The 72,089-nt window shown below is 35.7% G+C and overlaps 1 protein-coding gene across 3 annotated transcripts; it reads left to right on the top strand.

The window, feature by feature from the left end:
- The first annotated feature begins 18,408 nt into the window (after positions 1 to 18,408).
- On the top strand, positions 18,409 to 40,643 carry LOC149536995 (zinc ion binding protein). 3 transcript variants are annotated; one of them, XM_089806707.1, is made up of 9 exons: positions 18,409 to 18,474; positions 18,611 to 18,692; positions 23,888 to 24,203; positions 24,390 to 24,630; positions 24,961 to 25,106; positions 25,732 to 25,819; positions 39,156 to 39,302; positions 39,898 to 40,050; positions 40,280 to 40,643. In XM_089806707.1, exons 3-9 carry the CDS (start codon positions 23,932 to 23,934, stop codon positions 40,352 to 40,354), a joined length of 1,122 nt encoding a protein of 373 aa, XP_089662833.1. In that variant the 5' UTR covers positions 18,409 to 18,474; positions 18,611 to 18,692; positions 23,888 to 23,931; the 3' UTR covers positions 40,355 to 40,643. The 3 variants fall into 3 exon arrangements, with proteins under 3 accessions (XP_089662833.1, XP_089662834.1, XP_089662835.1); XM_089806708.1 differs by having other exon boundaries at positions 18,611 to 18,696; XM_089806709.1 differs by lacking the exon at positions 18,611 to 18,692 and having other exon boundaries at positions 18,409 to 18,563.
- Positions 40,644 to 72,089: the final 31,446 nt, after the last annotated feature.

The following is a 72,089-nucleotide window of genomic DNA, read 5'->3' as shown; positions in this document are numbered from 1 at the left end:
CTCTTTTCGAGATTTTCCTCATAGAATCTCCTTCGTGATAGTCACCAGTTGTTCTGACTACGTCTGCCTACTGTCACCAGTGTCACTCTTTTCGAGATTTTCCTCATAGAATCTCCTTCGTGACAGTCACCAGTTGTTCTAACTATGTTTGCCTACTGTCACCAGTGTCACTCTTTTCGAGATTTTCCTCATAGAATCTCCTTCATGACAGTCACCAGTTGTTCTAACTGCGTCTGCCTACTGTCACCAGTGTCACTCTTTTCGAAATTTTCCTCATAGAATCTTCTTCGTGACAGTCACCAGTTGTTCTAACTGCATCTGCCTACTGTCACCAGTGTCACTCTTTTCGAGATTTTCCTCATAGAATCTCCTTCGTGACAGTCACCAGTTGTTCTAACTGCATCTGCCTACTGTCACCAGTGTCACTCTTTTCAAGATTTTCCTCATAGAATCTCCTTCGTGACAGTCACCAGTTGTTCTGACTGCATCTGCCTACTGTCACCAGTGTCACCCTACTGAAGAGATTTCTTTCTTACATATTCTGGACATTGACACTTGACATCATCCCGAAAACATTAATCTCAATGATATACTTGTTTGGATCTTCTGAGCATTTTCTCTTATTGCTTTGTTTTGCTTTATCATATCTCCTCGAGCAACATCGATGATGTCATCTCCGACTAGAGAAGTAATGACTGGGGGCATGATCTTTTCATATGTTTTCTGTTTGCGATCTAGTTCCAATACGTTGATACATTCCTATAAGAGGGGTGTCCACTATAAGAGCCTCCATTCCATATTGGATGGCCGTGTGTACCTCGACTCCTTTTATACAGATATGTCAACGATATTGGTTCTTCTCCTTGTTTGTTGGAGTGAACTCTTCATGCTATAGTACATATTGATACTCGTCCTATTAAGTGAACATACGGGTCACTGCGAGTATATTTAGCACACTTCTGCCTCAGGTTACGAACGCAAGGGTCGTTGAGGATAGCATGAATATTGAATACTTTGCATAAGAGGAATCTCCTGTGTGTTTGGTGTGCCTGTCATACAAGCAACATTCAAGTCATCCTAGCATTCATGCTTTGATGCTTATGTTAACTTGTTACATTAAAAGGGACAAATGTTCTGGTCATTTTGGCTTCTTGTGCCTCGAATGCTTACATTTAATCCCGACATTCCAATAACATATGTTACATTCATATTTTCATGATTGCAATGTCAGTGGAAGTTGTGTAACATACGAGCTTTGTTTTATATCCAATGATGATAAATCATCGAGGCTTGGTGACCAGACCTAAGGCTGCATTTATCATAATCTTGCATACTTCATTGGCATTAACACGCAATTCGATGGTAATCCTATTCATACTCCACATACATCAGATTCCTCCACGGCTGCACAAGCGTTTGGTTCATCGATTCTCGTTCCTCCATGGAATACTTGTGACTGTCAAATAAAAAAATGCACAAAACTATGTCAGATGTCAGTTCATACATATACGTTCTATCTAAACATACATCTCATGAACATCAGAGCAAAACAAAACAGACAATGACATGTACATAGGAATACTCGACTCAAAATCTCGTATATGTATATATCAAAGAATGGGTCAGTACAAATAAAATGGGTGCTACTCGAGTGCAATCGATCAAAAAAATGATACATCTGGTGCTGGCACACCAATCGATACATAGCTAGAGATCAAAATGAAAGTCAGGCACAAAGCATCTAACTCTGTCCCAAACCCTCACCTCCGGGAGGAGTAGGAGGGACAGGGGCAACAGGTGGTGGAGGCGGTGGTGGCATATTCGACCTGACAGGAGGTCGTGTACCTCTGGACTCTCGTGCGTACTGAGAGAATCGTTGTACCTGCAATGTCTCATCAGGTACTGCACTAGTGTATGTAGCATAATAATATGCGGCTCGAGAAGACTGGAAGCAGATCTCATCTTGTGCCAACTCTAGCCTCCGCTCTGCAGCCTCCGCGCGCTCTCTCTGGTGATCTGTCTCTCTACCAGCTGCGCATCCCTGACTGCCACTGCAATCTGTAACTCTCCCAACTGTCGGGAGGCTGCATGAACTCGCTCTCGGTACCGTCGTAGCGCATCCTATACTCCACCTATCGGCTGATCCAGCATATCCTCATCAACCATCTCTGGTGCATGCTGAGGTGGAGGTGCCTACGGCGGTGGAGGTGCCTACTGCGGTGGAGGTGCCTGCCGCTGTGGGACCTCCTGCTGAAGAACCCGCTTCTCTGTCCTCTGCCTCCTCCGCCGACTGTGTCCTACTCCACTACCCCCAGCACCTGGGTCTGATCCCATCTGCCGTGGGGGAATAGGCATCTGCTGGACCTGTGGTGGCACCTGTGGCTAGGCCTGCTACTGCTGTGATCCCTATCCCTGCCCCTATACCTGCCCTGCCATCCCTAATGGATCTATGAAGCATGGGAATGGATGGCTCATCAAAAATGCCTGATATGCAGGCATCATCCCAGCATCTACTACCTCTGGCAGGTAGTCCCACTGAACTGCAACCAAACTACGAATATCTATCATGGATCGTCCTAGATCCATTCGTGGAGGCCATACCCGCTCTATATCCTTCTATACCCTGGCATAGGTACAGTACTCAGTCGCAATGTCCTATGGTCTACCATACTGTCGCCACACTCGAGAGATGACAAATCTCTCTATAACAGATGTCGTCCTGCCTGCCAACGGTCGAGAACTAAACATCCAGGGCAGCTCTCTCGGGGCATCATCCCAATCCTCTATCTCTCTCCAGGGTCGCCATATAACGGACACCAGGTCATCGAGATGTGCCCGCCAATGCTCAGTCTTACCCAGATGGGCCTGGGTAATATGCCCTCGATATCTGCAAATGTAGGGCTCCATGGGCTCCTGAGAATCCTCAAAAATCGGTCTACATACAGGGAGATGCTTCCAGGCCCAAATTTGTAATACATAAACACCTGCTGCCATGGTCTTCTTCTTGTGGAAGACGACCTCATGCATCTCATGAAAAAGATGGGCCAACATACACTGACCCCACCCAAAGATCTCAGGTGCCTCAACCATCCTACGGAGCATGACACCCCATCCACACTCCAACCCATGTTGTCCCCTGTCAGGACATAGGAAGCAGCTCAAGAAAATACCCAACACAGATGCCAACCTGTGTGTAGGTCCATAAGTATGCATCAGCTCATCCCAGCTGATGGCCCTGCCCCTTGGTAGCTCTCTCTCAAAAACCATAGATAGTGCCTCTGTCCCTAATCGAGGCACTGTATCATATACAACCCGGGCACCGTGAAAGGGAATCCTCAAGATCCTCCATATGTCCTCTAGTGTGATAGTCATCTCACCCATCGGCAAATGAAATGTGTTCGTCTCCGAATGGAAACGCTCTACCAATGCAGTCAGTAGACTGTGATTCACCATCACGGCTGGAATTCGGCATAGTGAAGACAAACCCAATCAGGCAATGTGTGCCCGATCTACGTCATCCAAACTCCGCAATAACTCTCCATAAGGCGGATAATGAGATCTAAATGATACGTCTCTGAATACCTCCTGCACGCAAAACAAGAAAAAATGATAAAAAAATGATCAGTATCAAGACGAATCGAAGCATCAAAACAAAATACAATGCGATTTCTAAATGCAAAAATTACAAAAATGGCACAAAATTTCGCGCGAGATTGATGAAATCTCGCGCGAATACATATGGTTTCGCGCGAAATAGTTCTCTCCTCGCGCGAAGAAACTCTCCTTCGCACAAAAATAGATCTCCTCGTGCGAAGATAGATCATCTCGCGCGAGAAAAGAGGTTCTCGCACGAAATAGGATTTGCCACGCGCGAAGAATCTACATCTTCGCGAGAAGCCAAAATCGCCTTGCGCGAAGAAACAGCACATCCTGTTTCTTCGCGCGAAGAAAGAATATCTTCGCTCGAGAAGAGATCGGTCTCGCGCGAAGAAAGAATTGCACATCCTAAAACATGCTAAAAACATGCATAAATGATCTCAAAAAATGTGTAATCGAAAGTACGAAGATGGGAGATCGATGACTCACCGGTGGTCCGTAGTCTGCTGGCAAGCTGTGTCGTCTGGAGCGCTCAAAACGATGATATCTCAAGTTCACTGCCATGTCTATATCAGAGCTCAAAATCACTAAAAGACAAAAGCACAAATGAATTGAAAATGACCCTTCAAGCCATTATATAGGTGTTGACCAAATTTTTCAAAAGTGCTCGGATTTGCGCAAAAATAGTACCCTTGGCTAATTGGAACATTCTGGATTCATTTTCGGGATCAAATTCGAGATCTGACACACCCAAAAGCCTTAAAAATGCATTTTAAAATTTTAGGGACCAATGTGATCGAACGCTTGTGCAGTCAAATCTTTTTGATACTTTATAATTCTTGGAATCTTTTCAACTTTACATTCTCCATATTTTCAAAATTCATTTTGAAAATAGTCAACTGAAGTCAACTTTACATGATATACTGCTTCAATCATATTTCTGGTGTGTCATCTTTCGATTTTGCTCCCGAGGGGGCATGATGATTACATCATTAAATACTTATTGCTCAAGGCATTTAGTTCCCATCTTATGTCCTAGTCACTTGGGGCATCTCGTCACTTGGGGCATCTCATCACTTGGGGCTTTTTGTTCCCTTCTATCTGACATTTCTGCCATCTATCTTATCTTTTCATCAATTGATCAACCTTATAACAACTCTTCTCAGAGTTCAATGGACAGGTATTGGGACAGTCTAAACCTCGACTCTTGAGGATCAAACCTCGTTCTGGGGATGATTCTATGACTCTAATGAGACCTTGTTATCTTTTATCAATTTCGAGTATCTAGGTGTTCTATCTGGATCCTTGAAGGTTAAGCTTCGTTCTGGAGATAACTTTCTAAATGCTATTGATTTCGGGTATCTAGGTGTTCTATCTGGATCCTTGAAGGTTAAGCTTCGTTCTGGAGATAACTTTCTAAATGCTATTAATTTCGGGTATCTACGTGTTCTATCTGGATCCTTGAAGGTTAAGCTTCGTTCTGGAGATAACTTTCTAAATGCTATTAATTTCGGGTATCTAGGTGTTTTATCTGGATCCTTGAAGGTTAAGCTTCGTCCTGGAGATAACTTTCTAAATGCTATTAATTTCAGGTATCTAGGTGTTCTATCTGGATCCTTAAAGGTTAAACTTCCTTAAAGGTTCTATCTAAGTGCTCTGCTTGAATTCCTTAGGATTAAGCTCTGCTCTATAGAAGGTCCTTAAAAAGCTTATCAATTGGTCTCCGTGTCATCACCTTCGGAACCAATCTCATGTTCACATCATGCTTTTTGATTATCTTTGAATTGAACGTGTTGTTCACACATTCATTCAAAGAGGGGCAAAATGTAATACCCCAAAATTGGCTCATTGTCATTATACCAATTCTAGTCTATTTCTGATAATTCCAAAGTCCTATTCTAATAGGCAATTCTCATTCTGCTATTCGCTACTTGACTTAATTGTCAGATGCAGAAAAACCCTAATCTGCATTCATCATATTTCTTATTTAATTCCTATAGTACGTACTCATATTAGTTGCATTAAACCTACTTGATTAATATTTAATTTAATTATTAAGTATTTATACTTTAATTAAATTAAATTATATCCTAAGGCTAATATACTATGGAATTAAATTTATTTAATTTAATAAATACACCTATCTTAATTAATTAAATGTAATTATTTAATTAAATGAGAAAGGTATTTCTAATTAATTAAAAGAAATTATTTAATTAAATAGAGTACTTACTTCTAAATAATTAAACAAAGTTATTTAATTAAATGGGAAGACATTCCTAATTAATTAAATAAAGTTATTTAATTAAACAAAAGTGTCTCTAATTAATTAAAGATTATTTAATTAAATAGAAAAAGTAATTATGAGAGCATATTTCATTTTATTAAATTAAATATCTCAACAAAATCTCTCTTCAGTTCAAAAAAGAGGAATTTCCAGTTCACTATTGATAAAAAATGAGTTAACACAGTTAACTCCTTTTTCTACTCAAATTAAAACAGTTAACTCCTTGTGATGTGAATATCAGGATTTAACTGTGTGATTTTGAGTCAAACTCGATGACCCATGTTTCATGAGTAGTGATTCAATATGAATCCATCTCTCATGAGAATAAATGGAACACTTAGCACTCATTGGATCTTAGTCTGTTAACTCCCTTTAACTTAGGGATCTCCCTTTATGACTGAAACTCATCTTCAATCCTGACCGTTGATCTAAATCGATCTCAACCGTTGATGGATTCCAGGAAACTCTATTTAAGAGACCCTCATCTCTTCATTTGGAGGAGGATGAATTGATTTGCTATCGAATTTCTGTTGAAATTCATGCTCATATTTACTTCCATTTCTTGCACACATTCTCATTTTTTAGTTTAATCTCATTTTAGTTTAATCATGCATATGCTTAATCTAATTTGCTTCATTTGTTCTTAGATTACATTGCATCTTTCATTTTCTTAGATTAATCTGTATACTCATTCTTAGCTTAATTCCATTGTCAAATCCTTCGTTCTTAGAGGGTATGGTTGCCTACACCTCGATTCTGAGGATATTAACAGGCAAAATCCCTTTAGATAGAAGGCAACAGGTCACTTTGCAGGGCAAATTTCGGATGTACAATTCAATGTTCATTCCGCGATGAATCCGAAAATAAGGACCGTGTTGAAGTGTGTGTGTTAGTATAGGCCGCATTTCCATGCATACAGTAGTGACATACACTTATTTAGATTGTGAGTTCATACCAAGCTTATTGTATAGTTAATAGTGCAAACCAAGTTGTGTAGTGCTTAGTAAGTTCGTAGTTGATGTGATGCGAGTCCAGTGTTGACCAAGCTACTCAATGTTAACCAAGTGACTCAGTTTATACCGAGCTTGAGGTGATAGTGTTTACCAAGCTATGCAGAGGTAACCAAGTGATTCAATTTATTTGACGAGTTTCACAATATTCGTCGAGTCACTAGTGTACACTGAGTTCAAGACTACTTGGAAGTGATTAGTATGGACCGAGCCTCTATGTCTATTAAGTGCATGACGATGCCAAGCATTGATAGTGAATATTGAGTATCAAAACCTCACTGAATCAGTCTTTAGAGCCTGAGTTTCTACACTTTGGCTGACTTTGTAATATTTTGTGAAAACTTGTATTGTGGCCGACTTTGCAATTGTGTGATTGGATTGATATATATGTAAAGTATTGTATTACATCCAATGTATGAATGGAATCCAAAATGAAGTAATGTAATCATTATAAAAGAGTAGAAGTGTGAATTACAAAGGCTACAACAATATAAGGAGCAACAAACACTCATCTATCACAACAAGGTAATTTGTATACTCAAAGGAATCTCATTCAGCAAACCAAGTTGTAGATCACAGATTAGCTACTGCTTCATCCTAATAGGTGGATTGGTCAAATCCTTTAACAAGGTAAACCTGACAATCTTATGTAAATCTCTTTACTAAGTGCATACTTCATTGTATGTTTGTAAATATTTTTGCAAGGTGGACCTAGCAGTCCTTATTGCTCCTAATAGGGCAAATCATCAAAAGTGATCAATGTAAGCCTTAACCAACCAACTTTATATTGCAGTACTAAAGCTTGTGGGTATCATCCCCACCCTAGTTTTACTTTCTATTTGGAAGGTTTTTGGGTCACCAAATCTATGTGTCAAAGTGTTATCTATGCTTTCATGTTTTTAGTTTCTCATACATGAAGTTAGATCAGAATTCATATAAAAGATTAACTGCTAATTGGGATGAATGTTTTAGAAGTTACTGATTCACCCCTCCCCTCTTAGTAATGTAGCTTGTCATAATATTTCCAACAAATGGAAGTGTTCGATTTGGAAACAATGAACCATGTTAAAAAGGAAAAGGAATCATAGCAATAACAGAAGGTATAAAATGTGAAAATGCCTATTGGGTTGAAGGATTAAGACATAATCTACTCAGTGTAGCTCAACTGAACAACATAGGATACAAAGTATAATTCATGAATGACAGAGCTAAACTATTGGATAGAAAAAGAAACTAGTTGGAACTGGCAATAAGACAAAAGGTAATTTTTTACTTTGATTGCATTGAAAATACATGTTTTCTAGCTTAGATAGAGGAAAGTTAGTTATAGCATAAGAGGATGTGTCATATTAACTTTGATAACCTAGTTACCATGAGCAAGAACAAAATAATAAGAGACATACCTTATCCGAAGAAACTTGAGATGTGCATGTGCAAAAATTGTCAAATTGGAAAGATGAGCAAAAGATGTTTCAAAAGTAAATCCTACAATTCTAAAGAAGTTGTGGAACTAGTTCATACAAATTTTTGTGGGCCAATAGGTGTGGAAAGCTACTATGGAGATATATATTTCATTCTATTTGTTGATGATTATTCTATAATGACGACTGTAATGCTTTTAAAAGATAAGTGTGATGCTTTTCAAAAGTTCAAATGGTATTTGGCTAGAGTTGAGAAAGAAATAGGGAAGAATATGAAATTTTTGAGATCAAATAGAGGAGGAGAATTCATCTTAAATGAATTAAATGAGTTCTACAACAAAACATGAATCAAAAGATGGGTATCAACACCTAGAACTCCAAAGCAAGATGGACTAACAAAAAAAAGAAACATATCCATCATGGAATATGCAAGGACACTAATGATAGAGAAGAATGTTACACCAAAATACTAGAGAGAAGCAATCGACATAACAATTCATACACTAAATTGAGTTCAACTGAAGAAAGGTACAAACAAAACACCTTATGAACTATGATATGGGTATAAGCCTAATGTTTATTATCTTACAATGTTTGGAAGCAAATATTATATCCTAAAAGATGTAAGGAAAGGAAATCTTGATGCAAAAACTGATGAAGGTATATTCCTAGGGTACTCCAACAAAAGAAAGACATACAAATTTTTGAATCTTACTACTCAAAAAGTCATTAAAAGTGCACATGTGAAGATTGATGAGTTTGTAGAAAGAAGTGAAGAATAGAGTAGCAAGGAACTTGAAGACTACAAAAAGTTTGTTTATTATGAGGAGGAACCTGAGACTTTACCTCAGAAAGTTGAAGCCAATCAACAACCAAGTGTACCTAGCAATTATATGGTAGTTCAGCCTGAATCGTAGACAAAGGAAACTGAGTCACAGATAGTTCAACCTGACTTGCAGCCTCAGGCAGTGCAACTCGAGTCACAAGTAGTGCAACCTGAGCCATAGTTAGAAGAACCCAAGTTATAGCCAGATCAACTAGAGGAGCCCAAGAGAAGATAAAAGATCATGGAGAACTAAGTGAACCAAGTTCAAAATCAAGAAAGAAAGATCCAAGACTTGCAAAATATGTCAGAAGGCATCATGCATCTGGAAAAATAATTGGAGGAGAGATAGAAGGCATACTAACAAGGAACAAATTAAAATTTACATGTTCTCTTAGTGTTTTTGATTGAGCCTGGATCTATAAAAAATGCATTAGAAAATGAAGGTTGGATAGAGGCAATGAATGAAGAAATTGAGCAAATATAAAAGAACAAAGCATGGTCTCTTATACGTAGACCTAAGGATAAGAATGTAATCCGTACAAAATGGATATTCATAAATAAGTTGAATGAGAAAGGAGAAGTAACAAGGAACAAGGCAAGACTTGTATGCAAGGGTTATGCTCAAGAAGAAGTTATTGATTATGGAGAAACATTTGCCCCTGATGCAAGACTTGAAGGAGTCAAAATACTTTTAGCCTATGCAACACCAAAGGGATTCAAAGCATATCAAATGGATGTTAAATCAACCTTGTTAAATGGAGTCTTAGAAGAAGAAGTTTGCATTGAACAACCTAAAGGTTTTATTGATCTAAGCAAAAGAGACATGGTATTCAACTTCATAAAGATTTGTATGGATTAAAACAAGCTCCTAGAGCATGGTATGAAAGACTACATGGATATCTGGTAAAAATTGGTTTAAAAAGAAAAATGATAATAGAAATTTGTATATCAAAGGACTACATGACAAGATATTGCTTGCAAAAATATTTGCAGATAATATCATATTTGGAGGACATGAGATGTTATGCAAATCATTTTATGAAGAAATGAAGAAATAATTTGAAATATCTATTTTTTATTGTTTGGAGAGATTAAAACCTTTGTGGATTCACAAGTTCACCAGATGAAGGATGGCATATACATCACTCAATCAAGATACATTAAGGAAACATTGAAATTATTTGGAACAGAAGATCCCAAGCTAGTTAGAACACCTATGTATACTGGACATAAGATCTCAAAGAATAATGATTCAAAGGAGGTAAATCATACTACTAATAGATCAATGATCAGAAAACTTTAGTTTGTGGTACACATCAGACATGATATTGCATTGGAAATTAGCATAGTTGCAAGATTTTCTGCTAATCCAAAAGAAAATCACATGATGGCAGTAAAAAGAATTTTGAGATATCTAAAAGGAACTGAAGAATATGGGTTATGTTATACAAAAGGAGGAAATCTTGAGTTCAGAGCCTTTATTGATGTAGATTGGGCAAGAAGTATTGCCGAGAGAAAGTACTAGTGGAGGAGCATTCTTTCTTGGAAAGAGGTTAGTGTCTTGGACAAGTAAGAAGCAAATTTGTATTTCTCAATCCATAGTAGAGGTAGAGTATGTTGTTGCAACAGTCAATTGTTCTAACATAATGTGGATCAAACAATTAATGTCAAGAATGAAGGAAGAAATCAAGGAACCCATGGTTATCTATTGTGATAACACAAGTGCAATCAATATATCCAAAATTCTAGTGATGCACACAAAGACAAAATACATTGCAATCAAATATCATTTTTGAAGGGAATTGGTTCAAGACAAAGAGGTGACATTAGAATATGTGAACACCAAGGAACAAATAGAAAATATATTTACTAAGGCTCTACCTAAGGATTCATTTATGTATCTAAGAGGTAAACTAGGGGTTATTCCCTTATCTAATTCTCGCTAAAGCAAAAGATAGTGAGGCATCAACAAAGTTTCATTGAAAATTTATCAAGTTCATGCAGATTGTCACACCTCAAGTGTGAAATGTAGAGAATACTGCATATGAATCAATACAAAATGTAGATTATAACTTCAAACTTTGTATCCTTTGGCATTTGATGTCAAAGAGCAAGAATTTAGTGTATCAACATGGAAGATCAAAGGAAGTTCAGTGTCAACAAGGAAAAGTGAGGGATTGATCAATATCAAAGTGAAAGAGGGAGAGTTTTTGTATCTCAAAAGGAAGATATTCATATAGTGGAATGTACAACAAAGAGGGAGGAGATGGCAGAAGTTCACAACAAAGTGTTGACAGGAAGCAACAGAGACAAATCCAAGCAGAATCTTAGAGGGAGTTGGTATGGATGAGAATCAGAATGAAACTAAGGATATTATCTAATTGCTCATACTTTTATTATTTTATGTTGACATGGTGTGTTTCCATCAATGCCAAAGAGGGCATTTGTTGAAAACAATTCTTCAATTGTGTATTGTCATTGAAGTTTACACAAATGTCAGTATTAACCGAGCAAGGTAGAGTTTGCAGTATTAACCTTGTACATCTTAGTATTAATCGAGCAGTGAAGAAGTTTGCAATATTAACCTTGCAAATCTTAGTTTTGATCGAGTAATCAGTTAAAGAAGACATTTATGTGTTAACTGAGTAGTTGGTTAATGAAGAGAATCCTACTTACAGTATAAACCAAGTGGTTGGGAATCAAAGGAGTCACATTGTTAACTGAGTGTTTAGTCCCAGCGTTGACTGAGTGACAACATAATTTAATTGACTAATATTTCATTAATCAAGGCTGACTATTTGGGTGTTTATTGATTATTTTGGAAGGGTATTCAAGTTGACTTGTCTAATCTTATGATATATAAGAAAGTTGTGAGGGTAAAAGTACATAAGTGGAATATGAAATAAGATGGATATGTAAGCAAAAGTCAGAGCATGAAAGTGTGGAAGATAAGCTACAAAGAACATATGATCAGGAAGGATCCATAAGTCAAGCTAGGATAGAGATATGAATCTGCTAAGAAAGTTGCTTCATAAATCATGCCAAAATTACTATTGCTTTCTAACCATCATAACAGTAAAGAAATATCTTAATAGAGTTGACTTAATAGTCATTTTGTAAATCCTCTAACAAGGTGACATTTCAAGATTGAAGTGTTTAAAGACCTCTAACAAGGCCACTCCTAATAGGGCTCACTTCAGAAGAGTGAAAATTACCATGACTAGTTGCAAGGTGGTTTTTCCCAAATTGAGTTTCCACGTTAAATATTGGTGTCATCCATGTTCATGTTATTTTCTTATGTTTTATGTTTCTGCAACCAAGTTACTAAAGAGATAAATAATATTAAGTATGCTTTGTTAATCAAGTATTAGTAATATTCTAATGTTAACTAAGCTAGTTCATATTGCATGATAAATGGAAGTTTGTATTGACATATAAGGGACAAGGATTTATTTTTGTGGTAATTGATTCATCCCTCTCCTCTTAGTTACTCTCTTACATTTCCAACAAGATCATGGCGGTGAGAGCTCTCAGTAAGGGAAAAAGGTGCTAGATGGACATTTGATTTCTTTGAAGGAGCTATAAGGTGATTGAATTCAAGAGGCTACAAAGGGAGAGCAAAATCATATTGGTGATATCCCCATTATTAACAAGGTTCTAAAGGTTTTTTAGGTGCAACCTTATGTTTGGCCTATCCAAATGTGTTAGCTTGTAGTGAATGATCATTTAAGTACTATACAGTTAATATGTTGTAATTAACACAAGCTTGTATAAAATAGCTCATTGTTAAGGATTTTAGTGATTATGATGATTTGGTATCTTGTTTTGGAGGTACTGAGTTGCAAGGGATTGTAGATTGTAATTAGGTTCCAATCACTAGATAATAAGAATATTGGACTCACTATTTAGTGGGTGTAGCCTAGGGATTGGGTGAACCACATTAAATCTTTGTGTCTTGTGTACTTTATTCCTTTATGATATATGTTATATTTGCATGTAATTTTTATTATTGTCTCTTTTCTAAACAAAATGCCTTTGAAATATTTCAGAGATGGTTGTAGTGACAATGTGTATGGATCTTCTCTAAGAAAAAACACTTTGTGCACAAAGGGAGAGTGTAATGGTCAACTGGGCAATGATGCCACCAATTTGCGACTTGAGAAGATGTTGCTAACATATAATTTGAAGGTAAAGGGAGCCCTTAGTAGTGGGATTGGTAAGGAGCACACTCAATAGTAAATGGAACAAAATGTTGAAATGGGGAAAAGTGGACATTATAGGAGCGATGAAAATTGGACCAAGTAGATTGGTGAATACCCGAGGGAACATTTTTGGCATAACTGATCAATAATGATGATTGAGGAGTTTTTTGGTTGAGTTTGATGTTGAAAAATGTTGTATGATGGGTTGATTACGATTGGAACAAGATTTGATGACAGGCAAATCAACTATTTGGTTGTCATTGTTGCCAATTATTTGACTAAGTGTTTTAGCATGTTACCATGTATTCATTAAAGAAAATGATAAGTTGTAGTATGAATCAAGTGTTTCTATCCTGCATGAAGGTCAATCTACGAATCATGATGTTATGTTTATAATAGCACCAATTTATGTGAAGAATTAAACTTAAGATATTTGTGAAGGAATCAATCTGGATAATTGCTAGAATAGTAAGTGACAAATAATTAAATGATTTGAATATTACTTCAAATTGGTGATGAATTATTAGAATTAATCATGAGATATGATTGGTTATGAGGTCAAGATGATATGCTTAAGATAAAACCCTAAAATAATCAAAAGTAAAGGTATATTGGTGATCAAGAAGTGATGCTAACAAGAACAACTAAACAAGTGAACTAAATAGGCAGACACATAAATTGGGATAAACATGTAAACATAAATAGGTGAACTAGAAACAAAGTATGAAGGACGAACAAGTGAATAGGTAAAGTCCAAACTAGTAACGAAGAACAATTTGTAATGATTTGAGGAGTAGTTGTGAATCTCGAATTATCATTGGGATCAATGATTATTTTTCAATAGTTAGAAGGTATATGCATGATTTGTGGAGAGGATGTATTATACATTAATCGAGATAACACATTTCAAGAAGATACTTCAAAAAGTTTCTACATGGTCAAAATGACTTATGGATTTGGGACAATTTCCAAGGTACAGATTGAATGTGAGTTGATGTAGTCAGGAGAAAATAAGGAATGAATGGTTAGATGTGATTTGTGATGATAAAATTAATTTGGATTGTTGATTTAGGTTTTGTTAAGGTAGTGGAATGATTTCTACTTAAGGGTAAATAAAGAAGAACCTAATTGCAACTGGAATGCAATGTTGGAGAAGGTTGCAATCATAGAGGAAGTTACATAATCGAGTTTGATCAAGCAAGAGTACAAAGTATGGTATGTTGTTGAGTTACAAAGAATACTTTGATCTTATCTAGCACAAGTAGCACAAATTAGAGATCATTTTCTATTTGTTATTCTCTAACAATTATAGCAGAAAAATCCCTTAATTGGGTGGATCCTAACAGGTCTTAGTGTAAAATCCTCTAACCAAGTGGCATTCTAAAGAATGTTCAAAATCCTATAACTAGGGTATGTTGTGATGTGGAGCCTAATCAGACTTAGAGGTTTAATTGACACAATTTTCCCCTAGATTAGTTCTATGGGGGTTCGGGGGTAGTGTCCCCAAGACGGGGTCAAGGGGCAATGCCCCAAGTGCACTCCTTGTCATAATATAGGATGGGGTCGAGGGACAACGCCCCCATAGGGGGTATTAGGGGTAGTAACCCCCAAAGCCAAAAATGACTCTACTATTGTAAAAGGTGTAGTTGCTATTTTCTTATTGGATGACTTATTATAGCCCTAATTTTATAAGCGGCAAAAAGCTTGTATACAATGGCTTAGGTTTAGGGATTTCATAATGTATGATGATATTGTACCTTCTTGCGACAATATTGAGTTGTAAGGGATTGTGAATTGTAATCACTGGATAATAATAATAGTGGACTTGTTGTTGGTGGATATAGCCTAGGATTGGGTGAACCACATTAAATCTTTGTGTCATGTATTCTCTTCTGTGTGATTTATTATTTTTTGATATTGGTTATATTTGCATGTAATTGTTATTTTTGTCTGTGGTTAATCCTAATAAGTTACTCCTAGCAAGGTAAAGACTTTAACATGTCTTGAGATAAATCCCTTAATAGGGTAGCATTTAACAATGATTTTGTAACCCTTATCCAAGCAAGCTCCTAACAGTGCATATTCTAGAAGAGTACACAATTTGTGAGCATAATTCTCACACCATGGTTTTTACCCTAGTTGGGTTTCGACAAGATATATTGGTGTCAAATTTGTGGGGATGATTTTCATGTGTTTGCATGTTATTTAAAGTTTACTTTACTTATTGTGTTGATTGAATGCTTAAGAGGTTAAAGTGTTAATCGAATTAATCAGTTTGACTGGGTATAAGTTTGAGTCTAAATTGGTGATTATTGATGTAGTCATCCTTGCTTTAGGCCATGTTGTTTGCCAAGTAGATTAATGATAGGCATCTTATTATTGATAAAAAAAACATCATCAATTGTTGACACATTCATTTTATGTGAGAAATTTAAAATAGAACCTAATTATATGCCCATTCTTTCAACAAGCAACCATTTAGGTGCTAATGTATGCATTAAATAATACCCAAGTTTGCACTTTCTTGTTCTTCTAGGTGCAAGGTATGCCACAATAACACCATCTTGATAAATGACACCTGCAGTTTGAAAAAAATAGAGAAAAATATATTAAAACAATACGTGAAAGCAAAAAACAAAGAAAAAAAAAGCTAATCATGTGGAGTTGTTGCAGTGAAAAGGAGATTTTTTTTATATATGGTGAGTCTGACTCAATTCTTTTGAGGCAATGAATAACCTATCAAACTTAGTGGCGACTCTAAATGGAAGCAACTTCCAAAACCTCAAGATAAAGTGTCCTTAGTGGTGACAAAATATTTCAATTTGGAAGGGCGTTTTGTTGTGAATTATTATTATCATCTCCCTTTTCTCAATCATTATAAAAATCATACCACCATTTCTATTATTATTTTCCTACTATATTCTCTAAAAAGTACCATTAAACATGTTATTGAAGCAAACAAATTAGGTAAGAATTTCACTATCCTGCACCAAGGGCTTATGTAAGTTTTATCATTCCCATTGAACCCTTTGTCCACCCCTCTCCATTGTTGTTGAACAAGTCCTTGCCTCCTTAACCCCTTCGCTAGCTAGTATCATTGATACCCCAAGCATTATTAAAAATAAATATCTTAAAAATCTTGCTTTTAAAGCCACACCTTTTGACCCCTCTTAGAATTGTATTCTAATGGAACAAAAGAAGGATATGAGAAGGAACACCCCTCCTTGAGAATTAAAGCCGATGCTTCAAAGAAAGTCAAGTTCCTACTTCACCAAATTGAATAAGACATAGAAATTACTTGGGAAACTAGTATATTGCACAGTTCCACTAGATTGGCCACTAAATTTGAAAAAGAGAAAAATCTCATTAAGGTCTTTAACTCTAGAGATGGGTGAGAATGTGAAAATTAGTCCAAGGAAAAAAATGATGGAGGAGGAAGCCCTTTTAGTCTCTACTGCTAGCTCTTCTCACATCTCTAAGAGTATTAAATGTAATTATGACAATCCTACTTGTACTTTGGCAAAGGAGGCCATGTCATGCTCAAACTTTTTTAATAAGAGTAAGGATCTTGTGGAGGGGGAATGTAATAAATATGATTTTGTCTAGGAGGAGCTTGGTAAGCTAAAAAAGAAAAGGGTGGATTTGGAGAAGCATTTGTATGATATTTCCCACGATGCCCTTAAGGTGACGCATAGTTCCATAATCACTTCAAAAATGTTACAAATGAATGCTACCTTAGAGGATACTGGTGAAGGTTCTAACCACAATGAGCTATTTAATTTCCTTATTGAAGATTGGGTGACAATGATGTTGATGAAGGAAGGCAAGAAGAAGAAAGATTAGGGAGGTGCTCCTTGTTTATTTTTTGGCTCTATCGATGGGAGTGGCCTCACATGCCTTATTTTATTTTACTCCTACTTATGGTGCCACTTTGGTTTTGTGTTAATATCTTTGATTGGTATGATCCTTGGTGGTCTATGGTTAGGAATTTTATTCTTGTTATGTTTATGTCAATGAACACTAGTAGCAATCTAGTTATTCTAATGTTAGTTAGTGTCATAGATTTCATAGCTATGTTCAATTCTAACTATAAGTTTGTTAGTATTATGTTGAATGTTGATATAATGGGTCCTACTACTCATAAATGGTTGATATTTTTGATATGGAAAAGTTAGGGCATATGGTTTGTTATATTTTTATGTGTTGTTAATGTTTGTTTGTTGTTTATAGTCCTTTTAGTTTGTTTGTAAAGGAATAACACCTTTTGATAAGTAGGAGATATTTTCTACAACAAGTCATTGTGACATTGCTACCAGGATTCAACTGTGTAGTTTTTGAGTCAAACATATTGGCCCATATTTCATGAGTAGTGGTTCACATGAACCCATCTCTCATGAGAATAAATGGAACACTTAGCACTCATTGGATCTAAGTGATGCTCATAGAGTTGAAGCACCAATACTTCTTGGGAGGTCACCCATCCCAATAATACTCTATCTTGAGCTTTCTTAATTACGAAGTTTCCTCCATAACTCCATATTTGAGCGCAATTGAGCCGGAGTAGTACTGGGATGGGTGACCTCCGGGGAAGTCCCAATGCTTCACCTCTATGAGCATCACTTGGATCCAATGAGTACTAAGTATTCCATTTATTCTCATGAGAGATAGGTTCGTGTGAACTACTACTCATGAAACATGGGTCAATGAATTTGACTAAAAAACTACACGTTGAATCATGTTTTACTATTTTTTAATATAGAAACAAAACGTTCTTACTTACATTTAACATAAAAAGCTTAATCCGTTGACCTTTCATTTTAATAAAAGAATAATTATTTATTTATTTAATAGATATATTTTTAATCTAACAATTATATTGTTTTAACTTAACACAATATACTCCTCACACTCGTAAATTCTTTACCCTATATGTAATTTAAATTCATAAGTGCTTGGTATAGAAAACGACTCCACGTTTAGCTTTACATCCTAATAAGGATAGCCTCAAATTTCTTTTTTCTGGCCATAAAATTAATTAAAAAGGATAAATCTAAATATTTGGTATAAGCCCTCCGTTCGCAGACCTCTGGAAATTTCCCCAGCAAATCGCTCCAGATGATTCAAGTGACGTGTAAGAATTAGTTATAATGAAATAGTCAGTGATTTTTCAGATGACGGATCGTTGTTTACACACAATTTGACGCAGAAGTGAGCAAATAGGTGAACAAAAAAAACTTAAAATTTGTTTTGAATGACGATGTTTGCAGGCTGAAAGCAGGTTCAACGAGTAGTTAATAAAATTTTGAGATCAGGATTGGTTGCAGCGGCTCCGATTTTGGTATCTGACAGGTTGGTATATTTTTAAGGGTTCTTCTTTGTTTGGTTATATTTAGATTTTTGTTTCGTTCAGTTGCCTTGTGGAGTCAAATTTTTGTTTGACAAACTTTGTATGACGCTGTTGGTAAGTTTTGATGCTATTTGAAGTAAGCGTGAATCACATTCTTAGGATGTGTAACCGCGCATTACATTCGAATTTGTAATGTTATTTGTAAATCCTACGAGTTGCTATCCTTCAACAAATGAATTCTTGGAATCCTGTGTTGTCTTATTGTCTTTGTGAATATGGATTACGCTCTGGAATGCCCCCATTACCGTCTAGACCCCAATATTTTAAATGTGTCTATTGGAATTTTAATGACGGAATAATATATCGATTTTTGATGGCTATTATTTGTTATATTTGTGAATTCATCGTTTCCATTTTAACTTTTGTTTTTCCATGACATGAATATCGTTATGTTAACTAATTTCTCTAGAAAAGAGGAATACCGAAGTGTTGGGGCCAGGGCATCAGGGATCCGTCATATTTGGGTGCAAGATTGTGGTCTCTGTAAATGTTATTTTAATTTGAGTTTCGGAAAAAGGTAACTGTAACAGCCATTTTTTAGGTTACAGCTTGACCAACGTGCTAATATGGCTTATAAAATCCAACTTATGGAGTGAAGTCCTCATTTTGAAAATACTTTGTATTTTATGTATAATATCCAAATTTATTATTTGTAGCCTTTATATTTTGGCTTCATGACCCCTTTGGAGTAAGTTAGGCATTGCCAATCCCACCTCTATCATCTGTATTCATGAGAAATATATCAGAGGCATCGAATGTGATGCTGTTGGGTAATTTCTTTCAAATATAAAATTATGGAGTTTACTTTAGGATCCTAACATTTTCAGTCTGGTTTTGTTGCTTGGGCTGTTCCCAAAAGCAACAAACAGAATTAGAGCTTAGGTACGATATTAAGTAAAATTCAGCTAATCTTGTATGAACTCATGCTTTCACACGGTTAAGGAATGAATGTGATTAGAAAAAGGATTTTGTAAAAACTGTGTGATAAGATCTTAATTTTTCCATAAACCATTTTGAACACATTGAACTGTGGATGCATCAAATCTTCATTTGTTTTGTAATTTTCTATACACATGGAGCTTCTTTTAATGATGACTTCACACGACTCAAAATGTTACATATTTTGACTCTTGAGCCTAGACAAACTTGTAGGAGATCAAGTAAAACTAAATTTCGGTGAATCTCGTAGCAGTTCATGCTTTCAGACAATTTTTGAAGAAATTGATGTGTTTACAAAAAGGCTTTTGGTAATGCTGTTCAGTATTTATAAGATCACTCATTGTCTCCAAAATCGTTTTTTGAGACACTATGGATTTTGGAAGCATCAAATTATAAATCTTAATTGAATTGTTTTTACTAGATATGCTAGGCTTCTATTAATGATGCCCCTACTCAAAAATCACAAAAACTATTTATATTTTATTTCAGAAATTGAATGAGTCCAGGTATTGTCTAAAAGTCTATAGCTCAAAATTATAGCTATGATAAAAAAATGTATATTGTACTTGAATAAAGTGCTCATGAAAGATATCTCTTAGTTTTCAAAACAGAGCCGAGGCTCATGTATGGACTGATGCTGGATTTGGTGTATTGTGAACATAAAGTACAATCTATCTCATCCTAGAAATATTAACAAATTGATTTTCAGGAACCAAACAAGCAAAATTAGTAATCTGGTTGGATGTTATAAAAGAAATTACACAAGCTTTTTCAACTTCTTTTCCCCCCTATCCACCTCTGTTGCAGGCCATCAAGATAAGTATTGCAGGAATCAACATACGATAGCCTTCAATCTTTAGGTGCTCTTGTTTGTTGATCAAGGAAGTTGTCTTAGTAGCTAAAACTTCCAGATATATGTTTTTGGCTGTAGCTTATACTGATGTGCAGCCAAAAATTGAGCTAGGATTTTGTTCAGTCTATAAATCTATTTTAGCTTTGGCTTCTCAAGTTTTACAATTTTGTTGAGCAGAAAAGAGTTAGTGCATTGTGGAAACCAAGATAAAATCATTTTTCCATGTAGATAATTTAATCTTTTTTCTTGACATTTATTAGAAAAGTACTAGTTACAAGTATATGTTTTAATTGCTGTTGGCTATTCAAATGCCTAATGCGAGGAATTGTAAATCGCAATTAATGGCAGAGTAGCCCTTATATTAGTGATTTGAACCAAGTTCTTGCATCTAAGCTGTCACTATTATACAGTTTATATTGTGATAACAACCAGCCTACCAGGATAAATGTGTGTGAGCTTTCTTTCACCAAAGGAGGTTTTTGCTGCTAGTGTTAGGTTTAAGCATAAGTACTTCCCATGAATGATGCTTTCAATATCTGTACAAGAAAGTGGAATAAATAGTCAAAGAAGTAAAAAAAATTGTATTGACACCTAAAATTAGACATACTTGCGTAAAGAATAAATTGATACATGGAAAGTTATAGGTAATGTGTCCACTAAAGCAGTGTAGATTTTTAAAATTTGAGCATTATGCTTTGTCTTAAAACAAAAATGAAGAAGCTTATAGAAGATTAGCTTAATCTACTAACAAGCTTTGCTGAAGAAATTATATGAGCTTGGAAAAATGCCACATAAAGCTATTGAACTTGCCTTCAACGTTAAAATAGTTCTATTAAAGCATAATTTTGAGCTTTACAAACCTAGCTCGAGCAGGAGAGAAGAAAGAAAGGTTAAAAACAAGTGCAGAGTTTGATATCAAATATGATTTCACCATTTACAAGAAAAATAGGCCTTCTTAACAACTTTTATACTGGTAAGTAGATATTCTCCACAACAAGTCTAGTTGTGTTATTGCTATCAGGATATCAGGATTCAACTGTGTAGCATGAGTCAAACTCATTGAGCCATGTTTCGTGAGTAATGGTTCGCAAGAGCTCATCTCCAATGAGAATGAATGGAACACTTAGCACTCATTGCATCTAGGTGCTCACAGAGGTGAAGCACTTGGACTTCCCTGTTATACTACTTGAAAGGAACTTTTCTACTACTTGGATCATGAAATATAGAAAATGAATCATAAAAGAGATGCAGAAGAGAAAAATTTAAACATCATCAGGATAGATTGCTCATAAAATTTAAGATAAGCTGAGAATGTTCTTTTTTTGTATGCATTCCAAGGTCATGCATATGTGCTATCTACTGTTTATTGAGGCTCTGGTTACTGCAGAGAAAAATGATCGAAAGTAGTAAATCTACGTGGGGAAAATCTCAGCACTCAGAGAATCAATCTTGAGTCTTGACACACTTTTAAGGCACTTCAAGTAGCCTTCTGGACACTGGATTCAGAAACAAACCTCTACAGTTTTCTGATCTAAGTGGTTTATGTTTTCATGGCAACATGAAAACTTTCTTTTTCTGGGTATGCTTCCCAGTAACCTGGAGAATGGCACAAGGAGGTAGAGTCTGATAAAGTTACGAAAGCATAAAATTCTGTAAGTCACCTGTTATCTATTGAAATTTGAAGATATAGAGATATACGAGGATAATCAAATATATTTGATGCTACCATTTCAATGTGGAAGGAAGCAAAAGAATAAGCAGGAATAATGAAGCACCAAACGAAACTAGAGCATTTTATAATTTATTTAATGATAAATGATGAGTATTAGAACTAGATGTGGTAACACAAACAATAGTTTTATCTTGTGGATCTGCCAGATCACTTAATCAAATTCCTATGTCAACTATAGAATGTGAAGTTAAATAATTTTTGTAATTAGAAGTGTCCCTGACAACTTGTATTAACACGCACTATTTTAATTATTGTCATTATTAGTTGTATATGACTAATTACTATAATATAGGGTAGTATTCTATCTTCATTATTCAACATATTAAACTGGGCTAATTACTGAGAAGTTTTATGATATGACTTTAATCTCTGTATACTACAGGTTATTATGATTTTCCAAACAATTGTACTATTTTGATATTAATTTTTTTCTAGGATATGTATAGTGTCTGTAATAGTTTTTCCTTTGCTGACCCCTTATTTGGTTTGATAATGAGAACATTTGTTGGTTTTGGGCAACTTCTGAATTTCAATGTGGAAGGAAACAAAAGAATAAGCAGGAATAATGAAGCACCAAACGAAACTAGAGCATTTTATAATTTATTTAATGATAAATGATGAGTATTAGAACTAGATGTGGTAATACAAACAATAGTTTTATCTTGTGGTTCTGCCAGATCACGTAATCAAATTCCTATGTCAACTGTAGAATGTGAAGTTAAATAATTTTTGTAATTAGAAGTGTCCCTGACAACTTGTATTAACACACACTATTTTAATTATTGTCATTATTAGTTGTGTATGACTAATTACTATAATATAGGGTAGTATTCTATCTTCATTTTTCAACATATTAAACTGGGCTAATTACTGAGAAGTTTTATGATTTCACTTTAATCTCTGCATACTACATTTTATTATGATTTTCCAAACAATTGTACTATTTTGATATTAATTTTTTTCTCGGATACTTTGTAAGGTTCACGATACATGTCACATCACTGTAGTTCAGTATGAGCTTGAGTGTTGTGGCTATGAAAATACATATTCGTAGAGGCAAGCCTTATTTAGTTTTCTTTATTTTATATAAGTACTTTCAGAGACTGTTTTTGGCGGATGTTTATTGGATCAGTCTTAAGTTTGGATATTGGGGTTTATAATTTATTTAACCAGATCATGGAACTCTAGGTTTAAAAGTAATGAAATTTCAAGGGAAACAATTTGGTTTCTAGAGTGGAAACAAACTATTTGGTTTGATATATGTTGCATTGGAATTGTGTTAGGTTCATTTTTGATTCATATTGTTTAATGGAATGGGGTTTGTTGTCCCTTTTCTTCCGAGCAAAATAGTTAAACCACACTTCAGAACACCAAAAAATTACTTTTGTGGACATATATGGCTGATTGTTTCCAGAATTCTATGCCCAGACTACAATTTTCCTTGGAACATTTAATTCTTCATTAGACTGATATGGAATTGTAAAATGTTCCTATTCTTCACAATTGTGTATTCTGAACCCTGAAATCTTGTTAATATACATGAATTGTAAGTTGTATCTCTTTTTTCTTTTTAGCAAATGAGTAGCTTCTAAAATTTAAGGTCAATTATGCAGGTTTTTTGCAGTGTAAAGGAGAAGCTCTATTTTGAGCCATAAAAATGAGTTCTGTATGCCCCTTTGCAAGAATAGCTAAAAAAAATGCAGAAAACTTGGTAGAAAAGGTCCAACAAGAACAGACAGAAGATGAAAACAATTCTTCTGACCAGGCTAGGGGAGAGAAAGAGGATAATTCAAACAAAGGAGAAGCTCCAAAGTGTCCATATGGATATGATTCTCACTCATTCAAAATAGGACCATTTAGCTGTGTAATTTGTCGAGCATTACTATATGAAAGCAGCAAATGTGTTCCATGTGGCCATAAATTTTGCAAGTAAGCTTTAGTCTGGATAGTAAGATGAAAGAGGAACTAAATAATAACTGAAAGTTACCAGTTTTCTTATTATGGTTGTTTGGCTGGTAATTTTAATATAGATCTTCTGCTATGTTGCCATTAGATATTCATATTTCAAGCATTTTTCCAAATATTAGTGACGGACATTCTTCATTTTGTCTACAGAGTCTGCATTTTGCGCTTTGAGGATTGTCCTTTATGCGGAGCAGACATCAATAAAGTTGAGCCTGATCCTGATCTTCAAGCACTTGTTGATCAGTTCATTGAAGGTCATGCTAGAATCAAGAGAACGGTATCTCATTCAGATAATACAAAGGAAAAAGAAGATAACGAACAATCTAAGACCGTTGTTTATGAGGATGTCTCGTTGGAAAGGGGCAGCTTCCTTGTGCAACAAGCTATGAAAGTAAGTTTGGAAATAGATATTTTTGGAAATTCAAATTGATACCTACTGTGTAGGTATGTTGTCATTATAGGTATTACTGAAAAGAATGTAAACAAGTTCTTTTACAATGTATAGTTTAGGTGTGTTTGTGGCTGTTAATTATATATAATAATGCATCCCTTGTAGAAAAATCCTATAACATTTGTATTAAAAGAATAGACCAATGACTTATTGACATCTGTGACTCAAGACTTTTAGTTTGCACAATTTCTAAAAACTATGGTTTCTTCAATTTGTTCCATTATTTTGATAAATATGGTTACTCCAATTTGTTGCAAATTGCATTTGCAGGCATTTCAGGCCCAGAATTTGGAGAGTGCCAAGTCAAGGCTTAGTATATGTGCAGAGGATATTTATGAGCAGCTGGGAAGGACTGAAACTACCCCAGAGTTATGCTCGCAACTAGGGGCTGTTCTTGGCATGCTTGGGGATTGCTGGTCTCTCTCTCTCTCTCTCTCTCTCATACAACAGAGATGTGCCATACACGCTTGCACTTGTTTACAAGACACAAGCATGGAATTATTTCAAGAGGGAAAGTTAACTGTCTATTGTTCACACAGTAAACCTTTCAAGAAAGGAATTGTTACTTCGTGACAAATGACAACAAAGGAAACACCTAGCCTCACAAGTCCCTTCAAACTTTCAAAGAGGCCAGGCATCTCATTTGTTGGAAATACGATAACAACATTTAGATGCTTGTCATTTTCTGTAGATTTAAAGAGTAATTCAAAAGTATAGTTTTATATTAGGTTTGACTCTTGGACTTACAACTGTTGTTATGACTACAAGTTAGCACACATGATTTTGTTTTTCCTGCACTGATTTCAGCAAGGAGATACATTGCTTTTTATCTGTAAAATTAGAAGGTACCGAAACAGATGTTTTTGTATGTGTCATCATTAAATTTACAATGCCTCTCTCCATCTTTATTGCTCTGGGCTGTTGATGCATTCTATGAACTTGCTATTTACTCGCAACTTGAATCTTACACATTAATTTGGATTTCTCTCAAGAAATTACTCAATTTAGTCCAGTATATTAATTGCTATTCAAATTGTGCAGTCGAGCGCTGGGAGATGTTGGTGGGGCAGTCAAATATTATAGCGAAAGTGTTGAGTTTCTTTCCAAATTATCTGTTGATGATCCAGAGGTTTATCGCTTCCACACATGCCTTCTCTTTTGTTCCATTTGACATTTACCTCTACTTTTAGTTTCATTTCTCTTTTAGTAGCTGCAGGGAACAATTATGGAACAAACATAACAGAAAGGTTAATTTTGTTAATAAAAGTGAATCATATCTTTTATTCATAGTTGAAAATACACTTCTTGTTGAACATATATAGGGTGATTCACCATGTGTTCTAAAATATTTCTCTTTTACGACTGTACTTGCCAAGTTACATTTTAAATACATTTCTGTGTCACATATACACATGCACAAACGCACACACTGAACATATATAGACAGATTACCAATGTTGAAATATTCTTCTCAGGATTAGAGCAAATTTTCAAACCTTTAACTCAGAATGCTATCAAACAGATTGCATATGTTTCTGAGAAGATTCTATGCATAGTACACTTGGTCCCAAAGATAGAAGCAATGAACTGCTAATAAGTTTATTGAACAGGATATAACAGAATAAGTACAGAACAATTATTTCCAATAAAAATACAATTTGACAATTTTGAGGAACCTGATTGTTACTACAGCCACCAGCACTGCCTGCATCATCCAAGTTCAACAACTATAAATCCCCCCCTTCACATTCCCCAGACATCTACAGGTCTCTGAACACATAGTGCTTTACAGTCATTTCAACTCACAGCTTCTACCGGAGATCTTCTTCAGACCCAAACACCTTTCCATAGAGAAATGACACAGGTAAAGCCAGAATGTCCAGTTTGATGAATCTGCATTAAGCACACACTGTTATCTTACTCACCAGCAAATATACCAATACAGGTCAACCCCTCAACAGGAGCTCACAGCATATGAATGCCCACGCAATCAATTGCATATTCAACAACACTTTCAATTAGTATTCCCATTGATCTCCTGCATTCCAATACTCTGGCACTATGATGAGGAGACTGAAGGAATGAATGAAGTTGTGTCTCTTCTGAACTGCTGAGATGCCAACCACATTAGCAGCGATGATCGGAGGCTCTTCCCAGATAGCGCACTGGTGCAGGAGCACGTAGGGGAAATTTGTTTTCAACCCTCAAATTTTGGTATGTCAGGTCCAATAAGGATCATGGCATGTCCTCTAGGTGAGTTTTGAAGGTTTGTAATGTTGTTTGGTTGTCTTTGCCAAGGTATGGCAAGTTTTGCCAAGATTGGCCAAAAGATGCTAGGTAAGCCAAAATTGGGCACAATGGGTAGAATGTCTTGTGAGTAAGTAGAATGTCATGTTTTTGTGTTATACAAGTCTAGGGGATGTTAAGACACTATTTTGCATCATTTGGGAGCAAATTGGTAAGAAGAGATCAAATGTTGCATAGGGTGCAAAAAATTTGTCAATGACAACGTTGCATTTTGACAATGTTGCATGACAACATTTGGGCATAATTGTGCATTTTGCCCAACAATAGTTATGGGTCTGAACATATAGTGGAAACCTGATGGGAGGACATATATAAGGCCTTCCATGTTATTATAAGTAGGTTGGTTAACATTTGGCAGGAATTTCAATAAAGAATAGTTGACAGTTTTCTGGCAAACTCTCTTCAGACCCTTGGCAAATGGTGCAACTCGTGCTTAATGGATTGAACTTGCAAATTTTCCATTGTAGATAGTTAGGGTAGACTATTTCCTTGCATTGTGTGCTTTGGTATTGAATCTTGTTAAGTTTATTTTCTGTAAATAAAATTCCAAGCTCTGATTCCTGTTCATTAGACTGGACAGAGTTGGGTCCAAGAAAATGATTCTACTTTGAAACCCCACCATGGGAATTTCACAGCCTTTGGAGGTATGAAAGTAGAGTCTGTGTACATTGGAGGCCAGAAAGTGATCTTTGCTATTTTTAAACTCTTGCCCTAGGCGAGCTCTGCCATAGCCCGACTAGGAAGAAAGAATTATCAGAGGTTAAAACTTGCAGGAGCAGATTGGATGAGTAAATCCAATGACATGGAGATGTGCATGGGGTTCATACAAAGCCTTGGTGAAGAGTTGAAGAGTAGTTGAATCCATTTGAGTGGATTTCCAAAAGCTTGAGCACAAGCTTGTTTCCTTTGTATATCAGCTGTATTAGGGTCTGGACATTGTACGGATAGTCATAATCTTTAAACCTCCAAAATCTTAAAGAACACCCAAATAGGTATCAACAATGGTTATTTGTTTGTAGGGTTGTTTGGCACTTTTTCAAACTAGAACCCAAAAACCCAATTCGGAGGTCTAATTAGTAGGCTAAATAACAAGGAAACTTGGAACCGATAGAAAAATGGCTAAAAGATCAAGCAGTATGAAGTGTTTGGTGATTGAAATGATTGATTCAGAAGCCCTAGACTCTTGCAAGGTGAATGTGGAAGGGCTAGGAAGTTGGTAGTTAAGCTTACCCTTGTGAGCTTAAGTTACAAGTGTTTGAAATCTGACTTGATAAGGAAGCTCTAGGAGATTAAGAGGGAAATGAGTTGAAGCTCCTAAGGTTGTAGGGTTTGTGGTTCAAAAGAAGCCTTGGAGGGTCTTAGAAATGACTTAGAGAAGAGCTCAGAGTAGCTCATTGAAGAGTCTCCCTATCAAGGTAACCAGAGCCTAAAAGATTTGGGCTAAGTGAATTGCATGTCAAATAATCAATGGGCAAGCATGGTGACCAATGTAGAATTGGCCAAGATGGTCCAAGACTAGGTAGAGGAGAATAGACTCCTTAAAGAAAGGCTCAATGAATTGGAAAGTAAGCTTGGTGAGGTGGAGAATAAAACAAAAAGAGTGTTAGTGAAGGTCACTAAGAAAGAGGAAAAAGAGAAGCAGAAAGAGGTTGCAGTGGAGGATGAAGTGCCTAAACTAGACCCTATATTGCAAGAAGAACACTTCCTTAGAGCAATAAAGGTCTTGGGAGGAAAAGCACTAGGAGTAGCCTTATTTAGCGGCCAAATGGAGCCCAATATGGTCATGGAGTGGATAGAGGGTCTAGAAAACCACTTTGAATGTGAAGATGTGAGTGAGGCACATAAGGTGACGGTGGTCAAATCAAGATTGAGAGGGGCTGCTTTGACAAGGTGGAAGTTTGTTCAAACAGAGAGGGAAAAGGAGGGCAAGAATCCCATTGCTACTTGGAAAGCGATGGTTGCCAAGATCAAAGAAACTTACATACCTAAAGACTGAGATCTAACTTCATAGAAAGAGACAAAATTTTGAGACAAAAGGACCTTGATGTTAAACACATCCACTAAAGAGTTTCAATGGTTGTGTTTGAGATCTAATGTAGTAGAGGATGAGAATATCAAGGTTGCAAGATACTTGAATGGATTGAGGTGGAGTATCCAAGAAGAGATTAGCTTGCTAAGTCCTACCACATTTCAAAGATGCTATCAATTAGCACTAAAGGTAGAAGAAAGGAGTAAAAAGAAGCATGAGCAAGGTAATAGGGGCAAAGGATAGAGGAAGAGATGGGAGAGGCTAGAGAGGAAGTTTAGCAGCGAGAAGCATATACCAAAGATCCCAAGGGGAATCCAAGTTGGCAAAGCAAAGTGGGGACTCGAATAGCAAAGGAGGCAAAATTTTGATACAAAAGGACCTTGATTTTAACAAATACATTAAAGAGTTTCAATGGTTGTGTTTGAGATCTAATGTAGTAGAGGATGAGAATATCAAGGGTGCAACATACTTGAATAGATTGAGGTGGAGTATGCAAGAAGAGATTAGCTTGCTAAGTCCTACCACAATTCAAAGATGCTATCAATTAGTACTAAAGGTGGAAGAAAGGAGTAAAAAGAAGCATGAGCAAGGTAATAGGGGTAGAGGTTAGAGAGGAAGTTTTCCAGGGAGAAGCACAAACCAAAGATCCCAAGGGAATCCACGTTGGTAGAGCAAAGTGGGGATTCCAACAGTAGAGGAGGCAAAATTTTGAGACAAAAGGACCTTGATGTTAACACATACACTAAAGAGTTTCAATGGTTGTGTTTGAGATCTAATGTAGTAGAGGATGAGGATATCAAGGGTGTAAGGTACTTGAATGGATTGAGGTGGAGTATCCAAGAAGAATTAGCTTGCTAAGTCCTACCACGATTCAAAGATGCAATCAATTAGCACTAAAGGTGGAAGAAAGGAGTAAAAGAAGCATGAGTAAGGTAATAAGGGCAGAGGCAGAGGAAGAGACGGTAGAGGCCAGAGAGGAAGTTTAGCAGGGAGAAGCACAAACCGTAGATCCCAAGGGGAATCCAAATTAGCAGAGCAAAGTGGGGATTCCAGTGGCAGAGGAAGCTATAAAGGAAGGGGTTCTAGCAACAGTAGTAGAGGTAGGTCTGGAGGATTAGGGAGAGGATCCTATTTCTCCACAATGAAATGTTATCATTGTCATAAGCTTGGGCACCCTGCTTATAGATACTCTGAAAAGGCTTCATTCCAAGGAGGGGATAGAAGAGTAAATTATATTCAAGAAGACATTGCAAGTGTGAAGTCACCAGAGGTGAATTTGGATTCAGAGGTTGGAGAGAACCTCATGGTTAGAAGGATTCTGATAAAAGAACTTGTGATAGAAGAGCCTAGCCAGAGAAGAGCCTTATTTATTTTTAAGTGCAAGATCATGGGTATATTATGCAAGGTGGTTATAGATTCAGGGTCTATAGATAACATGATCTCAGAGGAGGCAATGAGTAAGTTGAAATTGCAAAGAATTCCACATACTAACCCATATAGAGTTACTTGGAAAATGACAGCATAACAAAGGGCAACATGTTCTAGCGAATGAGAAAGCTTGGGTGGAGCTCACCATAGGAGGCTATAAGGATAAGAAATTGTGTGATGTTTTACCAATGGATGCATGTCACCTACTATTGAGTAGACCATGACAGTATGACAGAAAAGCAATCCATAATGGTGAAAAGAACTCATGCTTTCCAAAAAGATAGTGTCACATATAGGATCAATCCTTAGTAGATAGAGAAGAGGGTAAGTTTGTAGGCCCTAATGTATTATTGGTTGGAGAAAAGAATTTTTGGACACTCAAATAGGGAGGAGGAGTTGGATTTTCCATAGTTGTAAAACCTAAGGAAGAGCAGAAAGATAAGAAGGTGAACATTCTTGTAGAGGTGCAAACTTTGTAGGATCAGTTTAGGGACAACATTAGTGATGGAACACCTGCCACTTTACCACCACAGAGAGCCATCAGTCATCGAATTGAGGGGCTTCCTTGCCTAATAAAGCTTCTCATAAGATGACACCACAACAAAATGAAGAAGTGGCCAAACAAGTTCAAGAACTCCTTGATAGTGGCTTGATTAGGAAAAGCATTAGCCCATTTGCAATTCCCACAATTTGAGCACCTAAGGAGGGAACATGGAGATTGTGCACTCATTCAAGGGCTATAAATAGAATCATGATCAGATATAGGTTTTCTATTCCTAGGATTGAGGATCTAATGGATTGTTTAGGAGGAGCACAGTATTTCACCAAGATAAACCTTAGAAGTGGCTATCATCAAATCTGGATTAAGGAGGGGGATGATTGGAAGACAACATTGAAAGCCACAAAAGGTCTTTATGAGTGGCTTGTTATGCCATTTATAATCACAAATGCTCCTAGTACATTCGTGAGACTCATGAATGAAGTCTTAAGCATTTAGAAATTGTACCAAGGAAGTTGCATGATGAACAACTAACCATCAATTTGGAGAAGTGCGAGCTTATGAAACATGAGTTGGTCTACCTTGACTTTGTAGTTTCAAAAGGTGATTTGAAGATAGACCCCTCAAATGCTGAAGCAATACTTAGTTGGCCTACTCCAAAGACCTCTAGTGAGGTGATAAGTTTTCATGGATTAACTCAGTTTTATAGGAAGTACATAAGGAATTTCAGTGAGATTTGTGCTCCAATTCTTGACACAATAAAAGGAGGTGTAAAGCCCAAGTTCTAATTGACTAAGAGGGCAGACAAGGCTTTGAACTATCAAAGAAGGTGGCTATACAGCATGTGTTAGTGCTAGCAAGCTTTGACAAACTCTTCACGATAGAGTGTGATGCCAGTAACATTACAATAGGGCAGTCTTGAGCCAAAAAGGCAAGCCCGTAGCATTTTTTAGTGAGAAGCTCAATGAGTCTAAGGAAAGGTACTCATCTTATGAGTTGGAATTATATTCTCTTGTTCAAGAACTAAGAAAGTGGAGGTATAGACAATCAAGGACATAATTTCCTTATTTTACAAGATGAGTCGTAGGCATATCAAATGGGTTGAGTATTTGCAATTTTATACATTACTATTAAACACAAGAAAGGCCAATGCAATAAAGTTGCTGATGCTTTGAGTAAGAAGTTGTTGAGAGTCCAAGAAATTCAGTTGAAGAGCATTGGGATTGATAGCTTTAAGGCGCTCTGTAAAGAAGATGAAGATTTTGTTGCAGCCTACAAGTTGTGTCAGGATTTTGAAAATCACTTCCATGGTGACGATGTTGACTACACATTACAAGAAGGTTTACTATTCGAAGGAGGGAAACTTTGTGTACCAAGGGGGTCAATGAGAGAAAATTTGATCCAAGAAAAGCATAATGACAGTTTGAGTGGACATTTTGGGTTGAACAAGACCTTGGAGCTGGTATAAAGTTTCTACTATTGGCCAAAGATGCATAAGGATATAATGAGGTATGTGGTACAATGCACTATATGTCAAAGAGCCAAAGGAACATCTTCAAATGCTCAACTTTATCAACCTTGGTCAATTCCCAATAGGCCACAAAATTGTGTAAGTATGGATTTTATTGTCGGATTGCCTAAGACAAAGAATGGTTTTGATAGCATCTATGTTGTAGTAGATAGATTTAGCAAAATGAGCTATTTTATTCCTTGCAAGGTGACCCGTGATGCTAGTCAAATAGCCAATGTGCTTTCAAAGAAGTGATTAGGATTCATGGTTTACTAGTTAGCATAGCATTTGATAGAGACACAGTTCATGGGACATTTGTGGAAGACCTTGTGGAAAAGGTTAGGTACCAATCTATCATTTGGGTCTGCTTACCATCCCCAAACAAATTGGCAGAGAAAAGTTGTAAATAGGACACTAGGTAATCTCTTGAGATGTTTGACAAAAGAGTATGGACAAGCTTGGGATCAAGTCATTCACCAAGCAAAATTTGCTTACAATGATACAACTAACAAGCCAACAATGAAGAGCCCTTTTGAAATAGTGTATGGTTTGCATCCCAGAGGTGTGTTGGAGCTTAAAGACCATGGAAACATGGAAAGGAGAAGTGGATATATTGAGGATTTTGCACAATCCATGAAAGAGATTCATGAGCAAGTTAAGCAAACTTGAATAGAGAATACCAAGAAGATCAAGGACAAGGTTGATGAAAAGAAGGATGTGCAGGTTTGCAGTAGGAGATCTGCTAATGGTGTATTTGAGTAAAGCAAGACTTCAAAAAGGAGTGCATAGAAAATTGCAAATGAGAAGAATTGGTCCATGCAAAATACTGGCTAAGTATGGAAGAAATGCTTACAAAATTGATCTACTAGAAGATATTGCTCTGTCTCCTATTTTCAATGTGGCAGACTTAGTTCCTTATAAAGGATCCAACTCAGAGGGAAATAAAGGAATTCCTGATGTTACAGAGGTGATCACTAATTTGAGTTTGCCTTCTCAACTTAAGCCACAAGTAGAAAAGGTATTGGACTCAAGAGCTAGCAAGAAGACTAGGCATGAGATTGACATGGAACATTAGATCAAGTGGAAGAATATGCTTAAAGTTGAAGACACTTGGGTCCTTGAAAGTGATTTCAAAAAGTTGGGTATTGATCATGCACTCTTGTCACCTGTTGTGACTTGACTTCTTTTCTAAACTTGAGAAAAGGTTAGAGGAGAAGATTGCATCATTACATGAATCTTCCTTAAGGTCTTTACATGCATGTGAGTCACCTTCTTTGAGGTCATCCTCTTCTTCTAGGTCTACATGCTTTACTTCAAGACATCAAATGTCTTCATCTTCTAGATCTAAAGACCTCTTTAGAGAACAAGCAAGTGATACCTCCTTTGAGCCTATGCCAAAATTTCATGATAAACCTATCTTTGACCAAGAAAATGATGAAGACATGGATGCATGCTATTCACTTGAGAAGCAACAAAATGACTCTAGATATACTTTTGATAGAACTTTTGCTCCCTTGGAAGATTCTTATGATGACACTTTGCAAACAATTCTTGGCACCAAGCTCATCACATTGCCTAAGTCTAGCTCCGATGGAAATCCTCTCTTGGATGATTATTGTGCTTATCATTGATCTAATGGCCATGCTACTTCTGATTGCATTGAACTGAAACATAAAATCCAAGATCTCATTGATGATGAGATTGTTGATCTTGGAACCTCTAGTGAATCATGTGATGAGGATACTTTTCTTGAGAAAGATCATATTAATGAACCTATGTCTAGTGATGGTTTCCTTGATACCTCCACTTCTTCCAACACCCATACACCTCCCAATACTTCAAATCATTCTGTCATGCCTCTATCAAATAAAGAACCTAATGCTTTTCACATACACTATGCCTATCCTCAAGGGCTACCTCTAAAAGAAACTCAAGCTAACCTTCACTTGGCTGTAAACCTTTTCCATGCTACTAAGCCTAAAGATCTAAGCACTAATCCATTCACTTTTCATTCTCCCTTGTCCTTAGAAGTGGCTCCATGTCAAGAGGACTCTCAAAAAGAAAAAGCTATAAATGTCAAGAAAGATCAAGATCGAGCACCCTTTCATCTCCTTCAAAATTTCACCCCTCCGTATCCTATGTCTTTTCCATCCCCCAAGTATGATGAAGATACCACTTCCATTATCTCCCTTGAGCTTACTAAAAATTATGATAAAAGTTCTCTTCCTATGCTATCCAAAGCTACTTGTCAAGATCAAAGTGTCCCCTCATGTTCTACTTCTCCATATCCACTTCAAAAGAGTGCTCAAGCTTCAACAGCTCCTATTAAAAATGTTGTTCCTATCAAAGCTACTCATGAGTCTATTGATGGCTTTGACTATGTTGCTCACTCTAAAGATGTTGGTATCCCTTTTCACTATCCATTTTCATCTCCTAAGTCTATCCTTGGTCCTCATCCATCAAAGCTAAAGTCTTCAAACCTTCCATCTATATTGGGACCTTATGTTCCTTCATCTCCTACATTTTCCACTCCTAGCTCTCCCATCATACCTCAAGTTCAGTTCAAATCCCTCCCTTGGTCAAGTGGACTTGTTCGCATAGCAGGAAGAAGTTAAGTCTGTAGAGCTCTGTCAAGGAAGCTTGTACGAAGCCTACTGAATAGATCTAAGGGAGAACTCTGCGGCTGAGAGCTTGAGTAACAAAATGGATCAAGGAAGTAAGCAAGCGATTGAAGGGGCTAATACCTTGAGTTCATTGGCACTCAACACTTCTTTTGCATTTCAAACATCTCCTCCAAAGGATAATTCTTCGGTTCCTAATTGGTTTGAGTTATCAGTAGGGATGAAAAGAAGTCTGGTTCCTGCAACCCTCCCAGTTGAGGACATGGTAAGCAAATGCCTTGGAAAAACCCCTAAAACCAAGAAGCGAAAGGTTGAAACTATACTAGACATTGATGAAAAGACCGGACATTGGGTAGCAGATGTTCCAAAGATGATAGTTGATAAGAGTCTAGATGATGTACCTCCTTAGGATTATGCCGTGGAAAAGACCACCCTTGGCCCCGCCTCTAGAGCTTCAGATATGAAGATATGGAATGTTGGCAATTCCAGGATCTCTCATTGTATATGGAAAGACAAAAGGGATAAGCAAGAACTCAAGCAATCCTTGCACCAAATTGCAGAATATATTCATCAACTTCAGCATCCAGATACAGAAACCCAGCCAAACCCAATTTCTATAATTGATGTTACTTCTCCCACCAATAAGGGCTTCATTGAACAGGTAAAAAGGGACAGGTCAGTCGCTCATGCTTATGATGAATGGTTAAATGCTGTGAATGCTCAGGCAACTAGATATTTCTCCCATTTCACCAACACCAATGCCAAAGCAGAAAAGGTGATGATTGCTCTAGAATTTAAGATGAATACGTGGGAGTCAGAAAAAGTAAAATGGGATATATACATCATCGACATCTCAGAGCTTCAAGAATATCGAGTGAATAGATTTCTGGCTGAGAAACATGGAGCCCATGTTAGCACAGATTTCTTGTTCATAGCTCGAGCCGACCTTGAATGGAGGAATATTGTAATTGAACAATATCTGGACAAATGTGTTGAGTTATAGGAAGAGATGAACTGTCTGAAGGAAATCTTAACTGCCGACATCAAATGTATTGATGTGAAGATCATGGAAAACACTGACCAAGAGGGTAAAACTTCTAAAGAAGTTGAATCGACTTTCCTTTCCAAAACAAAGGCACTGAAACAGGCGAAGGAGATTACTGTTAAGGATTTCACTGTTGTCATTAGGGCCGACTCGATGATCTTTTGTGCTGATCACCTGGAAACACAGAACAAGAAATTGGAGCATGTCAATCGAATTACGATGATATGGAAGTTGTGCTTGGAGCAACTCGGAGTTCCTCAACAAAATGAACTGATTAACTTTCTGGCCATCCACACAGCATGGAAGGAAGTTGGTGGCAGTTTTCCTATGATGCAAGAACAGAATGCTGATGTTGGCAATCTTGCTGACAATTAGATAGGGATCGAGGGGCCATGAGCCGTAGTGGTTTTATTTTCTTTTTGTTAATGTTTTCTTAAGACTTGGTTTACTTGACAGTTAGTAACTCCTTAAGGAGTTACTTTCTAAAACTGATTTAGAAGCCCTGTGTGGCTATTTTACTTGTTTTTGGTTAGATCCCTAGGTTTGACTCTCTGAACGCAAAAATAGTGATAATAGTTCCTTTTTGATACAGTAGTAAGGATTTTCGGTGGCATTTTGACAATAAGTTAATGGCAAATAGTGATTAATTGTATGGTTATTCTCTGGTTATCGCTCATATGATCGTATGGTTGTCTGAATTGGTTGTAATTTCGTGTGGAATTCAATATCACTGTGATGGCTTATTTTCATTAATTTGCTGAAGTAGTGCATGTTTTTATCTTTACGGTTCAGTAAGTTTGATCAGAAATCAGAATAGCATTTTGATTTATGTCATGTGGCATAAATTACGGAATGGTTATCCTTTGAATCTGCAACATTCTTGTGTGTTTATAAGAGAATGTTTTTAATTTTTTTATGTTCTTTCAGGTTAAAGGAACCAATATTCAGAATTCTTTTGTAATAAATGCTTTTCATGATTAATCTTTTAAAAATGGATCTGTGCCTTTAAACAGAGAGAGTCTTTTGTTTTCTTTCTGAAGTAATAACAAGACTCATTTGTGGCAAGTTAGTTTTTCTTTTGTTATTAAGAGATAACAACTCTTAAGAGAGAAAAAACTGTTTGCTAACACTAGGTGAGCCAAAACTGGGTACAATGGGTAGAATGCCTTGTAAGTAGAATGTCATGTTTTTGTGTCAGACAAGTCTAGGGGATGTTAAGGCACAATTCTGCATCATTTGGGAGTAAATTGGTAAGAAGAGATCAAATGTTGCATAAGGTGCATAAAATTTGTCAATGAAACGTTTGCATTTTGACAATTTTGCATGACAACATTTGGGCATAATTGTGCATTTCGCCCAAAAACAGTGCTGGGTCTGAACCAACAGTGGAAACATGATGGGGGAACATATATAAAGCCTTCCATGGCATTGTAAGTAGGTTGGTAAACATTTGACACAAATTTCAATAAAGAACAATTGACAGTTTTCTAGCAAACCCTTCGCAGACCCTTCGCAACTGGTGCAACTGGATTGAACTTGCAGATTTTCCATTTTAGATAGTAAGGGTAGTATATTTCCTTGCATTGTGTGCTTTGGTATTGAATCTTGTTAAGTTTTTTTTGTGTAAACAAAATTCCAATCTTTGATTCTTGTTCACTGGACTGCACAGAGTTGAGTCTAATATTGACTATTCTTTGAAACGCCACTGTGGGAATTTCACGACCCTTGGAGGTATGAAAGTAGAGTCTGTGTACATTCTTTTCCCTTTCGTTGGAGGCTAGAAAGTGACTTTTGCCATTATTAAATTGTTGCCCTAGTCGAGCTTTGCCATAGCCTGGCTAGGAAGAAAGTGTTATCAGAGGTTAACACTTGCAGGAGCAGATTGGATGAGTAAATCCAATGACATGGAGATGTGCATGGGGTTCATACAGAGCCTTGGTGAAGAGTTGAAGAATAGTTGAATCCATTTGAGTCAATTTCCAATTGAAAGATTGAACACAAGCTTGTTTCTTTTGCAAATCAGTTATATTAGGGTTTGGGCATTGTATGGATAGTTAGAATCTTGAAACCTCCAAAATCTCAAAGAACACCCAAATGAGTATCAACAATGGTGATTTGTTTGTAGGGTTTTTTGGCACTTTCTCAAACTAGAACCCAAAAACCCAATTTGGAGGCCTAATTGTGACCTACTAGGGCTAGTAGGCCTAATAACAAGAAATTGGAAAAATGGCGAAAAGATCAAGCGAAATGTAGTGTTTGGTGATGAAATGATTGATTTGGAAGCCCTAGACTCCTGCAAGGTGAATGTGGAAGGGCTAGGAATTTAGGCTTACCCTTGTGAGTTTAAGTTAGAAGTGTGTGAAATCTGACTTGATAGAGAAGCTCTAGGAGAGTAGGAGGGATATGAGTTGAACCTCCTAAGGTAGTAGGGTTTGTGGTTGAAAAGAAGCCCTAGAAGGTCCTAGAAGTGACCTAGAGAAGAGCTCAGAGTAGCTCATGAAGAGCCTCCCTATCACACATGGCAAGGATGGATTATATAAGCTTGGCAGTGAAATATATTATTATTATTTAATATTTAATATTTAATTAAATGATTTAATATTAAGTCATCATTTAAATATTTCACTCATTTTTGACAACTTAATAAAAATGAATTTGCTACCTTAAAATTTGGGAACATTGCATGTGTTCCAAAATATTCCTCTTTTACGAGTGTACATGCCAAGTTACATTTTGAATACATTTTGCTGTGTTACATGACTCTCTCCATCTCACACACACACACGTGTTCCAAAATATTCCACTTTTATGAATGTACATGCCAAGTTACATTTTGAATACATTTTGCTGTGTACATAGCTCTCTCTGTCTCTCTCTCACTTACACACACATTTGCTGTGTTATATAGCTCTCTCTGTCTCACACATACACACACACATGCGCACGTGCGCGCACACACACAAAAGTTGCAAGTATGAAATTGATTTGCCTTTGCCAATAAATAACTGCCGATATTTTTGTTGCAGGTTGTACATACACTGTCAGTGTCATTAAACAAAATTGGAGATCTTAAATATTATGATGGAGATCTTTCAGCTGCAAAATTGCATTATTCTCAATCACTGGATATCCGTAGCAAGGCTATTAATGATCACACAAAACTATCGTCACAGGTTTTTTTCTTGCCATGTCAATGTAGTCATGTTTTTTTGTTTTGTTTGGATTTCTAATGACTTGTTTGTATTAGGATGGGGATTTCTTTTGTGCTTTTACTCCTTTCTTAATGCTTTAATGCTTTGGTGGTTTTCTGCCTGTTCCCATGAAAATCAAGCTATATTGCTTCAAATATAATGAAGCTCATTCCTTATGCGTGTATTGATAACTAGTCACTAGTCTATCAGTGAGCTAATCTGTCATATGTAATGCTCACAAGTCACAAATCTATTAGTGAGCTAATCTGTTATATGCAATGCTCACAAGTCACAAGTTTACAACTATTTGAGGAGGATCTGTCATTGTTTCAGAGGAAATCAAATTGCAGGAAACTTAGGTATCTCTGTTCAAGCAACATAATCTGTCTAAAGATTTCATGAATGTATAATTCTACGCATTGGAGCCAGAGCAACATGGGAAATAATAGACCTCAGAATGGATATATTCATGAATATATCAGTTGCAAATATCAATAATATTTTTTTCAGATATTTTCAGTTTTTCTCTATTCAATTCCTTTATTTGGTAGTTTACTTTCTTAAATTTGGACTGCAGGTACTTGATGTTGCAGTTTCCTTAGCTAAGGTGGCAGATGTAAATAGAGGCCTAGGTAATGAAGAAGTTGCTATTGAAGGATTTCAAGAAGCAGTAAAAAGCTTGGAATGTCTTTCATTACATCCGAGCGAGGAGCCATCTTTAGAGAGAAGGGTATGTAATATTTGATGCAGGCATTTCTTGCCTGCCCGCCTATACACCTTTAATGGAATAGTCAATGCTGTAACATCCTTGTACTTTGAGTGCAACAGGTCTATTTGATCCTTTGACTTCCATTTTTATTTAAATTTTAATCAATAGCAACTTGAATTTACTTGAAGTCGCTCTGCATTTTTTCATTTCTTTCAGTGTCCAGGCTTGTAACTTTCTTTTCATCTTGCAGCGGCTTTCAGTTTTGCAATTTCTTCACGCCCAGCTCAAGGAGAGTCAAAGTACTGCTCCCATTGCAGCAACCTGAAGATTTTTATTATCTAAATATCCAATAAGAAGCTCTAGATGGATGGTTCATCAGTGTTAACTATGACATACATATTAAAGATTGTACTATATAATATCCTTCATGGTTTATGTATTTGCATTATTAATCACTGTATATGTCTGTAGTAAGAACATACACCTGATGTGGTATGTGTCATGTTGTTCCATGTATATTCACACCATGAAACCTTAGGTATTTTACTCTGTTGATGAAAATTTCAAAATGATGCTCAGATGCAAATGCAGATGATCGTAGCCTTTATGTGAAATGGTTGTAACTAGATGTTAGACATACATGGTTCTTATCGATTGCATCAAACTTAAGCTGCAAGAGTCTCACACATATCACTCTGTTCTACTTCTCATACTGCTTCTTTGTCATAAAAGTAATCTGGGGTATGATTTTTCTATACCTGCTGATTACTAACGGTTAGGAATGGCAAACATATTCTCTAATACTGACTTTGAAGAAACGTTGGATTTGGGCTACCAGCTATAGATTAGGAAAACAAATAATTTGCATTTTTTGGCTTTTGGGAGTAATTTCCTAGACAGAGGTTGATATAGAAATACAGTTCTCATTCTGCTCCCCCTCAAACACAGCATTATTGCATTCAAGTTATTTAAAACTATTCAGGTATCAGTAACTTCAACCTTTGAGATGTCAGAACCGCACAACAGTAAGAGCACCAGCACGTTTTTTGTTTGCTCTAAATAACAAGTAATGTGTCTGTCTTAGCTTGATACTAAAAAATTGTTTTATATATTAAACCCTAAAATTATAGAGCAGTTTTTAACTCAATCAATGGGAGTTGTTAATGTCATGAAGTGAGCACAAATACTGCAACTAGCAGCTAAACGTAGTTACTCGTAATGGTGTTACTTTATTCCTGAAAATTAAGACAACACAAATATTATTAGTTCTTGCCGACTGCCGGAAAACTTATGCAGTTCAATTAAAAACTAATAATTTTTTTCAATGGCCAATAGAATTAAAGAATTTTTTTTGAGGTTTCAATATTTTTATAAGTTCTAATATTTGTTTATTTATTAAATTATTAAAAACTATTTATTTAGAAACCTATTGGTTACTGTGGAAAATAGCAAGGAGAATGATTTTTCTGAAACAAAAATTATAGAAATTTTAAAAACACCATGAGTGGACACAACAAATATTGTAATATCAAAATCCAAAAAGAAGCTTCTGCAATTTAATCTTGAAATCGTCCAGCAAAAACAATTGAAGAAGGGAGCTTGAAATTTTCCGGCAAAAACTATTGAAGCCAAAATGAGTCCAGAAGCTGCAACACATCTCTTGAGGCAGATAAGAGCCCTCTGCAAAGGATAGGGAAGGCCATTGCTTTCTTTCTTCAGGGTTTTCAATTATTTTCTCCCATCGATGCATGATAATGATTTTGGTCTTGAGCTTTTGAACATCTGTGATTTGGTCTCAGATGAAGCTAGAGTTCCACCTCTCTCTCTTTGCGTTGTAGCTGTGATTCACCTTTTCGAAAAAAAGTGCATTTTTTGGACATGCATTTCATACAATGAAGCTCGAATTATAATATTTAAATGCAAGAAAGAATCTTCGGGAATGCTCGAGTTAATATTGAAATCATCTAGCAAAAACTATTGAAGAAGGATGCTTGAAATCATTCAACAAAAACTATTAAAGCCAAAATGAATTCGGAAACGACAGTTCTCAGAGCTAGAGAAGAGCTCTCTACAAAGGATAGGGAAGGCCATTGCTTTCTTTCTAGGGTTTCAATTTTTTTTCCCGTCGATGCACGCTAGTGATTTTTAGACCCGAGCTTTTGGACCTCTGATTTGGTCTCAGATGAAGTTAGAGTTCTACCTCTCTTTATCTGTGATGTAGCCGTGATTTGCCTTTTCTTAAAAATATGCTTCTCTGGGCATGCATTTGAAACACTGAAGCTTGTACATGTTGCACATTTTACAGTTTCGAAGATCCGTTTTTCACATATACTCTTTGATCCATACATGTTCAGCCTGGGCTCCTTTTGTGACACATTAGATGCACCGCGCTTTATAATTCTAGCGTTGGTTACGATCATTTTTTAGTTTATTTGAGAACATCATCATGGCTACAGTACCTCATAGTTTAAAAAAACTGCGATATACTGCTAATATCGCGAGATATTGGGAGCAAAACTGCTAGCTGATATCATCGCCAAATAAATTGCCAATGATATTTGGAAAAAATCGCACGCACTTGAGATGAAAAAATCATGGTTTTTACGATATTTGGGTCTAATGAAAAACAATAAAGTTCTGTATAAAATGTTTATAGTTTTTCCATTTTCCCTCAGGTTGCCACGACTAACAAAAGGGTTGCCATGGCTGCTAAGGAAAGGTGCGATTACTAAGGACTATTGCACACAAATTCATACTACTGAGAAAACATAGAAGCCTAGATTCAGACACAGGGACAATTTTGACGATATGCTTCAAAGATGCAGACACATAATGGTTTTGAACTTCAACGAATTATAGAAAATATTTTTGTAAATTTAAAATTAGTATAAATTGATAACTATATATCTAATAAATTATAATACTATATATTTATTCTTAATGCATTGTTTATTAACAATATTTATAAATTTATAGTGTTTTAGAGGCTTTGCGGACTTGACATAGATACTCATACCTTGCTTGCTATTCTTCTGTGGATATTACCCACTCGGCGGGGATGACGAAGGCTCGTTCCTGGTATTCTCAGGGCACTATCTTATTGAGCTTGATCGGGATTGACATCGATCATCTTCCGCCATACCAATTCTCCTTGGATGCTCCTACCCACCTCCTCCCTTCTCGACAAGAGTTGAATGCACATGTTAGATTTGACATTTACAGGCAGTACATCTCCACGACTTGGATCAGCCCTCATGGTGGTTTACAACCTTGGATGGCCTTTTACTCTCAGCACTTTCTAGTGATCCATGATGGTATTATTGTCTGTCCCTCTTACTTGAGTCGACGTTGGAGCCACCCCCTTCGCATCACCCTGGGATCTTTCAGAGTTGGATCTCACTGACTTCGTTTCCAGACAGAGCACCACCTAACCAAAGAGGAATGTGTGTGTCGCCTTTGCACCATATTGGAGACAGAGACTGAGACTCACTTCATCTTCAGGTTCCTTATCTAGTATGAGATTAGAGGCAAGTTCCACTATCTTTTCAGAGATTGCAGATGTCTCTTGGCTTTTTCTAGTTACTCTAACCAGCGGTGCATAGCGCTCTACCTTAGGGAGGCCTCCCAGCTCAGAGACCATGCTTTGCAGATCTTGCTTTCTTAGAGCCAGACCTCTTATCAGCTCATCATTGACTTTTTTCCTTCCATGCCCACCACTTCTATGGGCATGAAACGACTGCATGTGCCCATCTTCGAAAACACCAGATCGATTAGACCTCGCCTTGGGATCCTCATACGGCAGCAACCTACCCCCATTGCTATATAGAGACAACAACATAGTCGAGCCCTAACCCTTGCTCGTCCTAGGCCTTATCCTTCTGTGTGGGATTTCTTTTTACCCAAAAAGGATTGTTGATCCTTCTCTCTTCTTGTTGTTTTCCCTTTTTTTTTTCACTTTTTGGCGCTCTCGTTGTTTTTATCTTTTTTGCACTGTTGTATCTTTCAGTCCCATAGACCTTAGTTGGTCTCTCATTAGACATTAATATCATTATCTTATCTTATTTTATAGAAAACAAATATATTTATTTATAGTATTCATAATTATTTATTAATATATATCTATAAAAATAATATATTTTCAAATTTTTGATAAAAGTGTCAAACTTTTCAAAAAAAAAAATTGAACTAACAGAAATATTTCTGAAACCGAGGCAGTACCTCATGAGGGTTTCTGTCTGAAACTTTTCTATGTATATCCCTTAATTTTTAGGAAGCAAGGTCTTATTTACCTTCGTTGTAGAATGATATAATACACCAAAACTTGATCTGGTCACTTGTAGATTCCCAAAATAAAAAGTCGCTAAAACCATACGAATTAACTTCTCAAGGTTTTGCGCAATTGACGTGCTGCAAATGGGGTCGATGTGAAAAATGGGTAGAGTTGGAAGGAGATAAAAAAGCATAATTTCTTCTAAATCCGACAAACCAAAACCAAACCCCTACTGCTACCGCTTAAAATTAGATATAGATGTATATGAGTTCAAGAGTTATGAAGGCAAAACCTAGGCATTTGTGTTTGTATTACTAGAAACTGGAGAGTATTTAAGGAATTGCAAAAAGGGAACTAGTATTGATAGACCTAAGAACTTATATCGATATTGCTAAATTTAGAGGCTTTAAGGGATTGTCTTAAGAGAATTGCTATTAATAAACCAAAAAAATTAAGTTGGTTGTTGCCAGAAAAGAAACTAAAACCACTCTGTTTTTCAATGGCTTGCTTATTGTCGAACATAAATTTAAATAAGAAACTGAGCTCTTTCTGGGTGATAAAATGGCGAAGGGAGATGAGGCAGAGGTCAAAGGAAGGGTACAGGTATGTTCCATTATCAGTTTGCCAGCTGCAGTTCAACTGAATGACGGTTTAGTTCTAGTTCATATTCCGGTTGGGCCCAGGTGTGTTTGTAAAACAATCATTTTCTACACACTCCATTTTCTCACAGGTGGTTGCATGTTTGTAGACGTGTGAAAAAATTGAAGCATAGGGCACCATGAATGCTTGAAATAATTGTAACTTCTTTGACAAAGATTGTGAAATATGCACAAACTTTATTTGTTGAAGGGACTACGGAAAAATTAAAGAGATCAATGCAATCGACAAGTGTAGAGTTTAATTCTAAAAATTTGTACCAAAATCAAATGAACGCAAGGACATCTGTCAAAGTACAATGAAATTTAAATGATTTCATTTTATGTAACATTTGCTAGAGAAGCTATAAGGGTCCATTTGGTGTGGGCATAGGAATGGAGAATAAGGATGTAACATTGGGAATAGGAATGACTATCATTTGCTAGAGAAGTTATAAGAGTCCATTTGGCTGTGGGCATAGGAATGGAGAATAAGGATGTAACATTGGGAATAGGAATGACTATTTCAATAACACCTATTTTTTGGAATGGGTATAAGCTCATTTTAGAGGCAAAATGAGAATATGTATTCCTATTCCTTTTTCCAAGTGATGAACCAAACGAAAAATAAAAAACATATTCCAATTTTTCTATTCCTAGTCCATCCACCAAACGGCCCTAAGTGATCTAAAATCTGAAATACCAGCAATAGGCATTTGCGATATATATTAAATAAGTTCATATAATTTTCATGTAGCACTGTCAGTTGTTTCAATTGTCACAATGGTTGAAGGCAACATAGTTGCCAAAGTATATGCGCCATGTTTTACTTATTATTATATGCTAGCACTTGTACTTGCCAGGTCCAAGGATCAAATTGATTGTACTTAATAATCATTTTTTAAAGAGACTATAATATGAATAAATTGAAAGCCACTCCATTATGAATGCCAATTGTGCATAGTATCAATTGAAATAAGCATTCAACTTACATAAAATTCTTTGTCAAGTGTAGTCGTGTGATTAGAAATTAAATGCAAATTCCACATCCAAACCAAACCTCATCACTTAAATTTCAATCAATCTATTTTAGCTCACTATTTCCATTTGAAAACTAAACTTGTAAAGATCATTACCAGTTTAACTCTTAAATGAACTATTTTTAAAACAATATCAAAAGAGATCTAATATAGACATAAATTTTTTAAATCGAAAATCAAACCAAATGCAAATGCAACATTCAAACCCAACAACATAACTTGAAATTTTAATCAAACTATTTTAGCTCAATTTATTAACATTTTAACTCTTAATGAACTTAAAAAAACTAAAAAAAAAATTTAAAAAAATTTAAAATCAAAGGGAAATATCAAGTTCATACCTAAGGTGGGTGACCCTGAAGATATATGTAATTGGAGGTCCATCACCTTGTTAAATGTCTCTTACAAGATCATTGCCAAGGCTCTCTCTCTTAAAATTCGTCATCTTCTTCCTTAGATTATTCTCCTCGAGCAAACAGGGTTTATCAAATCTCGATATATTCTGGATAATATAATTGTTGTGTGGGAAGGGATGGAATGGGCTCGACACTCCAAGCAACATGCCATCTTTCTTAAGATTGATTTTGCCAAAGCCTATGACCGGATAGAACGGCCCTTCATTCTTGCAATGCTTTAGGCACTTGGGTTTGGCCCTACTTTTCTACAGTCAATCTAGATGCTTTTTGGGGATGCCTCTACTTGCATCTCTATTAATGGTCGACAGTCTCAAGCCTTTGGGCTTTATTGTTTAATTCGACAAGGTTGTTCTCTGGCGCCCTCTCTATATGTGTTGGTTGCTAAAGGCTTTGGGTACTTGCTTGCCAATGCCATTTCATAAGTTAGGGTTTGTGGTATTTCCCTTCCGAACTCTTCTAATCAGCTTGTGAATGGTTATTTCATGGATGACTCCTTCCTCACTCTCATTGAGGATGAGGGTAACATTGCTTCTACTCTTCAATGTTTTGACACCTTTTGTCTTGCCTTTGGGTCTGCTATACAATCGCACAAAACCCTCTACTACAGGCAATCTTCCCTTCCCCACCTTGCTTGGTTTGGGCAATATCAATGGAAATGGATCCAACATGGTGAAAATTTTCATTTTCTGGGCATCCCTTTTTCCTTTCAAGCCTCGACTGTCAAGCTCTAGAATGTGGTCCTTGCACAAATAGAGAAGAAGCTGGAGTATTGGATCACCAAGCTTCTCTCCCTTGCGGGAAAATTCCAGATTTGTTCCAAGGTGTTGGTTGCCACCCATGTGTATTACTCTTCCTGTTGGGCTCCTTCAAAGGCCTCTTATCTCAAACTTGAGCGTCTACTGCGCGACTTCCTCTGGGCTTCAGATGCTTCTCACCAGGGCTTTCATAGAGTTGCCTAGGATTTCTGTTGTCTTCCCAAAGAGTTTGGTGGCCTTGGCTTGCTCTCTACCCAGAAGCAAGGTATTGCTCTTTGTGCCAAATGGGTTATTCGTGCTCTCATTGGCAATGAAGCTTGGAAGGTTTTGTTGCAGCATTGCATCTCTTTAGGCTTTTCGGTTCATCGGCCAACCTGAAAGGGGATTGGTTTTCAGACCCTTCTTGTGACTATTGAACTTGTTCAAATTCAGGGCACTTTTGTTGCCAAAAGCATTTGGAAAGCCTAGGAAGCCGTTAAGCCCTGGCTTCGTTGGGCTGGTGACAGGTTCAGAGATGGGCTCTCTAAGAACCAACATAATCTCTAGTGGTCATATTTGCTATCCAAGGTGTTCTCTTGGCCAAAGTACATGGGGCTAGTGCTCTATATTTTTTCAAACGAGGCATAAGAACCCCTAAAGATCTTTTCTCTAGAGTTACTATGAGCTTACGGTCATGCAAGGACATGAAAGTGTAATTCCAGCTCACCCGTCCAGATCGCCATACTTTTGATCTTCTAGTTTTTGCGGTGCCTCCCCATATGTTGCATGAACTTGGCATTCAGTCTCCTCGGCCTTGGTGGAAAGACTGGAAGTGGTATCTAGCCACTCCAGTAACCAACTACAATCCCAGACTTGGCTACCGGTGGCTGGTTCCTCACCTACACATGGTCAAAGTTCTCAACCAAAGATGGCATTTGCAATCTTCTCACTATACTTGGAGTCATAGGTTTTCCACTATGTGGTGAATCATTACTGAGCCTAAAATTGTACATTTCGCCATGTGTATTCTTTTTCAGGGCTTGCCTTTGGGCCCCTGGCTATGGCACTTGGGAGTTCCTGACTCCTATTGCCCTTTCTATGGCCAACCAAAGACTTTTCTACACATTTTTTGGTTCTGTAGACGGACCTAGTGTTATTGGCGATGGATCCACGATCTCTTTCGCCCCTTCTGCCCAGAGCCTTTCTCTTGGCATATGGTTGTTCTAGGAGACAACACTAAGATTCCCTTAAGTACTCTCAAATTTGGCATGCTTTTAGATTGGAGATTTTATTTACCATTTGGAAAGATTGCAATGCTATTATCTTTGCTAATAACACTCTTGACATTAATGTTGCTATGTACACTAAAGCATGTATTTATAACGTCATGATGCAAATTCAAGTACAAATAGATAAAGTGGCTCTAGAGGTGGCTCACTTGCAAGAGCTGTTGGCACATTAGGAAAATGCTCCTTGTACAGTTGCTCGTGTTCTACTGGATTATGCCTCCGATGATCGTACCCCTCCTCACAATTGCCATCAAGGATGTAGCAACTCTATTCGCCACTCACACATGCCTTGTTCTCAGCCGCGTCGCTCTCAACTACACCACTCTCCTAGCGGCGGTGCTTTTGGTCGGCGCCACTCTCCTGGAGGCTCTAGTGGTTCGCACCGCTCTGCCTCACCCCCACAGAGGTCTGGTTCGAGGTGGTCCCCAATGGTTCCTCTTGCCGCTCCTGCTATCGATTGACCTTCTACTCATTTAGACTCCAAGTGGGTGTTCCCTCAGTTGAATCTAGCCATTTCTCCTCCCAAACCTCAGGGAGAAAAAGAAGATGATGAAGCTGCTGTTGTTGACGGTTGGGCTCCCCTTGAGCCATTCGCTTACCCCACCCCTGGGCAGGGATTTAATGATAAAGATCCTCCTCCCTTGGCTGGCAGCCTGAGGCTTTTTGTTTTATAAGTTTTTTTTGATGAATAGTTGATCTCCAGCCTTGGGTCGTATGAACTTGCAAGGTGATTCTGATGCCTCCGACCCCTTTTTTTTGTGAATATGTAACTTTATTGTATTTATTTTAATATAAGGAAGAGACTATTCATAAATGTGTGTGTGTGTGTGTGTGTGGGTGTATCAAAAGAATTCTATCTAGACAATTTTAAAATAAAAAATCAAAGTCTAGATTTCAGCCACATGATAAAACCAACAAAATATCAGGAAGGCATGTCAAAGAGAATCCATACATGTGCCTATACAATCTATAATCCTTAAGCTGAAGATCGACGAGAGAATGGGTCTTGTCATGCTCTGAAGTTGTGATTTCCCCTTTCAAACCCCTTTCAATAGTCGAGTAGACTGCCACTTTTAGTTTCTCAAGATTGTAAACAATTAGTTTCTATTTCTAAATCCATAAAAGGTTTAATAGAAATCGAAAATGCAAGATTTAATAAAAATCCAAAATGCAAATTTGGTTCTAGATTATTAAATGCACAATGCATAATGCACAAGAATCAACAAGTTAACAAATTATGTCTACAATATAATAATACTTTACTTTATTGAAATTAATCTATCATTTTAAATAGAGTTAATAGGATATTTCCCCTCTCTTAGTTTCAAATTTCCATAGTGTCATGAAAAGGACTCAATCACAGAAGTTGATTTCAAGACACAATCGCCATCCTTCAAGATTGAACGCATGATGAATGAAGACAAAGACATTTTAGATTTTTTAAAACTTTTAATTCTATTTTGTTTATCACTTTCATGATAGCAAACATAGATGAAGAAAGTCTATTTAATTTTAAAATTATAAATTTTAATTGTTAAGTATCGGAATTTGCACCTAGTATTGAACTTAAAAAGTTCAGTAATTCTGACCTAATATGGGAATCACTTCACTATGTGAGATATGCAAATGAGGTGAGACCTCCGGGTTCTAGGCCAGCTCCTATAAAATATTCAATGAAATCTTCATGAACTTAATTCAAACTTGCAGGAAAAGGGAGAGAAATTACTAAAAAATAAACCTAAAACCTAAAGCCTAAAGTAAGAGATGGGTGATACACCAAAGGTGATGATGAAAACTCAAACAAACTTGACATAAGAAGATTACATAGCTACTTGGAGTACACGCAAAACACATCTTTCTGTAAAGACTTGCATAAATAATTTGTAATAAGGTTTGAAAAGTAAATCAACAAAAGGAGGAATACATACAGATGCCTCTCTTTAACCAATTTTATCCTTAAAAACACGAATTACAACTTGTAGGTAGACTTACTTTCCTACACCTAGGTGCTGAAATGAGACAAACTAACAAGGAACAATAACAATTCACAAATTACTTCATCAAATCATTCTGATACACACACAGAACTGCAGGAAGAAAGAAGGCTCAACAATTGACACAAAATAGCATAATCACACTTGCTGTCACCTATATTGAACTTCCAAAATGAATTACAAAATTTTGCAAATAAAGTTGAGGACTCAGAAAGTAGTCACAAAACTTCTCTACATAATCATAACTCCTCAAATTCACTAAATATAACACCCAACTCTTGGGTCGAATGCAAAAAGATAGCCTGGAAATGAGGGCTTAGAAACTTCTAAAAATGAAGTCTCATTACTCATAAGACTTTACTAACCCATAACTACCCTCATGACTCATTAGAAATTACCCCAAAATAGTCTAACAGTGAATAAAGGCCATTCAACTGACAAAAAAAAGTCAAAAAATGACCTCCAAACCCCTATATTCCTTCCATATGTTTCCAAAATATCTTTACTAAATTCATAAAGACAACTCCATCTCATGACACATGTCACTTCTTAAAAAAAAGTATGGAGTTGTGATAAACATGTTTGTATTCTTATTATTAATAATAAGGCTCAAAATAACTTATAAATGTTATTTTGGAAAATATTATTTTACAAAGTTAACAACAAGAATACAAAAACAAAAGACTTGGAAACATTAAACACAAACCTAGGGAAAGAATAAATTCAGTAACCTAGGAAAAAACCCCCCTTATGACATCAAAAACTCAACATACAAAAAGAGATAAATGCCACCCAAAAGCAAGTGGATTTCAAAATTTATGAAACATGAAATTGGGCACAATAAAGTTTGAATACGCTAAAGCACTTTTCATTTTGCATTTTCACTTGAAGGAAGAATTTGGAAAATTCGAGGGTTTCAATCCTTCTGCATGCCGCCATGAATTTGCTAGGTTTTCCTTTGCCTTGTGCGCTGATACTGAAGAATTTACTAGTCTTTTTGGAGAGATAAATTGTCTCTGTGCATTTGATTTGTTGGGTCTTCTGATTATTACTGCCATTATTGAATTTAAAAGGTATGTTGTTCCTATACATTTTAGTTTCGAAATGTTGACATATGGGTTTTGTTTTTTTGTAGAAGTTATTCTGCATTTTTTATATAGGAAACTCGAGTGAGCTTCTCCAAAGTTCTGGCTTCATTTCCTCAGTTTCTGTGTTGTTTTTTTTGCTTTGTCAAGAGGATGCATGAAATCTTCAGGCCGAAGGTCTTTTACTACCATTGCTGCTGCTCTCACTTTCCAGTCTGCACGTTTTCTAAATCGGTAACCCCTCTTTGATGATAAAGAACCATACGGAGTGGCTGTTGCCATGCTTATAGTAGCACAATTTGTAGCTTCTCTGGCACCAATCCATGGTCCGGTTGGAAATGGATGTTGCCTAGTCACCCTCCACGTCTGCATTCTCATCTGTACTTATTCCACCATTTCTATAAAGTTTGTCCTCCTCCGTTCATTTGCTTCAAATGTGTGCAATGCATTGTTGTCTTCATTTAGATTAAAAACCAAGAACGTGGCACTACTAGGCATGGACTTGCCTTTCGGATGTTACTTTTAATTTAGAGCTTTCGAACTTTCCCTTTTCTTCAATTTTTCTTACTGTCTCTCCAGGTACTTCATCCGCCACAGGTTCATTATTTCAAAATCACTGTCAAACTCATCAATTGCCTTCCCTTCTTGTAGCATATTTGTAATCATTCTCTTCCTCTTTAAAGAGTCTTCAAGGATTCCCCAATATATTTCCTTTTGATTTATTTATTCTACTTGCGAAGCATCTGGAGTTTAACACCATTGACAAACGTTGGGTAGCCATTTTTGTTCAATTGAAATTGACTTCTATTAGCCCATATATCTGCACTGCGATGTTGAATAATATTTCAGGATATCTTGTTTCAAACACTCAACAATATTGGTTACAACCCACAGAATAAATATCTGATCGACATTGAGGACAAATGCATTTTATTCCCTTTTGTTCAGATCTTTTATACCATGTAGACAGGCATGTGTTACATAAATTATGTATGCATGGTGTGATAGATTCAAATGAAAGCCATATGTTTAAGTAAATACCGTGGGGTGACCATTTCTTTGGGACCTCAACCTCAAGTTGTTGTGACTTCTAGCTATAGTTGCCTTTATTTCTTCATGCACATTATGGAAGATTTTAGTAGCAAAACTTTGCATAGTTATTGTCATTTTTCACCTCATATGTTTTTCTGTTTGGATTTTTGCCAAGAGACTATGCTGATTTCATTTACCTTATGTTGATTAACAAGAGCAGGAAGAGCACATTCATTGGATCTGTCATTATCACATCATTGAAGCAGAAAGGCTGTGATGAGAATTGAAGCTCACCATGTTGTAATGATTTCCAATTTTCACGCATAACCTGTATACATTCATGTAATTAAATCCTCAATAAACTCTCCACTTGTTCCTCCATACCTTGCTGCAATTCTAGCATCAAAGTTTCCACTTTTTGCCTTGTTAGACGACTCTGTGGTAAACATTGTTGGAGCTCCATGGGAATGTGATTTGAATGTGACTCTTTTCTTTTCTTATGTGAAATACTATTTTTTGTAGTCTTATCATTAAGTACTAACCTTGTTCCCCCTGCCCAAGTCTTCAAAACTCTTTCCTAATGTATCTTTTGGTATTTTTGTCTTTAGCTCTGAGAAGCTTGTTGTTTATAAGCATTATATGTAGGTTGGATGTAACTTCTTCTGGAGACATTTTTCCTTCAAAACTCGCCCAAAGTTTGTTTACAGCATCCATAGATGGGATTTTAGCTTCAAATCTTTGTATGCTATCCTTTTCCTCAGTGCTCTGTTTTTCAAAAAAAAATGAGGATGATGGCTTCTTGCAAAATAGATGACAATGATTCCATAATTTCTTGAATGATCTTCAATTTAAATGTCATAAAAACACTGCTTGCTTGCTTTCTTCTATGAAATTGATTTACACATGACTCTTCAGCTTTTATTTCTTTTATACTTTTTATTGCTTTATACAGTACAAAACTCTTTTTTCTCTCAACATAATATTTGAAATGGTTTTTTTTATGAAGTTCGAGCATGGGCTTGTGACACTCACAAATTACCTTTTTGTGACTTGCATCTGAGCACTTAGAGTACCGTTACTATTTTTTGTACGTATTCAGAATAGGGAAAATATCACATGTGTGGGTACATAGTTGTAGATAATCAATCATTGCCTAGATCTTTAAAAGATCTAACCCCACTTTTTTCCATGCAAGAGAACAAAGACTCGGAGCTATCAAATTGAGGGCAGGATGAGGAGCAACATCAAAGATCACATAACCAGTCAAACGCTGAAAAGGCAATGACTGGTTACCTCTAACTCTATCTTCTTGTGTTGTATTTTTCTTATTCTCAATATGTATGAAAGATAGTAGTTAGATTCAAGGCTTGTGTGAGATATTTCATTTCCAACATTTTCATATTCATTTCATACTTTGTAAAAATGAAAATTGTACATATCAGTGATGATTTATACAATGAACACTATATCTCCTTTTGCTCATGATTTTTATAGGATCGCAAAATGATGAAATGTAAATGAATAAAAAATGAATATTTCCTTTTGCAATGTTACTTAAAGTAAAATTTAGCATATGTAGAATTTTAGTTACATTAATATATTAAATGATTGTTTTTTTACTAAAGAAAATAGGTTTTGAAGGGTGCCTAAAACCCTTTACACATCAAAATATTTTCAATGTAGCCCAAACAAAAGATACAATTGACCTGAGCTGAAACGGGTCACCAACCAAAATAAAGTGACTAGGGTGGCCTCACAGATAACATGATACACTTCTGCCACCAAATAAAAACTCAATAAAACCATTTAGGTTCCTTTAATCCCAAAGAGTGAGATCTAAGAAGTTGATAAGAGGATTGTTGGGAATGTTTGTATTTTTTCCTTTAACCTTTGTCCAACCTTCCTCCACCAAAGAAGCCTCCTTCTCCCAAACCAAAGCATTGACAACTGACCCAACTAGAGAAACATGCAAAACCACACTAGAAAGATTGCCCATAGGAACTCAACTTACAGAGGGAGGGGCAACTACAACATCCACATCCAACAATGAAGCAAAAACTTGGTTCGACGGGGCAAAGCTACAGGCACCCGCAACAGCCACAGTCGCGGGGGAATCCATAGGAGGAGAGTCTTTAAGGATAGAGTAATGGTGAACCAAAGCCCCAAACTACCAAGAAGGTCTTTTTTTTTTAATTTCCTCAATTTCACATGACAACTTGCTACAATATGTCCAGTCCCAAAGTAGACCCTACAATAGAAAGGAATTCCTTCATAGTCTAGAGTCTAAATCTAGAAACCATTAGGGACACATCAAAATATTTTCAATGGAGCCCGAACAAAAGATACAACAGACCTAAGGTGAAACAGGTCACCAACCAAAATAAGGTGACTAGGGTGGCCTCACAAATAACACAATACACTTTTGCCACCAAATAAAAACTCAATAAAACCATTTAGGACCCTTTAATCCCAAAGAGCGAGATCTGGGAAGTTGATTAGAGGACTGTTGGGAATGTTTGCATTTTTTTTCCTTTAACCTTTGTCCAACCTTCCTCCACCAGAGAAGCCTCCTTCTCCCAAACCAAAGAATCAAGAACTGACCCAACTGGAGAAACATGCAGAACCACACCTGAAAGATTATGTATAGGAACTCGAACCGTAGAGGGAGGGGCAACTGCGACATCTATCTCCAACAATAGATCAAAAGCCTAGTCTGACGGGGCAAAGCTACAGGCACCCGCAACAACCACAGTCACGGGGGAATCCATAGGAGCTGAGTCTTTAAGGATAGAGTAATGTTGAACCAAAGCCCCAGACCACCAAAAAGGTATTTTCTTTGATTTCCTCAATTTCGCAGGATAGTGCACTGCAATACATCCAATCTTGGAGCAAACCCTACAACAAAAAGGAATTCCTTTGTAGTTTAGAGTCTGAATCTAAGAACCATTAGGGACACATCAAAATATTTTCAATGAAGCCTAAACAAAAGATACAACAAACTTGAGGTGAAATAGGTCACCAACCAAAATAAGGTGACTAGGGTGGCCTCACAGATATCATAGTACACTTCTGCCATTAAATAAAAACTCAATAAAACTATTTAGGACCCTTTAATTCCAAAAGAGTGAGATCTAAGAAGTCAATCAGAGGACTGCTGGGAACATTTGTATTTTTTTTTCCTTTAACCCTTGTCCAACCTTCCTCCACCAGAGAAGCCTCCTTCTCCCAAACCAAAGCATCAACAACTGAACCAAATAGAGAAATAGGTAGAACCACACCCAAAAGATTACCCACAAAAACCCGACCTACAAAGGGAGGGGCAACCATGATATCCACATCCAACAATGGATCAATAGTCTAGTTCGATAGGGCAGAGCTACATGCACCTGCAACAGCCATAGTCGCGGGGTATCCATAGGAGTAGTGTCTTTAAGGATAGAGTAATGCTGAACCAAAGCCCTAGACTACCAAGAAGGTCTTTTATTTGATTTCTTCAATTTCGCAGGACAACACGTTGCAATATGTCTAGTCCTAGAGTAGACCCTACAATGGAAAGAAATTCCTTCATAGCCTACAGTTTGAATCTAGGAACCATTAGGGATCTCAAGGAGGCCCTTCAAAGTATCAACCACCACGAGGATGCGAGCATAAGTAGTATGTAGAATATCACAAGAGTTAGAATCCACCATTTGGAAGTCACCACTAGCATCTCCCACAACTTCAAGAATCGAGTCCAGCCACAGGTGAAGGGGAAGATTCGGGAGCTTGACCCAAAGAAGCATATGAGAAAAAGATTCAAATGTAGGATTGAAACCCTCATGCCAAGTTTTGGCCAATAAAGGGTAATGATCCTCCCAATTGAAGTGACTACACAATAGCCCTCCTGTCATCAACAACATCAAATTTAACTATGAAAAAACCCCTAGCCATAGGGTAAATTTGGACAGAATTAGAAATCAATGGGTCCCAGTGCTTAGAAATCCAAGCATGAAGAACCTGAAGAGAAGGCCAGAAGCCTCAAAATCTGAAAATAGTTGCCCTCTCAAAGAAATTTGCAATTGTATGAGCAATTTCTTCGGCAATATCATCCTCTAACTCTAATCAGATAGGTTTGTAAACTGTGACAGGAGTCACAACCAGGGAAAAAATCAGACGATCCACAACCGGAACCCCCAAACCATGGACATTAGCTTTGAAAGCTGCCACATCCACAAAAGAGACAACATTGTTGCCAACATCAGAAGTAGAAAACCTAACTCCTAATCCACCGCTGGAAGAAATAGGTTGAGCAGATGTGGCCCCAATTGCCATACTTGGCCCAGGTGATGAAGGGAGCAATGAGTGAGAAAGTGTGTGTGTGTGTGTATATATATATATATATAATGATTGTTTTCTCTTTCAATGTTAATGGAGTTTTATAAATTATGAAACTACTTGTACATTATTTCTAAATATGTGAATGTTATTTTTCATAATATTGTTCTGATAATAAATTTTAATCCATGATGCAAAATGTTATACACCCAATCCAATTCAAAATTATTCAAGACTAATACTATTGAAAAAAAACATTTATTTTAATTGTAAAGAATGTGCCAAAATTAATGGTTTATAAAATTAGATATTTGGAATCATCAGAATTGATTTGTTGATTAAAATCTTTGACAAAATTGCCTAGAAAGCTTCAAATTACTTATGAAAGAGGCAGGTAGAGGCTACTGTTCTATAACTATTTTAACTAATTGCTTACTCAATTTTTTCAATCTCATATCTTCAATTTGTATTGGACTCTTTGCACTCTAAAATATTATACCTACAAATTGTAAGTTAAACCAACACCGACTCTCAAGCTAATTAAGACCCCAAGTAGGTGCTCTTGATAATCAAGGACTTGGAACCTTCTACAACTTTATTAATTGGACTCATTTCATCATAAGCCATATCAAAATTAATTCAAATTTATGCAAATTATAAAAGTAAAAATTAAAAAATAAGAACCATAAATTACAAGATTTTAATTGGAAGCAAAACATGAAAAGCTCAATCAGACAAACCATAGAATTTTTTTCTCAAATTCCAAAATTTTGTAGACAATCCAATAACCAAAAAAAAATACCCCAACTCTACCAATCATAATCTCCCAATACTATTAACTCCAAATGCTTTACAAGAATATTAGCTTATAAAATAAAATACAGTATAATATGGTACAATGTTGCCAATGAAAATTGAACCTATATAAGCACTCATTAAAAAGTTGAAGAACAAGGAGAAGGCAATAGTTCTCCCAGTGTGGAAGTTGGGAAGAGACAACTTGAATGACTTGGCCATTAGTTTTGTTTATAGAAAAGGATTGTATGGCATCACTATATGCCATATTAATATAAAATAAAAAAATCCACATTAATATTAAATCAGAAAATCCACAAAAATATTGAAAAGTTCAGTAGGTGACACTATTGCATTAGTTTCACAATGAGCAATCAATTTAGTCAAATTCAACATTAAATTCAAAATTGGATGCCAAATAATGTTCATAGTAACTAGTGACTAGAAGTAATGATATGTTAGTTAATGATAAGTCACTCACTTGATCCAATTTCACATCAAACTCAAATTTGGCCACAAGAAAAATGTTTGGAATAAATGGTGTGCAAGATTAATGATATGCCAATAAATGGGAAGTAACAAAAATTGGCAGAAATTAACCAAATAAATAAACATCACCCCACTTATCTTACACTAAATTTTGACACAATTGCATATGCATTGCATACATCAGTTTAGAGATAAAATATAGATCTATTCATATCAAATAACAAAATCTCAAATTCCAAAAAAACATACTCCAATTAATAACCACATTTAAATCAATACGTAACTATTGATGATTTGGTTTGGAACCTTGTTACCAATGAATGTATATAAGCCTTGACATGAATAAAAAATAAGGTAAAACTAAATATGAGATGTTCTTACATTTTCCCTTTTCAACTTTGACAATTATAAATAGAAAATTAGACATAAATTGATGTCCGCAATTAAGGAATTAAGCAACTCAAATACATTAGCAATTTTCGAATAAATGAACGGGCAAATAATGGCCAATGAGTTACATTTACGAAGCATAGCGTTGATATAATATCTATTTCAAATTTAATGCAATGGACTCTTTTGCTTATCATTTGTGCCGAAGCAAATGGTATTCCAAAGAAATTTAGAACTTGGGTCAATTGTAAATTTCAAAACAAATGAATTGAGCTGCCACAATTATTAATTGGAATGCAATTGTAAAACCTCTTCCTTTGTTTAACACTAGTGTTAACTGGAATGGTTTCTTTTGTGCGATATTCCAATTGAATGCAACAATTTCGATGTATATCCAATCTGCATCTAACAATGAGCAGAAAATGATTGCCCTATGATAAAGATCTACAGGTAACAACCATGAAATTTTTGTCACCAGACAACAACCATATTGTCAATGGAATAAAGATACTTACATTACAGGAGCATAGGTAGGTAGTAGCCTCCATCAATAACCTGCACAAATCCAAGGTAAGAAGGTAAAATAAATCTAGTTGCCTTCAACAATTATACATAGAGCCTATGGCAGTAAATCCACATACAATGGTGTTGTTAATCCACAATTCACGGTCACGAGAGTTGCTCGGTGTCCATATAACCACCAAAGAAACTCCATGTCGTGCTCTCTTATGCTATCCGTCTAGGGAAACAACTAGCGCGCATCTTCCCTCAGGCGGTGATGGACACCGAGCAACTTAAAAAAACCCTCTGTAGTTAAAAAATATGTTTGCCACAGAGTTGATGGCCAAGTTACAATGGGATCGTGGAAAAAGGATGTGCTTTGCTAGAATTCCTTAAATGCATGCAACACTTACCTTTTCAGGCGTCAGAAAAATCTAGATGAGCATAATTTTTTGACGTATAATGACTATTTTTTGTCAGTGGGAGATGCCCACAGTAAAAAGCCTATCATCTTAATTATATATTATATTTTATATAAAGTAAGTAATTTAAAAAAAAAGAATATTCAATTTATTTATTCAATTTTATAATAGTAAATGTATAATATTATGTATTAAATGTTCATTTATATTTATTATTTAAATACTTATTTTATGTGTGAACATTATAATAATTATATTATATAATATATTATTCAATTTAATCTTATATATTTTAGACTATGATATTATTTTTAATTACAAAAGATAAAGTTAGAAGAGCAAATTAGAGTATTCTCACTTTAATCTAATATGCAATTAAAATTCAATTTTGATTATTTGTTATAGAACTAATTTATACTACCATAATTAAAACTTATAATATTTTCAAATTTATTTTGATAAATGATCCACAAATATAAATATGACTAAACCAAGTAGTAAAACATCACTTCGTATAAATATGTTTAAAAATCTATTATCAAATATTAAAGGGTTATTTTTAAAAATCTTATAGTTTTATTCAATTTGTATTATTTGTTATACAATTAATTTATACTATCATAATTAAAACCTATAATATTTTCAAACTTATTTTGATAAATGATCCACAAATATAAATATGACTAAACCAAGTAGTAAAACATCACTTAGTGTAAATATGTTTAAAAATCTATTATCAAATATTAAAGGGTTATTTTTAAAAATCTTATAGTTTTATCTTTTTATTGTCTTGCTGTCACTATCATTACATATTTTAATTATGTAAAATTCACTTCTAGTCTTTTCCTTCACATATTTTTATCTATTACATATTTGCCTATCTATTTTAAATTTTTAACTCTCTCCATATCTCTTTTCATTCTTTATTTTGTATGTATATTTATAAATTCTTCCCTCTTTAACTATAGGCAAGAACTTTGAAGCATTGGGTATTACCAATTTCATATGTATTTTCACTAAAAATTTTACATGTCAACTCATTTACATTATTACGCCCTCTCATAATTACACAAAACAAGATAATATTAAGTTGTTTTTCAATGGGCTATATTAATTTATAGATGGAAGAGTGCTAGATACAACATGAGGAAGCACTAGATATAACATGAAGTTGTTCTTCAATGGGTTGATTTTGAAAAACAACATAAGCACTATGAATTTAGAACTGACTAGGAAGAGAGTGCTTGGATGTGTGACCAAACACTCAATTGACCACAATGCCTCAATCCTCTTCATTTGGGTAATACTTATCTATGTTTGTCATGTAATTAATCCGAGTAATCAAGGTGGAAGGCCTCTGTGAAAGTTTGGGGCTAATTCCCATTATCAATATTTGATTTCAAGTTTCAATATGATTTATGCACGCATTTAAAGAATTTCTCTCATGACTAATCCTATGGCATTGAGATTTTGAGTCTTGATTATCTTGAGTACTAAAAAGAGATTATAACAAATATAACCATAAATGTGCAGAGCTATGTTGCGACTTCTCATCACCTCCCATGTAATGCCTATCCCTAGTTCACTTTTCATGTTATATTGCCGACTTCTTTTAGGCCAATTTTATGATTACATATTATGATTAATGATACTTGGTTTCCAGATTTGATTGGATGATTATTTCATACTCAGTTGATATATATTGATGAGCTACTTAATACTCAATTATTTCATGTGTTCATGATTATTCTTTCAATGATGATACATGTATGTTCATATGATAATTTCAATTATTTCATTATGATAGATAAATGAATGATTTATATGCAGTTTCTATGGTTACTTACCCCATACTTGCATGTGTATGGTGTACTTGTATGTTTTACTTTATGTTTGACATTTCTAATGTGGTCAAGGGAGGGAGTTCCTGCTAGTCAGGATCTATACAATGCACCACTCTCCACCATTACATGTTTTGTGTGTGTGTGTGTGTGTGTGTGTGTGTGTGTGTGTGTGTACATGCTTGGATTTTATGCAGATTGTAGGTACTAGGCATCAACTTTCTTGAATTGCCAGGATGAACGTGCCCTATCGTAGTATCTCAACGGTAAAAGAGGGGGGATAATTCTTGAGTCCAAACCCTAACCCTAATCTAATTTTCCTAGAAAGTACGACAAGTATCTGAGTTATGTACCCTTCTGAATTCATCAAGTGACGCAAATTCATGATTTTGACCCTTGAAGTTTGATTTAGTACTCTATCTTTATAATGAATTTTCTTATTTAGATTTGTTACTCTGTTGTGATTTTAAGTTATAATTAAATCAAATAAAATTTTATTAAATAAAAATTTTATAAAGAAAAATTGATATTTAATTAATTGAGAAATTAATTAAATAAAAGAATTAAATTTAAAAGAAAAGTTCTAATTTTATTATTATTAGTTAAATTAATAAATATTTTATTAAAGACATCTTGTGATTTAATAAAAGAGAGAGAATAAATTTAATAAAATTTATTTTAATTAAAATGCAAAAAGTTTGCACATGAAATTAAAATAAAACAAAGTAATAAAGAAAAAAGGTTTCGCATGATTGCAAAACCAAAACCGTAAAGGGAGAAGTCTCTTTATTAAAAAATCAGAGCTTATTTCTCCACACACAGGTTTGGAGGGGCAAATTTTCAAGAAAGAGGATTTTCAAAAGAAGGGGAATTTCTTGCAGGCTCTGAGCATTTGATCAATTAACATCAGATCAAGGTAGGATCTTGTTAAGTTTTGTGGAGTAATTTCCTCTTTTAAATCTCTCTGTCTTCTTTGTGTTTGAATGGATCTAATTTCATAACTTAATTCGGGCTGAAACCCTTATGTTGAAATTTATCATTCTTACATTTGAGTGAGCTCTACTATGAAATCATGACGAAAAAAGCGAAATCATACACCAATCTCAGTCGCCCCTTTTTGAAATTAGCAATGTATCAGTGGAAGATTACTCTACAATCCCCCTTAGCAACCGAAAATAAATTTGAAATCCTTACGCAATCGAAATCAAAGGAAGAAGAAAATGGCAAAGTTGTCAACAATAGCTTTGAAACATTTGTACAGTTACATACAAATTGAATCAAGGAAATTGGCAAAAATCAATCACATAGCCAAAAAGATGGATGGCAAATAGTGAGGAATCAGAAAAGCTGAACTTGCACACGGAAAAAATCAGAAGCAAGAAAAGGAAAAACTTCAATGCAACAGTTTTTCAATTATCAATCTAAAACTGTGGCAAAACTAGAGCCAAACCCTAGATCTAGACCAAAGGAGAATTTCTTCCAGATCGAGCTCCCCAAATAGCCCCGATGGATATTAGCAATCAATGCCATCCTGCTGGGAAAATGGTCGGGAAATCCCCCCACAAATTCGAAGGTTCCAATGAAGCAGCCCACGGAGGAAAAGAAGCAACCCACCATCAATGGAAATAGAAAATCAATATACATACCCCTACACCGAAAAATGGAACAACATACGAACAGAGGAAGGAATAAAGTTGACCATGAACAAAATGTCACTGATCAACACACATATGGAGAAAAAATAATTATAAGTAATCCCTATAATGAAAGAAGATGGAATGATTGCGAGGATAAAGGTATCTATGTGTATTGGAACGGTCCGCCAAGGAAGAGATCCAAGTTGGTACGCAAAATTTCCATGATTTGGGGCAACAAGGTAAGTACGCTAAACTCCTTTACAGATAAATTCTTGTTTATCTTATGAGGAACTAAATAGGACAAGGAGGAAATTTTGAAGTTCGATATACTATTTTATAAAGGACATCATATTAAACTTTTTAAATGGCAACCTAATTTCCACAAAAATCTCATAGGGAATCTGGAAATGATTAAATGGATGGAATGCAAAGAAATCCCCTCTGAATTAATGGAAGAAATAACCATCAATAAAATTTGTAACTCATTAGGAAAAGTAATTGGATTTGAAGATAACCCAGATAAAGTTAGTAGAATAAGGGTTTTGGTTAAATCTGAACAAAATCAAGTTATAAACAGAAAGATAATAACGAATCAATCCATATATAAACTTAAATTTGAAGACTATACAGGAGAAATACAAAAATTAGTAGACGCTAATTTGATTAAATTTACCAATTACCAATAACATTAAAGATCTCATTAAAACTAAAAGGGATGCAGGCAAAACAACAAAAAGAAAGGAAATGGATCTTGCAATCAAGCCGATATCACATGAAGAAGGGATATTTTGTATTACAAATGAAGAAAAAGGGGATAAATATAAGGAGACAGAAATAGAAGAGCAAATTAGCTATCAACACTCATTGAACAAATTCAAGAATTGCATGGACTGTCAAAAAGAAAAAGAGGTCATTGAAGAAATGGAACTAAATATAATTAAATTAAATCAGTTGCAACATGAAATTTTGCTGACTTGCAATGATCTAATAGATCAGAGTCTATTAGTAGAACAGTCACATAAGGCACATAAAGGGAAGGAGATACTAGTTTCTGAATTAGACGACAAATCGAGAACAAGTGCAAAGCAGGTGTAGGTAAAGAATTTGGAGGAAGAATTGATTCACATTGGATCTATTGAACTTAATTAAAAAACCACGAGTTAGAAAACAGAGAGGAACAAATCTTAGAAACCATGCAAGAATCGGTCAAACCAAACAATGATATTGGGCATGAAGTCACCATTCCACCAACAGATTCAGTTCAGTGGAGCAATATAACCATAAGAAAGAAAGGAAAGAAAAAGAGTTACAAGTTTTGGAAAACTCCTAGCAATGGGAAAGACATGTTTTCTTCGGATAAAGAGGATAATGGATCAGTTTGTAAAGTAGACCCAAGCTTAGAAGATATAAATTTGATGTTGGGATATGAAAAATAGAATACTCCCACCAAAACAGAAGGCAACAAAGGAAATGAGATAGTAAAATGCATAGGAACTGAGGAAGATCAGCAGATAAGTAAATTATTAATAACAGAAATAATCGCAGAGGATCAACAGGAGGGGGAAGTATCTCCTATAGTGGAGAAGATACTTGATGAGCAGAATCTTGATAAATTAGGTATTTCCATGAATCAACAGGGATTGACAACACCAATCTATGGAAAAACTAAGCAAAAACGAGGAAGGAAATCACTTAAAGAACTTAGAGAAGTAGCAGGGCAAGTGAAGGATCAGATAAAGATCGTAGATATACTAAACAATGGGAAGGGGAAGTGCCTTCGCAAGGAACAATGAATATAACAACTTGGAATGCTAGGGGTCTCAATGCTCCTAGCAAAAAATGCTTGTTAAAGCGTAACCTCACCCTATTTGACTCAGATATCATATTACTACAAGAAACAAAACTTAACAAAGAAGAAGGATTGAAAATGAATAAAAAATTGGGGAAATGGACATCAATTTTTCAGCAATCCCAAGGAGTTTCAGGAGGATTAGGGATAATTTGGAATCCCCGACTTACCAACATGGAATTACTCACCCTTCAAGTAAACTGGATGGGAATGAGAGCTACTAGTACAAAAACTAACCTACAATTAATACTTATCAATGTTTATGGACCGACTTCCACAAAAGATAAATTGTCAGTTTGGAATGAGATCAACCATTTCCTTAATTCAATAACATAGGAAACAACCATTATTGGTGGATATTTCAATGCAGTTGCAAGTCTGGATGAAAAACTGGGTGGAATTAACCACACCAATAAAGCCTTGGAAGGATTTAAGAACTAGATTCACAAGGACTCCCTTTTGGACATTAAAACCATGAATGGAATTTATACTTGGAATAATCATAGAAAAGGAGAATGTTACATTGCTAAAAGATTAGACAGATTCTTTCTAAAAGGTGAACTAAACATGGACAATTTGATTATAGCATAAATTTTACCTATGGCAGGTCCGACCACTTTCCAGTGAAATTGGAAATCAAAGAGTAGAGTAAACCCAACAAAAACCCTTTCAAGTGTGAGAAGATGTGGTTTATGGATAGAAGTTTTATGGACCAGATTAGAGATTGGTGGAAGGAGGATCAGTTTGAAGGATCAAGAATGTTTTGCTTGGTCTCCAAACTCAAAAACTTAAAGAAAAAGATAAAAAGTTGGAACAAGCTACATCTTAAAAATATATTCCAAGAAAAATTAGACATTGAAGAAAAAATGAGTAGCTTAAATAAGGAAATTATTGCGAAAGGAATGAATAATGAATCATATCAATTAGAAAAAGAATATATCCTCAAACATGAAGAAATTCTAGCAAAAGAGGAAATATTCTGGAGGCAGAAATCCAGAGAAAAATGGCTCTTGGAAGGAGACCGTAATACAAAATTTTTTCACAACAACACCATTAATAATAGAAATTATATCAATATAGCTAAAATTACAAACCTAGAAGGGGAGCAAATCAAAAACCCAATAGAAATTGCAGGAATCCTTTCCGAACATTTCTACAAGACACTTAACAATTTTGACTCATCTAACAAATGTGCTCAAGAGGAAATGATAAAGCATATCCCCAAGCCAATCTCTGAAGAGGACAACAAATTTCTAAATGAATCTATCTCCATAAATGAGGTGAAAAGTGCACTTTTTAGTATGAATCCAGATAAATCACCTGGACCTGATGGCTTCCAAGCCTTCTTCTTCCAAAAATGTTGGGACATTAGAGAGGATTTGTGGAAAGCCCTAGAAGTGACCCATAAAGGTGGATCCATCTTAACTGAAATTAATCACCCCTTATTAACCCTTATTCCTAAAAAGCAATAAAGTATAGCCCCAGGAGATTTCAGACCTATTGCATTATGCAACACTATCTATAAAGTGTTCTAAAAAATTCTAGCTAATTGTATCAAAAGTTTTTTGCCAAAACTTATCTTAGAAGAACAAACTGGTTTTTCCCCAGGCAGATCTATTCTAGATGGGATATCTATTATTCAAGAAACTATCCATTCAACATTAAAAAATAAAGAAGCTTGTATGCTACTCAAACTTGATATTTAGAAAGCATACAACAAGGTAGACTGGAGATTTCTATGTAAAACTTTAGAAGCATTTGGCTTCTCCAAAAGATGGATTAGCATTATAATATATCAATGCATTTCAACCTCCAAAATTTCTATCCTTCTTAATGATACCCCAGAAGGTTTCTTTAACATATCAAGCGGCATCAGACAAGGAGACCCCCTATCACCTTTCTTATTTATAATCGTGGCGGAAGCCTTTGGAAGGGCTATCAAAGCAGTGCAACAAGAAATGAAGATCACTGAGGTTAAAGTCACTGAGGGAGTTGAAAACACTACCCATTAGCAATTTGCGGATGACACAATTCTAGCTGGAATAAGTTCCATGGAAGAGGCAGATCATATACAATACATACTAAATACTTATTAAAATGCATCTAAACAGATGATTAATGCCGAAAAATCTGAAATTTTCTTCCTGAATACTGATACTGAAGTTGAAAACCAAATTTGTCAAAAACTAGGATTCGATAAAGGTAAATTCCCATTTAGATATTTGGGGATATACCTCGATAAGAACAAACAAACCAATTCGGGTTGGGAGCACATCCTCAGGAAAATTGACAATCACACCGACTCTTGGAAGGATAAATGGTTAACTAAGGCAGGCAGAGCAACTAAAATTAAAGTAGTAGTGGCAGCTATCCCCTCATACCAAATGTCATGTTCTTATCTTCCAAAACATATCAACTCTAAATTGGAAAGCAAATTGTGGGATTTTTTTGGAAAGGATTGGAGGACAAGAAAAAAGTGGCATTAATTAGTTGGAATAAGATTTGTAAACCAAAAGACTATGGAGATTAGGCATCAAGAACCTCGAATGGTAGAATAAAGCTGTAGGAGAAAAACAAGTCTGGAGACTCTATCAAGAAAGAGACAAGAAATGGGCAAAAATAATATATAATAAATATCTGAACCCTTTAGATAAAACCTCACTATTTAGAATCACTTCCCCTCCAAAAGGATCTACTGGTTGGAACTTTCTACTGACAAACCGCAGTTTGATCTCTAAATACCTAACATGAGACTTAGGAAATGGAGAGGAAGCACTATTTTGAAAAGATTCCTAGAATGGTAAACTGTCTTTGACAAGTTCAAATTTCTCTCCTGAAACTATAAGTCTACTAAAATCCACATGGGGCACCAAGGTTAAAGATTATCTAGAGGAATATGAATCAGAGCAGGGAAAGGAATGGAGATGGAAATCTGTTTTTGAGTATAACACTGACACAGAGGAAAGAAACAAACTAGAATTGTTATTAAAATCTCAAACTATTGTATATAAAGAAAGAGAGGATAAACTTATATGGGTTGTAGCAAAGGATGGAACCTACAAAGTTAGAGAAGAATACAAGATGATAACAAATTCTCAACAATGGGATGTTAGCACCCTTCCTCTGAATCTATGTTGGGATCTAGCAAATCTTTCGAAAGCAAGAATGTTTCTTTGGACAACTATGCAAAAGAAAATATTAACAGAAGATAGGATCCGAAAAATGGGATTTGAAGGACCATCTAGATGCTCCCTATGTAGAGAGGAAGAAGAAAATGTAGAACATCTATTATTCTCAAGTAAATTCTCTCAAGAATTTTGGAGATGGCTACAAAGGAAACTCAACTGGGCATCCCCATTAGTAGGTCAATGGGAAGATCACTTAATGGGATGGCCGAAAGAAAACCCCAAGAAAGTATATGGTAAACTTTGGAATATATCTTCGACAATATTCATGTGAGAAATCTGGAAAGAACACAATCACCAAATTTTCTCAAACCAATGTCTACCAGTAAAAGCCTTATTAGCCAAAATAGAAGTAGCAATCTCAGAAGTGATGAATAGTGACCTCAAAAAGAGACCCAGAGAAGAAGGATCCTTCTTTGACTGGGATGCAGAAATGAAAAAAATTTGGCCACTATTAATTAATCCCCTCTTGACTTATAAAAAGAAGAATGATCTAGCTAGACTAACATGTAAATGGGAGCCTCCTCCTCCTGGATGGAAGAAGTTAAATTTTGACGGGGCATCAAGAGGAAATCCTGGAAAAGCAGGAATAGGATGTATCATTAGAGATGAAGCAGGTAAGTGGATTGCTAAAAGATCAAAATCACTAGATATGACCTCTAATAATATAGTAGAATTGGAAGCTGTAGAAGAAGGTATTAATCTATGCATTAAATTAAATATTAAAAAAATTATAATAGAAGGGGATTCCCAAATCGTTATTAATGCTCTCAGGAAAGAAGCCACTCCAAATTGGGTATTAAACTCTAAACTAGAAGTAATTATGAATTCACTCTTAGTATTCGAAGACATTAGATTTGCTCATATTTACAGAGAAGGAAACAAAGAGGCCGACCCACTGGCCAATCTTGGTACCGATGGTATTAATTCATTAACTTTCAATAATCAATAGATCCTTAAAATTAAGTTGGGTTAATCATTTCCTTATAAAACTCTTCGATACGATAGTGGGATCTCAGAAGTACCAAATCAATCATGGTAAGGAAATCCCTCAAATATGCCTTGTAATCACCTTATGATGTATTGGAAAGGAGCCTTTTAATCATGCACATGCCTCTTCATTATAAGACATCTAGATCTTTCAAATCATCCTATTTATCAGGCAGTTTGGGGCTTCTTCTTTTTTTATATATATTCAGTTTTCATTTTTAGCAGCAAATCTGTTAGGGGTACAGGCTGAAAAATGGATTCCAACATTAGTTTGTTTCATGCTCATGAAAATCGTACCATGGTGTTCTGTGGGCATGTTACACAAGAACGATGGAATAGGATTTTGAGGCCCATAGATGACATGAGTCAAATAGTTGTCAGTAGGGCTTTATGGGAAGGAATTTTTAGTTACGACTACTCATGGAGAACTAACAGTGACATAGTTGGGCTTTGGGTAGGCTATTTGGTAAGAGTGGGGATTGTGAAATGAGACATTATCAGGATTACCCATAACATTTTTTACCCTTGCTGGTTAGTGGGTTTGGAACTAGCTGTTGCCAACATTGATGCTCGGCTCCGCATCCCTCTTCCAGAGGCATACATGGAACTCAAAGTCAATAGCCAAGAACTAGAAAGGAGCCAGAAACGTCCCTACATAATCATTAGGGATAATATCCAGTTCTATAAGGAATGGTCGTGAATGGAGATGAGCATCAAATTTCTGTTAAGATGGAGAGGCATCATTGAAGACTAGGGAAGGGATTGGCTAACTAATTATCTAAAGGCATATGACGCATATATCCATCTGCAAGTGGATTTCAATGAAATGGAAAATGTGGAGTTTTGTCTTCCAAATTATGACAAAACCAGCAGGGGAAGGTCTTCTTATGAATTTCCCCCAGGATCAAAGGCGAGTTCTATGCATGAAGCTTCGAAAATTATAATGGTATTCAAAAAATTTGACTAAATCGTGACATGGGTCATTTGGCATATTAACATGATCCATATTTTGACTAGTAGAACTCTGTTTTAAGCCTGAGTGTCTCTGTAGATAATTTGTCCATACTACTAAATTAGGCAAATCTGATGTTTACTACCTTTTGTCAGTTTCTTTTTAAAATTAGACGAGAGATGATGCTTACTGTACATATTATTAATATATATAATGAAAATCGTGTTTAGTTATAAATTTGCTTCTTGTTTGTAATATGTTGTTCAGTTTTCAACTATTTAGAAATTTATGATTAACATACCCCCATAACCAGGACACAGAGTAATTCGAATTTCACCCCAATAACCACATCTGAAATCCTTATGAGAGATCCGAAGTGACATCTCTGACAATATCTATGAGTTTTCGATTTGCGTTCATCTAGGATCCTGCACTCTTTAAAAATTGTAATATTATTCCTTTAATATGCAGGAAGCCACTCTTTGAATGAACTATGTAGTACATTTTCAAATACACTCCCATCATTATAACTTAAACATCAGTAAAATCCATTCAAGTATATATCAAAATAATTAAGCTAAGACAGATTAAAGAATAATAACAAAAAACAATTAAAACAACAACTGAATCAAAATATTAATCTTATTAAACTATTTTAACATAGAATGTATTTGTTGATAATAATTCCCTTTGCTGCACATTATAGTTATTTTTTTTCATTAACCTTTAACTTTTGTTGTTGTTGGTGAATTTAGACAGATAATGATCTCCCCATCCAATCTGGAGATTATTTGGATGAATTATGTATTGATCAGATTATTCATTTTAAATTAACACTGGGGTATGCCCCTTTTATTAATGTATAATATAGGACTAAGGTCCTAGGCAAGACAGGAGGTTTTCTTTCCCCATTCTTTCCTACTTGTGCCTGTCAGAACGGGGGAACTCTTTGTATTTATTTTGTATTAATAAAATCAATCAAGGCTTAGGCCGTTTACCGAGCAAAAAAAAAAGAAATTTACCATTCTTGAAAACATCTGCGAAAGAATTTGAGGTTGGAAACTTTGGGGATTCATAATTTGATTGTTTGGATATGGGATGAGGTTTGAAAAGGGATACCTGTACTTTACAAATTGATAATTGTATTTGTTCTACTTTTTAGATCTATGGTTATATATATTTTTAAATAAAAAAAAAAAAAAATATATATATATATATATATATATATTACCACAATAATTATTTACTATGATAATTTTTATGACATGTCTGAGATTTCATTGTACTGGGAAAATCAAGAAATTGTGATTGAAAAAGAGGGGGAGGGGGCAGGGTCGAGAAGGGGGGGGGGGGGGGGAAGGGGAATCTTGTTGGTTTTATTTTTTCTTTAAAAAAGGGATCAGGGGCCATCACCTCTACCTGTTTCGTGTTGTGTAGGAACCGACTGCAAAGGCAACCAAGGCTATTGATAACAACCATAGCTGTTGCAACAGCCAGAGCTACTGTTGCAGCAAGGCCATCGACCTTTAAAATTATACGTATGCAATTTTTATTTATTTTTATGTTTTTTTAATAAATAGTTTTAATTAGTTAGTAATAATATTATTAATTATTATTATATTATTAAATTAATAATTATGGTTATTAATATAAATTTTTATATTATTTTATTAATAATAATTATTTAATTTTAATAATATTTATTAAAAGAATTAGTTTTATAATTATCAATAAATTGTGTAATTTTAAAAATTAAAGAAATTATTTTTAATGAGGTTGTGTTTATATATATATATATATATGAGGTTTTATATTTAATAGAATTTTAATGATTTGTTGAGTGTTGTGATTCTTGTGGACTCAAAAACCTTAGTAAATTTGATACTTAAAAAATGAAAACTAGAACTATGTTTTAAATCAAATCTTATATTTTCAAAACCAAACAAAATTATGAAACTACACTTGTTGTGATGTACTTTTTACTTTGTGTTGAGTTCTGAGTTTGACTTAGTATGTTGACCAGTCAAGATGTTTACCAGAGGCTTGGGGAGTTTTGTTTTGTAATGATGTTTTGGTTATTATTTGGTCACAATCTTTTATACCCAACCATTGTGATATATTCATGTATTTCTTTGATGAGTTTTGATCAATTATTTGTTAGTGCTTTCTAGTTGCTTGTATAGGACTAAGGTGAATGGTG

The sequence above is a fragment of the Cupressus sempervirens genome, chromosome 10 (assembly GCF_028749045.1).
Source record: "Cupressus sempervirens isolate cs-2001-9-10 chromosome 10, ASM2874904v1, whole genome shotgun sequence".
NCBI classification, from domain to species: domain Eukaryota; kingdom Viridiplantae; phylum Streptophyta; class Pinopsida; order Cupressales; family Cupressaceae; genus Cupressus; species Cupressus sempervirens.
Note: the sequence above shows the minus strand (reverse complement) of the source record. Positions and strands in the feature narration are given on the sequence as shown.

Excerpts from the sequence above, each read along its gene's own strand:
- LOC149536995 (XM_089806707.1), top strand. The coding sequence starts at position 23,932 with ATGAGTTCTGTATGCCCCTTTGCAAGAATAGCTAAAAAAAATGCAGAA. Across the intron at positions 25,107-25,731 it reads GGCATGCTTGGGGATTGCTG|TCGAGCGCTGGGAGATGTTG; the intron begins GTCTCTCTCTCT and ends CAAATTGTGCAG. Across the intron at positions 39,303-39,897 it reads ACACAAAACTATCGTCACAG|GTACTTGATGTTGCAGTTTC; the intron begins GTTTTTTTCTTG and ends TTTGGACTGCAG.